The sequence below is a fragment of the Coptis chinensis genome, chromosome 5, assembly GCF_015680905.1.
Source record: "Coptis chinensis isolate HL-2020 chromosome 5, ASM1568090v1, whole genome shotgun sequence".
Lineage (NCBI taxonomy): Eukaryota > Viridiplantae > Streptophyta > Magnoliopsida > Ranunculales > Ranunculaceae > Coptis > Coptis chinensis.
This window is the reverse complement of record NC_141460.1, coordinates 12,149,457-12,221,545: the sequence shown is the minus strand read 5'-3', so window position 1 is coordinate 12,221,545 and position 72,089 is coordinate 12,149,457. Positions and strand designations below refer to the sequence as shown.

At 37.6% G+C, this 72,089-nt stretch overlaps 1 protein-coding gene, 1 long non-coding RNA gene and 1 pseudogene across 2 annotated transcripts; 1 reads left to right on the top strand and 2 right to left on the bottom strand.

Moving 5' to 3' along the window:
- Positions 1 to 15,157: 15,157 nt before the first annotated feature.
- On the top strand, positions 15,158 to 16,153 carry LOC147496709 (uncharacterized). Its single transcript, XM_086562642.1, has one exon. It carries the CDS (start codon positions 15,158 to 15,160, stop codon positions 16,151 to 16,153), a length of 996 nt encoding a protein of 331 aa, XP_086418768.1.
- Positions 16,154 to 18,243: 2,090 nt separating this feature from the next.
- On the bottom strand, positions 18,244 to 19,712 carry LOC147496708 (uncharacterized). Its single transcript, XR_015197119.1, has 3 exons — positions 19,585 to 19,712; positions 19,103 to 19,256; positions 18,244 to 18,272 (listed from the first exon to the last, which is right to left on the bottom strand). It is a non-coding gene; the product is annotated as an uncharacterized LOC147496708 (long non-coding RNA).
- Positions 19,713 to 29,556: 9,844 nt separating this feature from the next.
- LOC147496707 (small nucleolar RNA R71) lies at positions 29,557 to 29,650 on the bottom strand (annotated as a pseudogene).
- Between the last annotated feature and the right edge of the window lie 42,439 nt (positions 29,651 to 72,089).

The following is a 72,089-nucleotide window of genomic DNA, read 5'->3' as shown; positions in this document are numbered from 1 at the left end:
AATTCAAACCTATGAATTATTTTCCACTAGTAGCCCCTCCGGGGCCTTCCTTTAGCCTTCCATAAACCACAATTCCTTTACCTAGTTACAAAAACAAAAACAAAATATAAAAAAATAAAAATAAAAAAAAAAAAAAGAATAAATCAACCTACCCATTTTAGAATAAGTAGAGAATAGAATGAGGGAAGAAAGAAAAGAGAAAACCTGTGTAAACAAAAAATTAGTTAGTTGCTTTCGAGGAAATAAAGAAAAGAAGTTTCCATCCAAAGAAAAAAAAAAATAGAAATAAATCAAAACTCCAAAATAGAATAAAAGGGAGTCAAAAGCCAAAGAAAGAAAAAGAAAAATATGGCTAAGGATGGAAACAAAGTATAGAAGCAAAAGAAAATAACAAGGTTTTCTCTAAGTTACATAATATGAAGACTTCTATTATCTCGGACTTGTCCTTTTGTATATCCATTTCCTTCCTTCTTAAACCATCTCCTAATCCCATGACACCTAATAAAGACCTCTAGCTCAATTAGGAATAGGTTAGTGTGATAGTAAGTGGCAGATGTGTTTGATCAACCCGGCTTCCTTGTTGTCATTGAGATTGTAAAGGTAAAGTGTGCCCACCGCACCTTTGGAGCAAATGAAAACGAGTGGGAAAATCAGAGTGGTTTTGTCTTGACATTTATGTGAGGACCTACTTAAGGATGCTATTCGAAGTTTTTTCAAAGCGGACTGTTATTACATTTCATAGTATTACTCATTGTTATATGTTTATTTTAGATGATTGATTATTATGCATATATTAGCTTAGGGTTACATTTGGGTTATTCTTATGTATTTGCTATTGAGAGGTATAGATAGTTGAGACATGAATGAGAAAACAATAGTTTTATTTCTTAGTCGTTGTAGTATAGATGAAGTTTGTGAGCATGCGTTCATGGAAAACTCTCGCGAGGCTATAACTTCGTCACTAGGAATTCCTAGTGGTTTAAAAGGCCTTGTTGCATATGGTTGAATACAATCGCTCGTAAAAGCGAGTAGATAGAACTCCATTTTGGTCACTTATTCTAATTTCTCATATTTGCTTGAGGACAAGCAAAATGCTGTTTGGGGGTGGTTTGATAAGAGCCCAAAACTGTAGTTTTAACCCACTTAACAATCGTACTTTTAGACCAATTATGTGAATAATAAGTAAAGAGTTAATATCGATTACGTGTTTTTATGCATTTCGGGCTTCAAAGTCCATTATGTGAAATGTGCCACTTTAGCGAGATAAAGGAGCAAAGGTCAGTTGCTAAGGAGTTCTGTGATTAAAGGCCAATTTCCAAGAAGACAAAGCCTCTCAAAAGCCCGTCAATGGATGAAAAGTCAAAGTCCACGCGGACGTAAAATTGAGCTTGATCACAAAGTCAATAGAACTTCCGAAGACCATATCTTTGGACTCGGACCCCGGGTGGGCCTACCTTATGTCAAAACGACCGGATCGGAAAGAGCTTTCCAATGGTCTAAGCCTTGGCCCAATCAGAGGAGGAAAAGTGGATGAAAAGCCTATCGAAGTCAACTGCAGCTGAAAGAGGCCTTTTTGAATTTGAAAAGAATTAGGTTTGGGCACGATTCTCGGCCCAAAAACATGGCTCCAAACCCATGCACGATTTTGGATCTGAAACATATAAAAACAAAGAAAAGCTTAGTTCTTAAGTTATCTAGTTTTATTTAGAAAACTAGTTCCTTGTAATGGTAGCTAGGGTTAGGTTAGAAAAAAGTAGATCTAGATCTAATTAGTTTTTACATTCAATTAGTTAGTTTAGAATCCTATTTAGTTTTAGAATAAAATATTAGTTCTTCATTTTCAATTTATATTATTACTTAAATTCTTATTTAGATTTAGTTGTCTTAAATTTATAATTAGTTTAGTTTAAACACCAAACACATCACTCTCACTGTTCCTTGTGTTTGATAAATTGAATTCTATTTAAGTCTTGAAGGTTTAAGAGTGGAACGAATCCTTACTCGTTATATTGCATGATTATGTTTTGAGAGTAAGAAATATTGATTTAAACGTAAGAACGGTAGGATTACGTATTAGTGTTCTTGTAGCATTAATATTTAGGATTTTACTGTTTTTTCGGGTTATCAAATGGCTCTTATCATAAATCAAACAAGATATGGTATAAAGGGTTGAACTTTGCTTGTTCAAATTTAAAAGGAAACTACTCATGTAAGAATTGATTTAAACTAATAGTGACAAATATTAAATCAATGAATTGCAATAGATGTTTAATGGAAAATGAAGCTAGATTATAAAAAACAACTAACTTTATTAATCTAATGAAAAGTAACAATGATTCAATAATCTATATTAAAACAAGGTATGAAAACTAATTAATTAATGGGATAAAACTCAAAACTAGATCTAGATCTATATTTTTCTAACCCTAAACTCCATTAACATTAGCTTCCTAACCTAACTTATTTTCTAACCTAACTATATACCATTAACAAAGAGCTAAGCTTTTGTTTTTATATGTTCAGATCCAAAAATCGTGCATGGGCTTGGAGCCACGTTTTGGGCCAGAGAATCAGGCCCAAAACCCAATACTTTCAGTCCAAAAAGGCCTCTTCAGCTGCAGTTGACTTCGACAGACGTTTTGTCCACTTCTGCTCCTCTGATTTGGCCAAGGCTTGGACCATTGGAAATCTCTTTCCGAGCCGGTCATTTTGACGTAAGGTAGGCCCAATTCTGAGCTCTGAGTCCAAAGATATGGTCTTCGGAAGTTCTATTGACTTTGCCTTTGCTTTTTTACGCCCGCGTGGACTTTGACTTTTCATCTTTTGACCGGGCTTTCTGGAGGCTTTGTCTTCTTGGAAATTGGCCTTTAATCACAGAACTCCTTAGCAACTGACCTTTGCTCCTTTATCTCGCTAAAGTGGCACATTTCTGCATATAATGGACTTTGAAGCCTGAAATGCATAAAAACACGTAATCAGTATTAACTCTTACTTATTATTCACATAAGTGGTCTAAAAGTATGATTGTTAAGGGGTTAAAACTACAGTTTTAGGCTCTTATCAGTCGCTATGCTCCTCAGCATGCCGATCGGTATCATCCACTCGTCGGGGCGACCTGAATACAATGCCACCAGTCAAATGACCTGATCTCCTAGGTCGCTTGTTGCCTTTGGCATCTACAGCAACAACTTTTTTTTTTCCACGGTCACTGTGCACATGGGGATGAAATTCCATTTCTTCCATTATCAGAGGAGAGGTCTCCTTCAAGCTTCCTTCTCCCCTAGTATATTTGCGGCACCTGGCCATAGTGCAATCTATGAGCGAGAATGACATTACGCGAGTTAACAGCCAAAACACAAGTTTTGTTCAAAAGCTATAGCTAAAAAAGGAAAACAGATGTACCTGAATAAGCAGCGAAGAAAATGAAGCACCATAGTTTGAAGAAGAGGAAATGCAGCAACAAAAAGAGCAAATGGGAACAAATGCCTTTGCTCTTCTATGAATAGTGTTACTTATTATGCAATAATGTATCTTCCCTAGGTACATCATAATTATATCGAGACGCCAAACGTCAGGCCACCTGGCAGCCATCATTGCACATTTCTAACCGCTCACTTGCTTACACGTGTCACGCATGTGCAAAAATGTTTCAATTCTCCAGAACGAATAACTCGACCTACGTCCTACTATCTCCGTAGTTCCTCACGAGTCGCCAACCCTCGTTACATGCAACCTACAACGTTAAAGGACCTATTAAGGACAGGACGCTCATTCAAAGATCGCAAGTTACTTAAAGTCAACTACTTTCACAAGGAATCGTCTACGCAACCACACAGATATAGCAATATCTCCATTCATACATTCAACCATACAAAAGTCATACAAAGCAGAAAAGCAAATAATAAGCATAGCATATAAGCAAAAAGCGAGCTGTTAGGGCAGGCCCAAGACACAGTTCACATCTTAGTCGAGCTGCTGAGTCTACTAAGGAAATCCAACTCGGCTAACCAACATTCATCATCATATGGTCACCCCAGACCGATACAGGATACCAGGTCATCCAGTATTAACAAACAGAAATAAGAAAAGCGAACTGCCCAGGTTATCCCGGGACACCAGTTTTATTGTATCACAGCTTATAACCATTCAAATCAACAACCCTATATCACAACTCGCTAGTTCCATGTATGACAACCAAATATCTGGCCACCAGCAAGTCTTCAACTTCAGCTTCTTTCCCCTCGACCACTATTGACACACCATCTAAATCTAAACTCATAAGTACATCAGACACAGCAGCTTCAGTGCGAGGCACAACGACCTCTGAAGCAACGATGGAAGAAGTAAGCGCACTACTGGTATCTCCCTGTTCATGCTCCTCTTTCAAAGCTTTATAATCAGCCTCTAGCTCAACAAAATCAGCATCCAGCTCGTTATAAGCTTTCATAGCGTCTTGAGTAACTCCCTTGCAGTGTAGGCCATACTCATTCAACCTACCGATTTCCACGATCATTTGATTAACGCGTTCTCTTCAAAGACCAGTAGTTTCAAACCCGGATCTTCCGCCTCAGTATCTTTCAGCATCTTCGCCAAACTAAGAGCTTGGTGCGCTTTCTTCAGGTCCTCAAGCTCCTCACATTCCATTTTAGCAGCATCTTGAACATTATTTAACTCATCGATCAGCTTCACCACAGTTTCCCTATCTGTCTCAGCGAACTAGGCAATCTCCTTCAGCTTCTGAAATCCACTCACAAGCTGCAGTCACACACATATACTAATAATCAGTTCGCAGCAAGTTTCATAAGCAAACAAATAAGTTAAAGCGGGACAATTCCACGTACCAGACATTGCGCGACTTCCATCCGCTTTAGGTTATCCTCCAACCCCCTCTCATCCAGCTCCTTACGGTTGCCATCCAAAGCTATATGTTCAAGCAGACAAGCCGATACCTTACTCAACCTAAAGCTGCAATCAGTCCGCCTCACAGTTCGTTGCACCCCATTGTCATCCAAATACACAAGTTGTGCTTCCAAGTCATCAGTAGTCATATTTGACTTCCCACTAGCCTTACGGGAACCCTTCGCCTTAGCTAGCGGACTAAGCTCTCGCACCACAGGGGACGAGCTCGGCCTAGCTCCAAAAGTAGCCAGGTCTAGAACCTGCTCCAGTCTCGTCCGAGTCTTGTGAGTGGCGGTACCACCAATTCGACCACCACCAGAACCGCCCCCCATGCTGGAACTCTCCCCCATAACATGCCTCGCAGCTTTGGCAACCCTTGTAGCGTCTTGCTTCGGCGCGTCGGCTTTCCTCTTGACGACCTGCTCCTTACACGAGGGTTGAAGACCACCGTCTCCAGCTCTACAGGGGCATCAATCGACCCATCTTTAGGTCGCCAGCTCAACCCACCTGCCCTTGAGGCACCAGCATCTCCTAAGGGTCGTCTAGAACTACCGACCCCGGTTCCTATCCTCCCTAGTTACCAAGTCACTTGTGCGTTTCTCCATCACTCCTCTCCTAGCTTGACCTCGAGCCCGGTCCTTCTGAACCCTTCTTTTCTCTCGGATCGCTGGACCCCCCTTTTCTACAAAGAAATGAGCTACTTCAGGCAGCTTCGCTTGTTTCTACACTCAAGTTAACTGCGCGAACCTCTCTATCTCCTTCCGATCAGTTCGTGTTTTTATAGGAAAATCTACAAACAAAGCAAAGACACAGGTCAATTAAAATAACCGTCACTCACCCATTAAAACGACATGTACAAGACACTCCCACCCACCGGAGGTATTGCAAATCCTAGTTTGCAACCTACATCCGCTAGCACAGTAGTTGCCAACTAGCAGCAACGGCCTCTTTGTCCAAGCCTCATTGCTGACACCATCAATCACACCAGAACGCGTAGTCATAGTTTGCAAGCTAAAGTTGAAATTACCAGATCGCCTTACAACGAAGTGCTCCGTAATATCAAATACCCCTATGTGGTATTTGCCACTTGCATTTAGCAGGTCGAACACCTTGAACAGTCGCCAGGTGTTACCAACAAACTGACAAGGGGATTTCCAACAATGAGCTAGAAAATCACAAATCAACTTTGAGAATGGTATTTGCATATACGCTCTCAGCTGGCCCTCACATATTATTACCCCAACGTTCGGCGGGCTGTATTCTTCACTCCGCACATTTTTACTTGACCTTGGTTCGTATATCTCCAGCTCTGGTATATTTATCCCGTAAGCCGCCCTCAGTTCGGGGAATGCACTCGCTGCAAGACGATCCACCATCCTAGGGGGCAACCCACTTGAAGACGACCCCTCACTACGACCTGACGTGCTAGCCACAACACCAACAGAGCCAGATCGTACACTACCCTCATCTCCCCTAACTTCCTTACCATGCTGAGATTGATTGCCAAGACTCACTGACTCTTTCTTATCGGCCTCATACTTACCACAACTTAAAGAGACCTCCCGAACCTCTTCAGATCGAGTATCATCAGAGTCAGACATTTTTACATTTTCTCCTCACCAAATACCAAGCTTAAACAATAAAACCTAACACCGACCTACCTACTAAACACACAGCACTTGACTAAGAAGAAAGAAAATGGAAAATGGAAAGGCAGCAGCAACACATACGTGTCTCAAGGCCCTGTCTTTTTGCTGAATAAGAAAACAATAAAACCCTAGCTTGCGATTTTGCTGAAGAAGAAAACAAGAAATAACTTTCCAACTGTCCCAAATTTGATTTTGTGCAACCACCCATTCAGTTACCAAGGAGTTATGATTACAACCTACACCCTAGCCCACATACGTGTCTTAAGGCCCTGTCTTTTCACGATTCCGAAAAATGCGGCGACACGTTTCTCTACTAGCTACTACGATTCTGTCATGTGCTAACCACGTGACAACTTTTGTTTTTCACCAAATCGTCATACAACATAACTCGAACTTTACGACGTGCCAATCGCTCCATTTACACTAGCCGCTCTTCCACTCATGCTCAACACGTATTGCCGCTTTCTCTCAGTAGATCGCTTCAATGTATAGCACAATCTACTGAGAGGGGGCTGTGTAAGGGAGTAATATTCTCATTAAAGAATATTAAGCACATGTTAAACATAAGTAGAGATTGTAACAAACTCAGGACATCGTCCTCCAAGATCGACTTACGAGCAGCTCGCTTCATGTAGGTGGTACACTTCAGCTCGCTTAAGAACGCTCCAAGACGACTGAACGACCTAGCGCAAAACACTTCGAATAAAGACGCTTTCCCTAATCCAAGGGTAATCATTACCAAAGCCTTACCTGTACTTCCAATTATAGGGAAATATGAACTATTGCACCCACTCCCAATGATCACCGCATTTCTACCAAAACCAACCTAACACATATTCATAATCTCCACCCTACATATGTACAAGAGAGTACACGTGTCTCGAAAATCAACACTCTCTTATGCCTATAAATACCACCTACATGAACTACGTGAGACCTGATTCTTCTCTTCCCCCAGAATCAAGAGAAGATACGTAGGCAGGTCGCTCCTTAGCGAACTCGGTCTTCCCAAATCCAAACCCCTTCTTCTTCCTCCTATATATGTAAAGGAAAAACACGCCTTTACAAACTCCATAATCTCCTGGAAGCCCGATATTGTCAACGTCAACCTTAATATTAGGGTCAGCATTATGGATAGAACTAATCCACATGCCCATCACAAAAAAAACGTCCGAAGTCGACTCTGATTGGTGTATTGTAATAAAATAATTAGTCAAACTCTCTCTTACCTCTCTCCTCACTAGCCAATCACAGCTGACTTTGAAAGTGTTTTTTTGTGCTGGGCCATGTGTTGTAGTCGCCCTCCATCATTATAGGAGACAACATCACCAAATGTTTGTAAATCTTTTGCTAGATTCTTGCTGTCAATTTCTAAATCTACCCTCGAGAAAAAAACCTGCAGAAACATGTGGGTCTTTCTTCATACAACCAATATTTTGGACTATAAAGGAGATTTGTATTATATATTATTATCTTGATAATACAAAAATTTAAAGGCTAATAGAAAAAAATAATTAAGAGAAACAACCTACAGAATAGAATAAGTAACCGGGCACATCAACTGTCGACAGTGCCTAGGGACTGAAAAAAGTAGTGGCAGAGCTAGGAAAGTAAGTGAGGGTGAGCCAGCCAGACAAAAACCAAGCATACAAAAAAAATAAAAATAAAAAAACATATATTATATATATTAATATATTAGAAAAAAAATCAAATCTAAACAAGTACTTGTTCATAGTTGTCCTCGGCAGCCTTCTTTTTCGTGACCCTTCTTCACCTTCTGGAAGCGTTGTAAGATCAATTCGGTATCAATGCTATCAAAAACTTCTTTTTCAATGTATGTTATTAAACAATCATTCAACCACTCATCCACCATCCGATTGTGCAGACGATTCTTTATGATATTCATAACAGAAAATGCCCTCTCCACAGTGGCAGTAGCAACAAATAAAATCAGCGCCAACTTAATCAACAAATAAACAAATGGGTACACAATGTCTTTCTTCGTCTCAACCATTTTTTTGGCTAGGCCGCTAATTCCATTTACTTCACCAAACTTAGTATCGGAATGCACATCAATGATATAATTCTCAAGCTGATCCGCTAATTCCATCTGATCTATCTCTGAAAAAGCATCGGGATTAAGTCGAGCAAAACGAATCAACTTTTGCTTATCGAAAGCAACAAACGATTCACTAGGATCAAGACATGCCATACAAAGAAGTAATTCTGGGTTTGCTTCATTAAATCGGTCGTTTAACTCTTGAATTTGCAAATCAATATAGTGATAGAATAATCCAACATAATAGTAATATAAATTGGTGTTTCCTTCTGCTCTTCAAAGAGACCTCCCTCGAGCCATATACCTCTCTTCCATATTTGGAACAACCACGTCATGTTTGACACATAGTGAAGAAATTTCAGTCAGGAGACTATCCCACCCATCATCTCTTATCGCCTGTAAGCTTACCTTTGTTATTTTAACAAGAGCCATGGCATTGACAATGTCTTGGTCTTCACGCTGCAAAGTCTTTGACAAATCATTACTAATTCATAGTATCGCTTTCATCAAATGCAAATTGAAGATAAATTCAAAAGACTGCACTGAATCTAATAATTTGTAAGCCTCACCTCTTTGTTCCGAGCTTAAACCATTTTCCGCTACATTATCAAGCACATCAACAACTAAACCATAAGTGGTTATCATGCCAAGAAGTGTATAATAGTGTGAGCCCCATCGAGTGTCACCAGATCGTTTAAGACTAGTCTCTTAATTCAACCCTTTTCCACTTGAAATTTCTCCACTTTGTAACATTGCAATAACTTTAGCCTTCATTGCATCGCGCAACATATCCCGTCGCTTACATGATGCTCCAACAGTATTTACCATATTAGAGATAATACTAAAAAGGTTAGCAATTGACTCATGGTGTTTTGCAACTGCTACAAGGGCTAACTGAAGCTGATGGGCAAAATAATGAACATAAAATGCAGACTCATTCTCCTTCATTACAAGTGCTTTTAGGCCATTCAAATCACCTTGCATATTCAAATCACATTGATATATCACGTGCTTCATCAACTAAAATAGCAAACAATGAATTTCCATAATCTTTTAGAATAGCATTTGTAGTTTCCACAGCAGCTGAATTCACAATATCTTTTTGGATATCAGGTGATGTCCATTTCAGATTTTTAGAAGCATTATCAAGAACTTTCTTAATGACTTCGTTATGATCTTTCAGAAACCGTATAAGTTCAAGAAAATTACCTTTATTGATCGACTCATCTGATTCATCATGACCACGGAAAGCTAAACCTTAGCTCAAAAGAAACCTAATGCAATCAGTTATTATAGTTAGGTGTATTCGATAATCCCTTCGAACTTGGTCAGATTGTCTGTGAAGAAATGTCTCGATATGCTGCTCTTGATTTAACAAAGCTTGTGCTGCCCTATAAGCAATATTATGAGCACTATTTGGTCATCCAACGTGCTCCTTTAATTTGGTTTTTCTTTCCCAATTAGTAAACCCCCTGTGAGAAAAAACATCCCCACCTCCTTGTGCCCCTTTATTAGGTTTAAAGAGATAACAATGTAGGCAAAATGCAGCATCCTCGTGAATACTATATTCCAACCAACTAAACTCCTCATACCACTCTTTCTGAAAGCGTATGATTCTCTTGCCTCTTGTTCTTGGATGAAAAAGCATGATTAGGCTGGCAAGGACCCCTAAGCAAATATACTCTTCTCATCGAGTCTTGATCATTAGGATGATAATCTGAAAAAAAAAAATTCCTCAGTGCAGGGTCTCCCTGAAGACTAGACAAGTCAAGTTCTTCACGATTTTCACGTTGAACCCACTTTGATGTGCGTTGTTCAACACTACCATTCTCAATTTCTTGGTGACTTCGCTTTGAGGAGGATCCTACTTCAACACTGACAACAGTATTTGTTTTATTAGGTGGTTGAGTAGGTTGAGTGGGCAACGACTTTTCTTTGATCAGATATTTTAACATATCTGTTTAAATAATTAAAATAAACCCTTAATCAACTGAATTGAAATTGCACTAATTAAAATAAACTACCAATGTTATTATGATATTCACCAAATAAAATTAAATAAAAATATGTGGTTTAATAAATTCACAAAAAGAATACAAAAAAATTAAAAAACATGGTTTAGGAATCAACTTAATATGAAAAGATAAAAAATAAAATAGGAAATTTAATAATATTAGGCTTACCTATCAAACTTTAGAAATTAGGATAGCTAATTAGAATAATAGAGAGAAAGGTGGAACAGTGGAAAAGTGGGGTACCTGTGGGTTTTGCTTAAATTTTTGATAAAGAGTCAAACTGGTTTGTTTCGTTGTTTGTTTCAATTGTTTGGTTTCGGTTTTTGTTTGGTTTCAGTTTGTGTGGTCTGCTTTTTATTTTGTCTTTTGTCGGTTATGGGTTATGGGTTTTAGTTAGACTTCGAAGCGAACACTGTTAAGTGTTAACCCAAATACTTTAGTACTTTACAACTAAAACAGGTATAGCCCAGTGTAGGCACCTCTGCATACCCTCAACTTTGGATAGTAAAATCATATACGCATCTATGGAGCATCAACAAGAGTACGTTTAGGAACCAATCGTCACTGTTTCCTTGTGTTTCTTCAACACTTGGGCCCATTATATCACTTCATAAATCACCTATTTCATTTCATTCATTTTATGTTGACATTCACAATCTTGGTATTTATCCAATACAGAAACTTAATATAAACTTTTCATTTTTTGCATGCCTTTGTCAAAAGTACTGGGAGTATCCCTCCACAGCTCCACCAACATCGTCCCAAAAGAGAGTCCAATCTAAACATATACCTACCAAAGGGACTATCCCTCCACTCCTACCAAATCAATGCCAGCCACCAAACCTTTAATAACCATGACTATTTTCTCCGCACTTGAGGCATTATCCTGGAGTTTTCATTGATGAATTTGATGCCTCTCCAGCCGCAGGCCCCACATATTTGCAAAGGGCGGTATGTTCAAAAGCGTGCACCCGTTTGAAGAGTATACCCTCACGAACCCCCAAAACGCTGAGAGATCTTTCATCCCAATTAACCTCAGATTGATGGATACAGTGAATCAGTGACACCTGACACCCAACTAGACAAGCAAAGTAACAACAATAAACAATGACTTTTTTACTCTTACAAAGGTTGTCGATAGTCGTAATCTTGTTCTAGATTGCACACCACATAAAAAAAATCGATTGGGAGAGAACTTTAAAACTCCAAATAAAATTAGAATGAAATATAGGATAATAGGAAAATGTGACCATATGGCAATATAAAAAGATGAGTCCTGATGAGGAGAGATTGATCTCTCCATGCCAAGGAGAGATCTAGTGTAATAGCCGTTAGATAGGAAAATGTCATATTTCTAAAAGAGCTTCACTATAAATTAAAATTGTTTCATGGGACCACAACTGATAATATCATAACAAATTAAATATAAAAACCAAAATAACTTCGAATGCCCTACATGACTACATCTCTTCCAGAACGCCCATGGAAAGCTTCATCTTTCTTTCTTTTTTTTAACTTTTTATTTTGTAAAAATCCAATGTTGAAGTAGTTCTAATGTTGAAATGCTACTTATTAATCTAGCAAACCAAAACCCAATTTAAGAAAGGGGAGTTTGCAAAACAACAATCAAATTTAAAAGCTTATATATATTGTGAAAATTGCAATTTTTTCGGATTGTTGATTGGTTACTACTTACTACAAGATTAATTTCTCGCACTTCTTAATGATAGTTGAAGCACTTTTTGATGGTATATGTAATAACAATAAATATGGAGGGAACTGGTGTGGTAGTTGATATGTGTTTTGTTTAAATGGAGAAAAATACATGGAGGGAAGAGTAAGAGCAAGAGACAGTAAAGAGAAGATGATGACCGGATCTTTTTTTTTTTTTTTTCTATTTTTGTTAACTGTTTCGTTTTCATTGCCTTGCCTTTGCTGACTCATTGTCCTCGAGATGTGTGTCCTGTTAAAGTGCGCTCCATTTGGAGGAGAGATTGATCTCTTCTTATCATTGGCCTAAAAAGATTTGGAAGCAAAGGTTCCATTCTTGTCAATAGTCCAACGGAGATTCTCTCTACCCGGTCACGGGAGGGACAAATTCCAACCTTAAACAAAGGGGCGCGGTATTGGCACCCCCATAAATGGGACTAGCACCCCTTTGACAAAAAGTAAAACAATAATGGCTATTCTTTATATGTACTTTTACACCCCACATGCCCATAGTCCTACGGCAGGCAGTTGTCGCGAGACCTCATATCCTATGGCAGGCAGTTGCCGTGAGATCGCACAATCCAAGGTATCAGGTTGCCGCGAGATCCCATATCCCACGGTAGGCAGTTCAAAAAAAATGTACAATCAAGCCATAATTTTGGTATCTCACGATAAATATTTTCATATGCTATAAGAAAATTTTGTGATCAAATTAATGAAGAAGAGTTTTGATAATTAATACAAGCAAAGACTCCATTTTAGTAAACAAAATCATCTCGTGGCAACTAACTTTTTTTACGGTGGCTATTAAAAAAAAATTAAAAAGAACCCACGGCAACCACCTTCTGTGGGATATGGGATCTTGTGGCAACCCGATGCCATGGATTGTGCGATCCCGCGGCAGCTGCTTGCCGTTAGTGTTTTTTGTGTATTTAATGGAGGGGTAATAGTGCCTTTGAATTGGTCAAAGGGGTGCTAGTCCCATTTATAGGGGTGTCAATACCGCGGACCTAAATAAAAGGGCACCAAATCCTGCAATATCACTATTTGCAATGGCAAAATAAACACCCAAACTCCAATTCCCAATCAAACAACCCATTATTTAACTCGCATGAAATCATAAATAGGAACATCTCTCCTACAGCCACGTATTCTCTCCTGAACATATTTCAAAATTTAGACCTATCAGTCTTTGCAATTTTGTTTATAAAATTATTTCAAAACTTTTAGCTAATAGATTAAAATGTCATATACATAAAATAGTGTCCCCTTTTTAAGGGGCTTTTGTTAAGGATAGGAATATAGGGGATAACATAGGCCTTGCTAGTGAAAATTTTTCACAACATGAAAAACATGTATAAGAAAAAGGAAGGTTGGGTTGCTTTAAAACTTGATATGGCAAAAGCATATGATAGAGTAGAGTGGTCTTTTCTAAATAATATTTTCAAAAAACTTGGTTTCAGTGAAAAATGGAGAACTTTTATTAATCAATGTTTATCTTATGTTTCTTTTAAGGTGCTCCTTAATGGCTCTCCCTTGGGACAGTTCTTCCCTTAAAGAGGATTAAGACAAGGAGATTCTTTATCTCCTTATCTCTTTATTCTTATTTCTGAGGCTCTATCTTGCATGATTAATAAAGCTGAAAATGATAATGCTATACATGGTATTAAAATTAGAAAATATGCTCCTCCCATTGCTCATTTACTATATGCTGATGATTTAATGCTTTTCACTAAAGCTTCCTTAAGTGAAGCAGGTGTTCTTAAGAATATTCTGCATGAGTATTGTTTGGCCTCGGTCAAAAGATCAATTTTGATAAATCTAGTATCTATTTTAGTCGGAATGTACATGCTAAACATAAGAAAACTTTGAGAAAATATTGGAATATGAGAGAATTCTCAAATAAAGATAAATACCTAGGTGTTCCTATTTTACTCACAGATAGCAAGAATGATGATTTTGATTACTTGGTGGATATTGTACATAACAAAATAAAAGGTTGGAGAGCTAGGCTCTTATCTCAAGTTGGTAGAACACCCCTTTATGCCATGACTTCCTATTCCCTCCCTGTATTTGTATGTAACAATATGAATAAAGTGTGTAGAGAGTTTTGGTGGCATGGACACAATGAATCAAAGAGTATCCATACTATTGAGTGGGATAAACTCTGCAAGCCTAAAGGCCTTGGAGGTTTAGGGTTCAGGAAATTTTCTGATATGAACAAAGCTCTTCTGGCCAAACAGAGCTGGCGAGCATTAAAGGGTAAGAATTCCATATGGTTTAAAACTTTCCATGCTCCTTATGGAAAAAAATGTATGGGGATAGAACAAAAGTTACCATCTAATGCATCTTACTTCTGGAGAGGGATCAATAAAAGTTTTGATTTGGTGCATAAAGGATCTATCTGGACCATTGGGGATGGTGCTCATACATCTGTTTTCAATGATCCTTGGCTTATGTTCCAAGATCATCCTATACTAATAAAAGAGTTGCACCCACCAGTAAGGATCCAAAAATACTGAAAAGTGAAAAATCTCATGAATCAGGAAGGATCAACATGGAATGATCAACTTATTGATGAAGTTTTCGATCTTATAATAGCAAGGCTCATCAAGGGAACACACATCAGACCACAGGATGAAGGGGACGATGAGTTAACTTGGTGGCCTACTACTAAAGGATAGTTCTCTGTTAAATCTGCATTTCATATGCTCAAAGCAAAGGATTGGGAAGGCTGTGACTCTACTTTTCAAGCAAAAACTATAAGAAGAATATGGAGAGCTAGGGTGGCAGCTAGGGAACAAGTTTTCATGTGGAAATTATACATGGACATACTGCCAACTGGAGAAAAGATACAGAAGAGGATTAGGAACAATGATACTATGTGTGGCTTTTGCTTCAGGAATAAGGAAACGGTAGAACATATCTTGTTTGAATGTGATTGGGCAAAAGCCTTATGGTTTGCATCACCACTGGGTTTAAGAATATATGTCAATAGAGGATGGTCCATTAGAAGATGGGTGGATGAGATCATGGAATGGTGTGAAAACAAGGTCCCAGACATAGCAAACTTGGGTGTGTATGCATGTACCCTATTGCAAACTATGTGGGATAATAGGAATCTGGAAAAGTTTAACAAAGGAGCAGCTGATAGGGGGGCTATTCTAATAGCTACAAAGATTCAATGGGAAAAAAGACTCAAAACTTTTGACAAGGAGAATCTAAACCCTACTGCTTTTGTTAATTATAACACTACACTTAGGAATATGAACACTAACAAGAGTACTCATGTTTCTACATCAACTAGTAATAATGATAATATATCTACTCTGCATCAACATAAGAGTAGCCTCTCTAACATGCCGGATGTTGTAAATATTAGGTTTGATGCTGCTTTTAATAAGAAATCTCTATCAGGAGCTGCTGCTACTATGGCTTGGAATGAAAAAGGAGTTTTACTTGCTGCTGCAGTAAGAAGATTCTCAGCAAAGTCAGCAGAGGAGAGTGAACTTCATGCAGTCGAGGTAGCAGTACAGCTGGCAAAGCACTTGGGAGGAGGAAAATTTCTTTTTGAGGGTGACAACATCAATATTATCAACAATTTAAGCTCCCAAGAGATCAGTATTGCTTGGCCTTTACAAAACATTACTAAAGCAATTATCAAAATTGCTAGTAAATTTAATTTTTCATGTTTTAGATGGCTAAGAAGATGTTTTAATAGTGAAGCTCATGATCTAGCTAAATGGGCTTACAGATTGTCTGACATGAGTACTCTACCAAAATGTTGCTCAGACGTTCAATGTACCCCTTTAACTCTATAATATATATATGTGGTTTAGTAGGGAAAAAAAAGTCACGTATCCTTCCCCCTCACATTCTCCCAAAATCTAATCCGATCTCCACTACATAGACTAAAATAACACTCTTTGAAAAGCCTCGAGAAAACTATGAAAATTCTTAAAAGCAACATATAATAGACTGGGAAGCGAAAAAGGCGCGGCGGGCTTTAATCAAGAACACATGAGCTCCTTCATAAAATTAACTTCAACGCTTAACCTTCTCCAAAATTTTGTTTTAAAGAAAAGTCCCAAATAGCCACTTCCAAACTTTTGGCCCTTTAAGGAAGGTCGAAATCCATGTTAGGAATGGCCACGAAAAGAAGACCGCGATAATATTTTAAAAAATGTGTATTACTAACGTATTATTAGATAACAATTACTTCACTTTGATCTATTAGATACTGATGTATTACATATAAATTAATTAATTGATGAATTACAACTACTAGCAAGATGCACGTGCTATGCACGCGATGTTAAACAAAACTTGCCGAAAAGTGTAAATATAATTTGGGTGAGCACACTTACAATTGACATTATGTCTAAGCAGACCCACTGGCAGCCGTTTAAATTTTGAATTGAATAGAATTCCATTCCTATTTGATTTCCAGACAAACCTAAGCAATAAATTTTTAAGTATAGCTCCAAATAATATGTACTTTGAGCCTCTCATCATAGCAAGTGCACGTTGCAAACGACAAAGATAAAAGGTTAGTGCATCAAAAGAATCTATATAACGCTATTCAATGAAATCAGTGTCCAACCATTAGGTAAATAGGTAATATACAACCGTAGGTATTGAATTGGAAGAATGGGACATACCATCCAAAAGCCAAATCATTTGGTTTGTTAATCAATCATCCAAGATAGAGTTACAATGACATATGCGGCACAACGGCATACTTAGTTTAGATAGGATATTACATCAATATAAAAATTAAAGTACACCAATAACAATAAGAAGTAGGTCGTTCTGACTTGTCCTCCACTATAATAGCTGGTATGTTGCAACCATCTTCTTTCTTATGTTAATATCCTATTTACCCTTGTTATTTTATTTTATTTTTTTAAGCTAGAGTTGGAAAGGGAAAAAAAAAGAAAAAAAAAAATTGTATCTACACTTGAGAAAAATCTAAGTCACATTGACACAAATACACATGTCGGTATCTAACACGACAACAATTCATGAATGCCAGTAGGAGGAATAGTTGTTGTTGGTGTTGAAGCAGTATTAAGATGTTGTGAACAAATAAGAAAACTGATTATTACAACGATGAGATAAAGATGGAAAGATGCCTTTGTTGGTTAATTTCTTGACTTTTCAGCTTTCGGCAATGGAGAGTTCCCTTCAAACTCTCTCTCTTGTCTTTTCATTTTTCTAAACCATCAAATTAAATTGGTAATTAAATTCCTAATTAAATGTCATTTATGGTGGCGTACAATTAAAATTGATGCGTGGGTTTAGTATTATAATTCACTAATACATGAAAGGACCAGTTACTCCTATTTAAAGTGTTAGCCAATACTTCAATTAAGGGTAATATGGGAACCGAGAATTCACAAAAGATTAAAAAGACAAAGTAGTCCTTCTAAATAGTTTATGGGTGTTTTACACTAACCAATTTGGGGTCAAATTAGGTGTTTGGGGAAACATGCATGCATCAGAAACTCAAAGTAGTCACCATCCTTTGATGGATCGCATGCATCCCAAATCAACAATTTAAAAAAAAAAATTCTAATGACTATGGAATTCAAATGCACCGTTTGCACCACCCTCGACAAAAGCATTTCCAGGAGACCTGACGAGTTACAATTTATTCATTCAAATCAATTGTAAATAAGCTTGAATAAAATGCTACCACATCACAAATCTGAGAGACTTACTTGTACTTTTGACCACCTCGAACCAAGAAATGATCCCAACTATCGCTATGCTCAACATTGACCCCAAACATTTCCATCAATTTGAAAGTCATATCAACATATGGAATTGAGATAAGTTTATCAATAATCTCAATCTCAACGTCTCCAAGAGCCAAAGGAGCTGCCATGAGAAAGTGAAGTTAAAATCTTGACTCTTGATTGTCCCAGAGAGTTTCACCTGAAAAGCACATGTGTATTGAGTAACTTGAAAATGGGTATATCAACAACAACAACAACAACAACAGTAACAAAAAAGGGAAGAATGAGACATTATTAGAGGTACAATTGCCAACTCTCTTCCTAAAGAATCAACAAAAATGAACCCATACGAAAATCAGAAAGATAGTAAAATGCATGAAGAAGAGAACAACTTATCGTTATGCAGTTTATCTTTATGAAAAACAAATGAGACTTTATACACAGGTTGTAACTTGTAAAGGGATTCTTGGGCATGAACAAAGATACTTGGCGAAATATAAGATTCTTTCTCATAAAAGCCCTTTGAACATATATGGGTTTATCGGAGGACCAACATAGAGGTACCCCACATATGAAGGAAATAATTACTAAGTGCTACCAAACAAAATAGGTACTCTTTTGACCTAATAAAGAGAAGTGGTTACTGAACAGAAGGCAGTGACTATTTAGTAAATTTTATCAATGGGCAATTTTCATGCATGACAAGCATTTTGACCAGGACGGATGAGCATTTTCTGGATCAAGATAGTGAATCTAAGAGTATTGACCAATACCTAAATAAACTAAAGGAACAATCCAGTTGAAGAAATAGGGCCATTAAATTAGGTTCATGTGTTTCACCTAATCATAATGAAACCTAAGAAATAGTTTTATTTTTTCATTTATTTTTCTTTTCATTCTTCTGACAGGCATAGAATAATTACATACACTAAAGAAGATAACTACAAATCGACAGCCCACTATGTTCTAAGAGATGATAAATCCTATGGTTGATTTCCAAACAAACCAAATTAATTAGGAAAAGTTCACCTTTCCCCCAGGAAGGCCTCCATTTCCATTTACACGAACAGGAGGACAATTAGTGCCCAGAAAACAATCAACATATGCACCAAGCTGCTTCAAGCCCACAACCAAGTCGCCAGATGGTCTCTCTCTCATCCTTGGGACTCCATCCAGGACATATCTGAATGCAGTCACATAAAAAGAGGTGTCAGCTAAAAGAATGCCTGCAGAAGACACATAAGTGAACTTATGAAGCCCAAAGCCGGTAAATTTATAGATCTCCTTTGTCAAGAAGCAACTACTTTCAATATATTACAAGCAAAAGTGTCTTCATACTATAGATTACAAAACCAACAGTGTTTCAAAAATAAGTTTACAAAGTGAGAATTCTTTATCACAGTTCATAAAACACCAGTACCCTGGGACTAGGAGTCCCAAGCATGAGGCTGAGGGACTTCATAAAAAAAATATTATTTCCTGTATTGAGTTTAGATATATAGACATAGTACCTGGCATTTCCACCAGCAGCAATAACTGCAGCAGTAAATGGATGCATTGCAGTCCCTGCATTCCCTAGAAAAAGTTGAACTTCCTCTGTCGATTCTTTCCCAATAGGAAACTGTCCATCACATCCATCCTTCAACTCTGTTATTAGCACATCTACTTCCGGTTTTGTAGCCGAGAGTCTTCAAAGCACCAAGCATATAATGAATATTCTCACTGTTTAACAAATTGTCCAACACCGTGGTTCCCTGAGGGAAAAAGTAAATCAACTCACCTCTCATCCAATTCAATCACAAGTATGCTACCCGAACTAATAAAATGATTACCTCAGAGAGAGCAGCGAGAAGAAGAATGCGATATGCGTTGACTTCACTAATGATGGATTTTACGTTGGATAATCACAATAGCGCGAAGATAGAGGTTAATGAAGTATAAAAAAATAAAATCAGAAAGAAAGTCACACCTACCATTGACTTCATGACTGAGGTAGATTTTCCCATAGAATAATTCTTGCATTGAAAAAAAAATATATAAAAATAATTAGACCGTCCAAAACCATCATTAACCTTATTAAGTGCAACATATATGCATGTTACATTGTTATATATATATATATATATATATATATATATATATATATATATATATAATCTTACCAAGCCAATTGCAGATTAGATCGTATTCCCCAGCATATATGAGAGATTTGATTCTATCCTTCAGAAGTGCAAGGATACCAAGTCCCAAATTTTTCATCCAGTCCATCTGCATTGCATCGTAAACAGCAGGGCTGCATGACACAATAAATGCTATATACCCAACACCAAGAGCTTCCCTAGCAGGCTTTTGATTCAAGAATTCCTCCATATTCAAAAAATCATAGCAGTGGTTCCCTTGACATTTCTTTCTAATATCATAGTAGTGCATACGGAAACACAATATATATCAAGCTTGTTGTATTGTCACCAATTGTCTAAGTTTGACAAAAAGGATGAATGCCCATGCTTACTTACATTGACATTCCCAGCTATGTCCAAGATCTTATTAAAGATTGAAGTGCAAGCATCATATGATTTGATGCAATCATCTCCACCATTTTTCGCTGCAACAACACTTCAAGATTAATCCACAAGTCTAACATAATCATAGTGAAAAGTATAGAAGAAAGCTTTCTATATTCATTCGCAGAGAGATCAGTTTGGATGCTCCCTTCTAAAATCTTTTCATCTCAGATGAACTCAAAAAAATAATAATGAAGTGGTGTCAACGACCAAATCCCGTCGTCATAAATGATGTATCTTGAAATGGACAAACATCTAGGACTTCAAAACACTAAAACTACAATGATGTCCCTCTGAGAATTGTTATTCTTTGGGAGTAGTATTAAGAAAGTGGGGAAGACTTACCACATAGTTCTCTTGTCATTTCGCGATTCGGAACCATTCCATTAATACTTGGACTCTTGGATAATTTTCATTTGTAAGGCATAGTCCGTGGAAGCCTTGTACTGAACTGCTGAATCAGTAAGTCCATTGCCAATGGCAAATCCCTATTTGGCCACATAATTTGGTTATGTAGGTCCAAGATTGGGAGTGACAACAACAAATTCATAATTAATCAATAAGAGAAGTACCTTCAGATTTATATGAATCCCTTCTTTCTCTTTGTAATCATTTTATTTTGAAGTCATCTGGCTATTTTGGAAATTATTTGCAAATACAAAAAATCGACACCATTAAGAAAAGAGAAGCAGTTCATTGAAAATTAGGACCAAACCTTTAAAACAGCAACACCACCAGAAAGCTTTGCAAGTCTCTCTTGCAACTTTTCCTTTTGCATAATCAGAAGTGCTTGATTCCATAACAGACCTTAGCTGTTACAAAAATGAAACATGTTACTACTCCTTAACAATTCACACTATTCAATAGATTCAAGCAATCACTTGTCCTATAAATTGACTAAAGTTGTAAGATATTTGATTAGAGTGTTGGAACAGAAAGAATTTCATTGTAATGAGGAAAAAAAAAATATGAGAAACAGAAGAGATGGGAGAGAAGGGAAAAGCTTCGTATTCCTAGACTTTTCTTTTTCTTAACGTCTTATTAAATAACCCAAACATTACTAATTAAATGCTATTTATAGTAATTTATAGTTAGGCGTACAATTCACAATTGCGTGGAATTGGTTTTTTAATATACTACCACATGAAAAGACTAATTGCTCCTATTCAAAGGTGTTAAGCAATATTTTTGTTTAAGGACAATATCGGTACTGAAAATTTATAAAGGCATAAAAAGACAAAATAGTTCTCATTAATAAATATTTAGACATCTGATTTTATTATTCATCTAGGGTATTATGCGTAAGAAAAAGACTCGGTAGAGATAATATACACTATTTGTAAACAAAATCAATATCAAGACCAATACCTTTAAAAAGAAATTGAATTAATGTAAATCTAAGAGGTGTTACAATCTTTGAAGCCACTAAGTGTTGTACCACTATAGCCTATAGCCAAGTCACAAGTGCTTTTAACAAAAGAGGGAATATGGGTCACATTATCACAATTTGGAAAAGGTATCCGGATTCAATTGAAGATGAAAGAATCTGGAAACTCCATCTCGTTATCCAACCTTTTTTACTTCTCCCCCTCCTAGTCGAAAGAATATTCATTCCATGTATTGGATTCTCTTCTTGTTCAAAATTGCACAATTTTTTCTTCAAAAACAACATGGTTGAATCCCAATCTCTTGAAATTAGAAAACTTGAAGGTAAAAAAAAGTTATTTGGACAAAAGCATCACTTCGATTTCTATAGAAAATCAAGGGAACTTTGTATCTCCATCTTTTTATCCAACCTGAACAATTATTTCATGTCTTAGATTTTCTTCAATAACAACACGATTAAGTTCCAATCTCATTAAATTAGAAAACTTAAGGTAAAAGAGGTGATTCAGAAAAAACATCACAAAAGGGGTTGGTCTTTGCAGATTTGCACAAAAGATACACTTGGTACTTTAATCTTTCGATAAAACATGGGGGATTGGGCCTAAAATAAGGGGTGCGGTATTGGCACCCCCATAAATGGGACTAACACTCCTTTGACAAAAAATAAAACAATAATGGTTATTTCTTATATGTCCTTTTACACCCCCACATGCCCATAATTCTACGGCAGACAGTTGTCGCGAGATCTCATATCCCATGGCAGGCAATTGCCGCGAGATCGCACAATCCACGACATCAGGTTGCTGCGAGATCCCATATCCCATGGCAGACAGGTGCCGCGGTATATTTTTTTGTGTTTTTTGTTTTTTTTCACTTCAAATTTTGCTTATTGAATACACACGGCATATGGATACCTTATTTTCTTTTTTAAAGTTTCTTTATACACTCCAAGAACAACACCAAAACCATTACAAAAAAGAATGTACAATCGAGCTATAATTTTACTATCTCGCGGAAAATATTTTCATATCCTATAAGAAAATTTTGTGATCAAATTAATAAAGAAGAATTTTGATAATTAACACAAGCAAAGACTCCATTTTAGTAAACAAAATCATCTCGCGGCAACTAACTTGTTTTACGGTGGTTAAAAAAAAAACCCACGGCAACCACTTTCCATGGGATATGGGATCTCGCGGCAGCTGTTTGCTATGGATTGTGTGATCCCGTGACAGCTGCTTGCCGTTAGTATTTTTTGTGTATTTAATGGAGGAGTGTTAGTACATTTGAATTGGTCAAAGAGGGTGCTAGTCCCATTTATAGGGGTGTCAATACTGCGGGCCTAAAATAATTGGAGCGGCAATCTAGGGAAAGGAAGAGCGCAACAGTTTTATAGGGGTTTAGACCTAAAATTGTGGGAGTGCGGTACTTCTTACCCACGGTTTTAGTGGCTAAAATCCACATCACCCAACTAGCCCGTCTCAAAGACTTTACTTTCAGACATGTTTAACACTTAAACTTTACACCCAGAAACCACCTCAAAGCATCAAATAATCTCCTTGTTTAATGAGTGATAAACTCTAAGCTTTGAATAGCATCTAGAGTAAAAGGTCACAATCTCCCTCACCTTCTATCTAAGACTCTCCAGGTATTTTTCCCTATTTCTTTCCCTAGCTGGTTGTGGAGAAACGTAGGAAACAAACAAACGTCACATTTGAAAAGGAAGTGAGACCTCTTGATATAGTATGGTAAGTTGTAAATCAATTGTATTTTGCGTTCGGTATTTCCATACAGATTCTACTACTATCAGTCAAAGTCAAACCCTTGGTCACATTAAAAATCAATTAGAAATCAATGAGCTCACCCACCCGAGGGTTTTGGGATCCAAGTCAATATGCAATCTGGCAACTCCATAAGCGACGCGTAATGGTTTTCACCAATTACAATTTACTAGCATTTTGGGCACGCTCGAGGAGCGTGAAGCCTATTCTAGCACGTGCGATGCGCCTGTTGTTTTTCACACTTATTTTATGCTATCTATCCAAAACTGAAATCAATCGGGTTAATAAAAAACCCTGATTCCAAAATTCAAATTTAAATCGATCATTAAAAATTTAAATTCCCGACCCGATTTGTTGCTCTAGATGTAAAGAGGTCTCATTAACCATAGTTAGCAATTCGGCGAATTATTCGTTTAATTCTGAAAACGTTTAAAAATGTCGTATTTATCAATAATACGGAATAATTCATTAATTCGGCAAGAAATCATTAATTCGCTAATTATTCGTATTTTCACTATAAGTTTGCTAAGCATGTTGTCAAATTTTATCGTATTATTTTTTTTTTATTTTTAGCTTCGTATTATACTCGAATTACTTACGAACCCGAACTTTTACCGTTTCCATTTTTTTTAATCTGAATTGAAAAAACGAATTCTTATCGAAGCTCGAATTTTATTCGAATATTTTCAGTATCAAATTTTTGCCGTATTATGAATTGCTAACTATGCCACTAACCTACAAAAATCCGAATTGAAAAAACGAATTCTTATCGAAGCTCGAATTTTATTCGAATATTTTCCGTATCGAATTTTTGCCGTATTATGAATTGCTAACTATGCCACTAACCCACTAATTTAGACTAAATATGTTAAATTTGTCGGAAAAGTAATTTATGAAAATTTGTCCAGAATTTCTGATAAAATTGTCGAAATTTCGAGTGGTATTGTCGAAAGTTCGGATGGCATGGGTTGTAATAATAGTGTGAAAATTTGTCCAGAATTTTCAATGAAATTGTTGAAATTTCGAAGGGCATAGGCTGTGGTATGGGTGGTAATAATAGTGTTTGGCAAGAGCAAAATTGGAAAAACAAAAACAACAGTATGAAAAATAACTGTAGGTGTAGGTGGGGCGCGTTAGTTAAAGGAGAGAGATATTTTTCCCTACAAATCCTTATAGGCAAACCCTATATGTTTATTTATTTTTTAGGGTACCCACCACTTTCGCTGCACTAAGGTATCACATTGCTCAATCCTATTAAATTAAGACGCCGTCATTTGTTTGACTCCCTACGGCATAGTCCATCTTGGTATTTGTCATCTCAATGCTAACTACAAATCAGTGAATTCCACGTGGGTAAATGGTTAACACAGACAAATTAATAACTTGTACCTAAACGCAAATTAAGTGGTTGTGACAATCAATTAAGAGAACAATAAAATGAAAACATTAGAAAAATTTAGAACTACTGATTGCAAAAAGATATTGAGAAAATCTAAACAAACCAGTTTTCTTTCTCAACATTTTCAATCAAAGATTAATCATAGTTTAAACATTTAAAAATAAAATAAAAATGAAGCTATGTCATTAAGTTATAATGAATAAACCACTGTAAGTACCCTCCGTTCCACACTGTAAACCATTGTTAGTATACGTGTCCACATACCAGGTTGCCTTTCTTCAACTCGTCCCACACCATCAGATCGGGCCCACGATCCAACACCCAAGTTGTCCACAGCATCAGTTACAGTAGTTTATGGAAGCAAACCAACTAGCGCAATCTTGGAGCTCACTCAACGCCACAATCATGGAGACATTTACTTTTTAACAAAAGAGTAATGGCGAATCATCAAGATAGCACACAAGGTGGATCTACATTTCATAACGGTCCAGAGCAAATATGGAAAGTCAGCTCAAACATCTATAAATAGAGAGAGATAAACTACGTAAAACTTGATTCGAGTTTACCCCAACAAACTTGATACGTAGGCAACTCTTACCCCAAGAAGAGTGCAGCCATTCCCTATCACCCAAATCATCAGGTCGTTGTCCAGTAAACACCCACATCTATATTGGCGCACGTCTGCCGGTTCGTTCTCTTGAGAAAACACACTTACCATTTTCTCAAGCCCACGAAGCTGGTCACAAACAAGCCACCATGGAAGCACAATTACAAGCATTAGCAGATCAGATGAAGACGCTAGAGGAGTTATTCGTAGTACTTCAACAAGAGAACCAGACAATGCGCGAGCACACCACCTCCAACACAACAACAGCCCTCCAGACGCAGTGGAGAACAACGCCATCACAGCCCTCACCAACACCACCAATCAAAGACTGGAAGACTTCGCACAAAGATTGGAGAAGGTGAATGACAAGGATAGCGCACTCTAGATAGCTCAGAAAATACTCCAAACGTATAAGGCGTCACCATTCACAACAGAAATCAGTCACAAGCAGCTGCCTTCAGAGTTCATCCAACCAATGTTCCCGCTGTACGACGGTAGCTCATGTCCAGGCTAGCACGTAGCTCGTTTCAGCAAGACTTTAGTACTCTACAGCACACCAGAATACGACTACCTTAAATGCAAACTCTTTCCAGCCAGCCTGAAGGACGGAGCCATAGATTGGTTCTACACACTCCCTCCTGATTCCATCAGCAACTTCGACAAGCTGGCCGAAACATTCGTGGCAGAATTCGTCCACAATAAGAAGAAACAAGCCGACCTAGACTCGCTGTTCCAGCTAAGACAAGTGCATGGCGAGACAATCTGTGCATTCCTAGGACGTTTTAAGAAGGACCTCCTCTCGCTGGAATCAGGACTCAAAGACAGTTTTGCAACTTCTACGTTCACAAATGCCCTCTTAGACGTCTCCGACCTAGTAGGGTCCCTCATGCGCAACAAACCAGAGACCCTAGATGACCTATATCACAAAGTAGACAAGTAAATAAAATACGAAGAATAGATGGCCCAGCGCAAAGGAAAAGAAGTCCTCGTAGTAAGCGACAGGCGAGGATCCAAAGAAAGCAATCAATATTCAGGCAACAACAACAACAACAACAACAACAACAACAACAACAACAACAAATTCAGCTCCAGCAGGCCTTCGTACACAAAGAGGGAATTCTCCAACTTCTCCAGGACGCCGAGTCAGATACTGAAGAAAATATATACAACACCATACTTCAAGCCCAACATCAACAAGGTGATCGCCATACCAGAACGTCCATACTGCCATTTCCACAAGCTTCACCACCATGACACTAATGATTGTTGGAGCCTCAAACACTACCTCCAAGACTTAGTAGAGGAAGGCAAATTGAAAAAGTTCCTGCCAGAAAGCGACCTAAGGCACAAGCTGGACGCCAAACGTCCACGTAGCGTGGCCGCGAAGAAGCGAGCGACCAACAACAACGAAGCAAAAGCGAAACAGCCCGACGATCTAAATCTCCAGGTCGGTCGAGGCACAACAAGAGACAGCACTCCTCCAACCACTATGAGGAGAAAGTAATAAACATGATTACAGACACATCAAACGATGAAACCTCAGGTCGGGAGAAGTGCAGAAGAGTAGGAGCATTTCAAGAAATCTACCACCTCTCACACAAAGCTGAGGTGATTAATCCCACCAACCCTCAAACAACAACAACAATTTCATTCACCGAAGAGGATCTAGACAAGGTGCTGCCTACCACACAATGATGCCCTGGTAGTGCACGTCAAAATTAACGGGTGGACAGTCAAAAGAGTCCTCATCGATCCAGGCAGCTCGTGCGACATACTTTTCTATCAAACTTACAAGGACATGCACCTACCAGACTCGGTGATGATAGAATCAAATGCACCGGCCGCTCTATGGGTTTCACAGTGATCGCACAGATGCCATTGGAGATATCATCTTGCCAGTCTCCATTAGAGAAAAGGAAGACATGGTCAAAACCTCAACACGATTCAGTGTGATAGATGTCAAGTCGTCCTACACTTCCATTCTAGGACGCTGATGGATTCACAAGATCCAAGCAATTCCATCAACCCTACACTAGGTCCTGCGATTCCCGGTCCCCAAGGCATGATGGAGCTCAGAAGCAACCAACTAGAAGCTCACCGGTGCAATCACGTCAGCACAACGACCTCAACCAAGCCTCAGGTCATCAAAGACAAAGACGTCGCAAAGAAGCAAGATCCTCAAACGTCCAACCCTACAGCAACCGCAGGAGACAAGCTCAAAGGGAAACAAACTTAAATAGAACCAGGAGAAAAAGTCAATCTGGGCACAAATGATGACTCAAAGTTTGTTTATGTAGGGGCTGATTTAGATCCCAAGCTCAAGGAGTAACTTGTCAAATTTCTATCTCTCAATAAAGATGTTTTTGATTGGTCGTATATCGATATGCCAAAAATTGACCCTCAGGTCGCTTGCCACAAGTTAAATGTAGATCCAACTGTCAAGCGTGTCAAACAATGACCTAGGAAACTTGCACTCAAATTTCAAAAAGCCATCAATGAAGAGATAGAAAAACTCAAAAATGTTGGGTTCATCAGAGAAGTTGAGTACCCGACCTGGCTAGCTAACATTGTGGCCGTTCCAAAGAAGAATGGTCAGGTACGACTTTGCATAGACTTCACCAATGTCAACAAGCACTGCCCAAAAGACAGCTTCCTCCTACCAAGGATCAACATACTGGTAGATCAAACGTGCGGCCATGAGCTGTTATCATTTATGGACGCATACAGTTGATACAACCAAATACCGCTTGTAGAAGAAGACCAGGAAAAGACATCCTTCGTAATCGAGCAAAGAACGTTCTATTACAACGTCCTACCATTCGGCTTGAAGAACACTGGTGTGACTTACCAAAGATTGGTCACCAAAATGTTCAAATACTTGCTAGGGGACACTATGGAGGTCTACATAGACGACATGGTGGTCAAAAGCGAAGAGGCAAGCGATCACATCTCCCACCTGCAAGAAGCCTTTGAACGACTTCGCCAAAACAAGATGAAGCTCAACCCAGCAAAATGCGTATTCAAAGTAGCCTCGGGAAAATTCTTAGGTTACCTCGTTTCACAAAGGTGCATTGAAGCAAATCCAAAACAAATACGAGCTCTCCTTGAGATGCCAGCACCAACTACAAAGCAATAAATTCACAAGTTATTAGGCATGGTTTCAGCACTCAACAGATTCATCTCACAAGCATCTGACAAATGCAGACCATTCCTGCAAATACTCAAAAAGGCGCAACATTCACATGGACAGATGAGTGCCACAAAGCCTTCACCGACCTGAAAGCTTACTTATCAATGCCGCCCGTCCTGTCCAAACCAGAGGAAGGAGAAACACTGGGGCTTTATGATAAGAGCCCAAAACTATAGTTTTAACCCTGTAACAGACATACCTTTAGACCAATTATGTGAGTAATAATTAAGAGTTAACACTGATTATGTGTTTTTATGCATTCCAGGCTTCAAAGTCCATTATGTGCAGAAATGTGCCACTTTAGCGAGATAAAGAAGCAGAGGTCGGTTACTAAGGAGTTCCGTGATTAAAGGCCAAGTTTCTAGAAGACAAAGCCTTTCCCAAAGCCCGATCAAAAGCTGAAAAGTCGACGCGGGCAGAAACAGCACACAAAGTCAGCAGAACTTCCGAAGGCCATATCTTTGGACTCAGACCTCGGAATGGGGCCTACCTTATGTCAAAATGACCGGCTCGGAAAGAGCTTTCCAATGGTCTAAGACGGATGAGATGCTTTCCAAGATTCATTTCTTTCGACAAAATCCTCATGAAACATTTTCAGAGGCTTGGAATCGTTTCACCGATCTCCTTATAGAGTGTCCACATCATAACTTAGCTTAAAGACACGTTAGTTCGTGCCTTTTCAAAGGACTTCTACACCACCATAAAGAAGTCCTTGACATAATGAATGGGGTAGTTTCTTAAGCAAAGGAGCTTGGGAGGCTTATAAATTTTAGAAGACCAAACTAAGCTAAATAACAACTGGGGGTTGTAACGATTACTCCCGCTCCGCTAGTTCTTCTTCAACAGTTAAGGCTACCAGTATGTTTGAGGTTAAATCAGATCCTGAGCTTAAAACTCTAATTGAATCCCTCACAAAAAAGGTAGAGGCCATTTCTATACAACAAAAGCCAATCCCCGTCATGAATGTAAATTCAAATCCATGTAGTTTCATTTGGAGCCCCGAGCATCGACTTAATCGGTCCTATAGCCTATGAACAGGCTTGTTCCATTAATAGTGAACCTAACGCCCCTTGGAGACAAAATCCCAACTTCGGTTGGAGAAATAACAAAACGTCACACCTCAAGGGTACAATAACCAATATGTTAGGCCTACGGCATAGCTTTAACCATGCCCCACTACGACAAGGACAGGGTCAGGGGAATTTTAATAATTATAACAACCAAGTGCAACCTCGACAAGGTCAAGCACAAGGTCAAAGTAGTTATAATAATTATAATGCTAGTAGAGGTATCGTTCCGGTAAATAATAACTACCAAAATCTACCCATAAATAATTCACGTGAAATAGTTCCACTCACACCACCCGTGACTACTACACCCACACAACCGGATCGTCTTGACACCTTCATACAAGTGAGCAAAAACTTTTCCAAACCATGGCTCAATCTAACCAAACGGCTTCTACAATCGGTTAATAATTTAACCAAACGGTTGGCTCAAGATAAAGCCCAACCCAAAGGTGTGTTGCCAGTCACGAAATACCTAATCCTAAAACAACAAATACAGCCTTTTGAGGTAACCGATAATACTAGTAGTGAATATGAAAATGTAGGTGAGCTAAAGGCCATCACCACTCCGATTCGGGCAGAGTGGTTGATAACAAAGTAACTATGCCTATAGTTACCCCACCAAGATCTCCCTACACCCGCTATATTACTAGATACCGAAATAGAAACTGAAGAGCCTACCACTGTAGAGGTACCAGTTATAACAAAACCTAAGAAATAGGAAGTCACGGTTAAACACCCAGGTAATACCATTGCTAAATATAGACAGAAACCACCGTTTCCACAAAAATTAGCCATGTTAACTAAGGATACAAATTACGAGGAGATTAGGGATGTTTTTAAGAATCTAACTATAAACCTTCCCTTCCTCGAAGCTATAAAAAAGCTACCACACCATGCTAAGTTTCTTAAGGAATTGTGTACTACTAGGCGTAAGACCAATATACCAAAAGGCGCCTTTTAATGAGTAACAATTCCCAACTCTATCGAACATAATGGAATTGTTAAGTACAAGGACCCCTGGTTGTCCTCTTGCATAATGCACCTTAGGAGATTCCTATCACGACGACCGTTATTAGACTTGGGGGCTAGTGTAAACTTACTCCCATTTTATTTGTATAGACAAATAGGTCTAGACGAGATGCAACCCACTAGAATGACGTTGCAATTAGCTGATCGGTCTATTAAGTATCCTAAGGGTGTCGTCGAAAATGTTCTGGTAAAAATTCAGGATTTTTACTATCCGGCTGATTTTGTCATCCTCGATACAGAAGTCGTTAATGACTCTGTCCCGATCATCTTAGGGCGACCTTTTCTGGCAACTGCCAATGCGCTCATTAATTGTCGCGATGGTTCAATGTCCATGTCTTTTGACCATCTTCTTTGTTTGAAGTCAATGTTTTTAAACCAAAGACACGCAGTTACCCGATTCGTCTATGGATGGAGAGGTTAGCATGATCGAGGCGTTGCTTTCGAGATTATTTCAACAACACGTTCCCACGATAATCATATGCCCAAATTTCTTTCCTTTGGAAGTTCAGGACTCCAACATTTCCATCCCTACACTAGTCGATAGACATATTATGGATGAGGATGAGATAGATGACTTTTTCAAAGATGTAGAGGACTATCATAGTAACGAGGATATGACCCATCTAGATGAGCAATTCGATGAGTTTCTTCGAGAAGGTGATGAATCACCCTATCAAGAACTACTTTGCACAACATCCACCTCGATTCCCCCTTCCACCCTTTCAAAGGAATCTCGAGTTTGCACTCGATCCTTTTGTTTCTCCTGTGCTCCATAATTTTTTAAATCCACCTAGTAAACAAATACTACAGAAGGACAAACCACTTGACACCTTCATTTTCAGAATTGAGACAGTCCCTACACACACAATGAATGAGTTTTGTGCTAAAACCACATCCTCATTGTTTACAGGCTGTCTTTCTACAACTTATCCATATCCACCATATTTTTCACAACCATTCACTTTTCCACACTTATTTACTAGAACACCCACTCATTCAAAAATGAAAAATAAGGTGCATGATAAGTTACATAATAGGGTTATCCGACTTCGCTTTCATTTCACTAGGTTGAGTCATAGGAAATCTTGATGGTGTTTGATATGTGTTTGGATATTTTTTATGGAATGATCCACAATTATTTTTGGTTGTTAATATATGATAAACTGCATGTTCATACATACGACTAGATAAAGTCTCGAAAGTATCGACTATAAAGCGACTCAACTTTTGTGTTTGGTGCATTTTCTTTCATTTCCATATATTGGTGAGTGCACCATTAAGGTAACCGGGCCCTCCCTATGGAGTGTGTGGCTGTAAGTACCGGATCCTAAGTCCACGTTTAAACATAATTCACGTTTTCCACTCTTGCATGTTTTATCAGATTTTTTTGAGTCATGTTTCTCTATGGGGTGAATTATGTCTTTATTGTTTATTGTTTTTATTTTTAAAATTAAAAAAAAATATATATATATATATATATATATAAGAATAAGCATAGTAACCTAGGAAGTCTCGAATCGACTTTAAAAGACCTTATTGCTAAAACAAATTTTCTAAGCTTCGTTGTAAAAAATTTGTTTGGGGGTGGGGTGTTCGTGTTGCCGTCCTAAAATGTTTTATGCCCCATTAGAGTTGCTTAGGCCATTTTATTGTATTACGATTCGGGTTGACATAATCCAAGAATTTGGATTTCAATTGTTCGCATAACATACGTTATGCACGCACTTCGAGGCGTTTTCCACTATCTTATATGTCATCCACGGTCAGAATGGAGTGTTTTATGGATCATTAGATTGGAAATTCTCTCCTGATCATTTCTATATCTCATTCGCAAAAATCGGAAAGGTAACGAAGCGGCAATTTTGATTTTGGGCTTGGGCCCAACCCGCGCCCACCGACAGCGCGACCGCGCCCTTACCTTAACCAACAGTCGATCTTCTTCTCCATTCCGCCATTAATGCCAAGCTCCAAAAACCTAAAAAACAAAATCAAAATAAAAAGAAAACGAGAATTAACCCACGCCCAAAATCAAATCCCAACCCAAATCGATTCCAAACACCACCGACCACCACTCCCACCGATTTACATCACTAAAAACCACCGAAAATTCAAAATTTTGGTGCTGCCACACCACCACTCCACCACCACCACTGTTGCTTCAACCGGTCGATTAAAATCCCACCACTACATCACATTTAAACCCCTACTACATTCCAAACTTCCAATGGCTCAACAACGAATTTTTGCGAACAAGCTTTTACCGCCGACCACTTCGCTACCGTTTTACGGTTGACGAGATGATCACTCGAGATCTGGAGTAGCTTGTGGTACTTTCGACTGAAGCCTATTACCACGAGGACTTAGTCCGGACGGTTCTCGATCTGAGGGAGTTGGAAGGGACTAGGATTTTTGTAGTTGTGGCGAAAAAGAGAAAGGAAGTGACGACCGGGTTGTTGGCTGAGATTCTAGGCATTCCGCCTAGAATCCATCCGATGTCACCCTGGAGGAGTCCAAAATAATGGGGTAGGGCCATTGATGCACGCGACAGTTATTGGAGGGACTACAATGCAAGATCGCATTGTGTTCGACAAAGCTTCCTTAGGACCAACCCACCGCTCTGACCCGGTGGATTGGTCGAACGCGATCGAGGGAAGGGGAAGGTCGCCCGATATCGGCTGAATCGCCTCCATATCTTATGGATACTCCAGGAGCGGAAGTATGATTTCTGCATCTTAGAGTTTTTACTGAGCATGATTAGGGGAGTAGGGAGGTCTATTGCCCCACTCCCTGTGTTGATAACAAAGATCATGCTGAAGTTGAGAGCAGCTCAGGCGACTGATCGGACATACATCACCCTCCACCGTAACCCTCGCATCTATAAGGAGTGTGTCCAACGGGTTTGGAGATTGGCTGAGGATAGAGAAGAAGAAGAAGAGGATGGAGGAGCTGAGAATGTCGAGGAGGCTGGGGGACATCAGGATGCCTCCGAGGATGAGGAGGACTTGACCTGTTTTGACGCGGATGCCTTGGAGAGGTGCTGGACAGATGCAGAACGCATGGCTGTGATCCATCGAGGCATGTGTTCGCTTAACACTATCTGTGAAGACCTCCAGACTCGACAGGCAAAGATGCATCACAACTTCGAGCTCCGTACCCAGAGAGAGGACGAAAGGTGGGAACAGATGAGCGCTGAGCTTCTAAGCTCGAGCCGAAGCTTCGAGCGGGACGGGATGATCGACGACGATTCCCTCCTCACGGGGACTCTCCTTCTGAGGACACACCATCCAGGCACGAGCGTCATCGCCGAAGGACGAATGGTGCTGGCTCTTCAGGAGCTCAGGAGCAGTCTCCGGAGCATGTTCCCTCCGCCACCAGTTCTGGAGTAGCTAGGGATAGTATAGTTTGATGTTTTATGTTTTATTTGTAATTTCATTATTGTTATTTATTTTAATGCAAGTTTATTTCCGTAATTTGAATTTTGTAGTGTAATGTACTCTGAATGAAAATTTTAATATAAGGGGTTATTTTTCGGTATCGTGGTTGTTTCATATTGATCCCACCTTCCCAACTTGTTTGGGGGTGGTTTTATCAATTCAAGCATTATTTTTATAACCCTCGTGTTAGAATTTATTGCGGAGTCAAGGTGAAAATATGGCCGTTTAGGCATATCTATGATTGAGTATCATTGTAGGATGAAATCTAGATTAAATAGGTACATTCTATCATAAAATCAACCTAAAAGATAATTGGGTTTGAATTAGAATCAAGGAAATGAGTTGTTTTCGTTTTCGGGTTTGGAAATTTTAGGATTTCCAAAAACTGCCGTAATTAGTTTTGGCAACTTCGATCCATTTTAGCAACTTTAAACCTATATAAACTTGATACAATCTATCCTCACAACTCACACTACACCTAAACTCCATCACTCACCTTTCACTCCCGCGATTCCCTCGTTCGCTCATTTTTGAGTTTACGCAACTCCGAAAGACTTTTCGCACCCTACAGAGTGCTTTTCGCTCTGTATATTTTTTGAGTTTTTGTCGAGCACGCCGCTTTTAAGCCGAAGCGACCAGCCATTCCAAACACTGGAAATTTCAATTTCTTGAGTGGCTTCAGCTACCCGACTTCGTGGACCAGAAATTTTCCAGTTTTTTGGCGTAGTATCCGGATCATTCGCAGCTATTCCAAAGCGTCATTTTGAGATGACATCTCCAACATTGATACCGGAATAGTCTTTCGAAGATTTGTTCCAAAGCACTACTTATGGTGCTTGGTTTCGCAAAGCGATCACATTTGTTGGACCGGATGCACTTTATTCTCCGACTCTAGCATCTTATTTTTACGATAACTACATTTTCTTTGAAAGACCAGATGGAGAACAAGTGTTCTCCATCAACATTGATAATGAACCAATGGAAATTACCAGGTTCTTGCTAGCATTTGTTCTTGGACTGGCTATGCCCGCTGAAATACAAGACCCATGGTGCTATTGGGTCGATAATATGTATGTCTACACTTATGAGTTTTTGCATGAGTCGTATGGCGCGGGCATTTTCCGTATTGAGGACCAAGGGGAATATAACGTCGCCTTTGGTAGCCTGTCCATGAACATAGGAACTGTTATGTTTTGGATCATGCTAAACATTTTAGGGGAATGGCGTTTTTCTTCTGTGAATGATGCCACTTGCAGCGTCTTCCTTGCTTTAGCCCCCGGGCTGTATGTGTCATGACCTTCCCCGAACCTTGATGTCTAGTTTAGCTCGATCCCATAGCATGAGGCATAAGTACCTTCTTATGCCCGTTCTAGTTTCTCGTATTATGCTATGTTTCTTTCCTATTTTTTGTACACGCTTCACGGATTGGATTACACGATTCATAATCGCATCACGACCACCAATAGTATTATTCGATCTTTCCGTGCAATGACTTGGCAAGGGTGGAGGATACAACCTCATCTGGTTGCACCCTACACCCCGTCAGACCAAGTGGCTCTTAATAGGTTAGCAATCATAGATGATAAATGGCGGGAAGCCTGGCAAATTATCATGGCATGGCAGGACGCGAAGGAACCTCACTTCTTTATGGAAGAAGAGAATGAGGAAGATGACGAGTAATGCGGGGGATAAGGTAAGTTTTCATTCTAGTTAGTGTCTGCTTATGTCCCAAGCAATTTCATTCTTGTTAACCCCATAAATGGTAGAACTCGTATAGAGTTGTGTCAATTTTTATTTCCTATATTAGTACATTCTAACCTTGTGTTACAGATGTTCCTGAATTTCACGCGCTTCAATGGTATTTTTCCTACCCTCTTTATTTAATTGCTTTGAGGACAAAGCATGCTTTTTGTTTGGGGGCATAGAAACACGTGTAATTAAGGCATCTGTTAGGATATAGATAGAGTTAATATGCATTTGTTTTCTAGTTAAAATTTTAAAAATTCAAAAATATAAATAAATAAGTTCATGCTATACACTTAGGAATAGTGGTATTGTTTTCCTTCTCTATGCTCTTAACAATCTAGAAGTCTCACGTAGCTTTTGCATTAGAATAATTGTTAGAAACTTAGGTTAATATGTAGGTAATAATCTTTGCATCTATCTATAAATATATTACATGAGTATCTATGATTGTTAGCAGTAAGTTTCTGAAATCTAGGCTAGAGTACTTATTCTACAAATCCTGTGAGAATATAGCCTAAAGCTTTATATGAGCGAAACATTTGAGAAATGACACAAGGGAGAAGTAAAATCCGGATAGAGAAATCACACGTCCACTTGCTTGATCACTATGCCATATCCTAAGCGAGAATTTAGGCCCTTTTTGGATCGATATAGCCAAAAATTCAAACCTATGAATTATTTCCGCTAATTAGCCCTCTCGAGCCTTTCTTTAGCCTTTCATAAACCACAATCCTTTTACCCTGTTACAAAAACAAAAACAAAATAAAAAATAAATAAATCAACCTACCCAATTTAGAATAAGTCTGAGAATAGAATGAGGAAGAAAGAAGAAGAGGAAAAACTTGTGTAAACAAAAGTTAGTTAATTGCTTCAGAAAATAAAGAAAAGAAGTTTCCATCCAAGGAAAAGAAAAAAAAAATATAAATAAATAAAAACTCCAAAAATAGAATAAAAGGGAGTCAAAAGCCAAAGAAAAGAAAAAGAAAAATATGGCTAGGGATGGAAACAAAGTATAGAAGAAAAAAAGAAAATAACAAGGTTTTCTCTAAGTTACATAATATGAAAACTCTATTATCTCAGACTTGTCCTTTTTGAATATCCGTTTCCTTCCTTCTTAAACCATCTCCTAATCCCCGCAACACCTAATAAAGACCTCTAGCTCAATTAGGAATAGGTTAGTGTGATAGTAAGTGGCAGACGTGTTTGATCGACTCCGGCTTCCTTGTTGTCATTGAGATTGTAAGGTAAAGTGTGCCCATCACAACTAGAGTAGCGAAACTTGAGTGGAAAAATCAGAGTGTTGTATCTTGACTATTATTGTGAGAACCTACTTAAGGACACTATTCTGAGTTTCAGAAATGGACCTGCTAGACATTTCATAGTATTACTCATTGTATATATGTTTATTATAGATGATTGATTATTATGCATATATTAGTTTAGGTTTTTGACTAGGTTATTCTTGTTCATAGCTAGTGAGATGTATAGATAGTTTGGAGCATGAATAAGGAAACAATAGTTTTATTTCTTAGTCGTTGTAGTATAGATGAAGTTTGTGAGTACCTTCATCGGAAAACTCTCAAAGGTTATAACTTCGTCCACTAGGGAATTCCTAGTGGTTTAAGGCCTTGTTGCATATGGTCAATGCAATCGCACTCAGCGAAACGAGAGTAGTTAGGACTCCATTTTTGGTCACTTATTCTAATTTCTCATCTTTGCTTGAGGACAAGCAAAATGCTGTTTGGGGGTGGTTTGATAAGAGCCCAAAACTGTAGTTTTAACCCTGTAACAGACATACCTTTAGACCAATTATGTGAGTAATAATTAAGAGTTAACACTGATTACGTGTTTTTATGCATTTCAGGCTTCAAAGTCCATTATGTGCAGAAATGTGCCACTTTAGCGAGATAAAGAAGCAGAGGCCGGTTACTAAGGAGTTCCGTGATTAAAGGCCAAGTTTCTAGAAGACAAAGCCTTTCCAAAAGCCCGGTCAAAAGCTGAAAAGTCGACGCTGGCGTAAAAAAGACAACAAAGTCAGCAGAAATTCCGAAGGCCATATCTTTGGACTCAGACCTCGGAATGGGGCCTACCTTATGTCAAAACGACCGGCTCGGAAAGAGCTTTCCAATGGTCTAAGTCTTGATCTAATCAGAGGAGCAGAAGTGGACGAAAAGTCTGTTGAAGCCAACGCAGCTGAAGAGGCCTTTTAGGACTGAAAGAATTGGGTTTTGGGCCTGATTCTCTGGCCCAAAACATGGCTCCAAGCCCATGCACGATTTTTGGATCTGAATGTATAAAAACAAAAGCTTAGCTCTTTGTTAATGGTAGATAGTTAGACCTAGAAATAGATTAGATTAGTAGCCTCCATTAATGAATTCTAGATCTAGTTTTTCATGTAGATTAATTAAGTTTAGTTCCATTTCAATTATTGTATTAGATTAAACCTTTGAATCTTGTTCTTCATTTTGATTAGATCAATAAAGTAGTATTTTTATCAATTTCGATTTTTGTTATTTCCATTTCTAGATCCAATTTCAATTCCTGTCCTTATTGCATTTTAGTCATTAAATTAGATTTCATTATTGTTTAATTAAGTAAATTTCAATTCTTTATATCATGTTTAGTTTAAATTTAATCGAAATGATTTGCGTAATGATTCTCGGCTAAACCTCCATTAGAGGGGGTTGAGAAGCCTTGATGAAAGCTTGATTCCGATTAACGTAGATTCGTCATAATTTCCTTTCCACTCTAGAAACGTTTAGTTCACCATGAGAATGGGTTTAATCGTTCACATGCTAGTTATTAATTGGTAGAAATGTCATGTGTAATTAGGGATTAGGAAGAACCAATTGTTCTGCGAAGCAGTTCAATTCGGATTACGACGATTTGTAGTTAATAGGATTAAGTTGAGTTAAGGTGGAATCAATTCCCCTCTAACTCCTTATCATCGAATCAACGTAGCATTCCCTTAGTTATTCCCATCGTCGACTAGTTGCATTTCGTGGGTAGTTGCATCGTAGTCTAGTTGCCTTTTTCGTAAATCTCTCATTAGACTTTAAGTTTAGAGTACTTACACTTGAGAACATAGCATGCGGAAGGACTAAGAGTGGAACGAATCACTCTACTCCACTATATCTCATAGACTTGAGAGTAGAATCTTTGATAAATATAGACCCATAAAGTTTAAGTATAGTTTTACTTGCGTTTAGAGTTCATCGCTTTATTTCGTAGGTAAAGCTATTCATTTTACAGTTATCACTTTACTTTGCAACAACCGACTTTGCAATCAGCTTAGTTCTTTTTTGCAAACACGAAAGAGTTGAAAAGCCAATCTACTTCACCAGCAAGACGTTGGCAGATTCAAAAAAGCACTATTCTCCGATGGAGAAAACGATGCTTTCTTTACTCTACTCAGCTCGGAAGTTCCGACCTTACTTCTAATCTCACAACATTAAGGTAATCACCGATGTACCCATCAAGCAAGTATTGAGTTCCAGCAGCAAAACCGCTAGAATGGCCAAGTGGGTGAAGAGCTCGGAGAGCACCACATAGAGTTCGTTCCCAGAACGTCTCGCAAAGGCCAGGTCGTTGCTGATTTCCTTGCGGATTTTCCTATCGAAGACATCAACTGGGAGCCCGAGCCCATCACTTCACTCCATCAACCAGCCACCCCAGACATATGGCACCTCTACGTAGATAGAGCATGCAACAACAGCGGCAGTGGACTGGGGGCTGTGTTAACATCACCAGAAGGCACGCAGCTACAAAAATCAATCAAGATCAATTTCGCAACGTCCAACAACAAAGCGAAATACGAAGCATTCTATGGGCATACAGAACAACAACCAGAGTTAGCACCAATGAGTCTCCTTTCACACTTTGCTTTGGAACAGAAGCCGTAATACCATTAGAACTCACAGTCATAACCACATGATCAGACATCGTCGAATCAGGAGACAATGACAACATCTTAGTCAAAGAAGTCGATCTCCTAGAAGAGCGAAGAGAAACAGCTGCAATATCCCTAGCTCGGTACCACCAGGCAATCCAACGATCATACAACAAGAAGGTCGTCCCAAGATCCTTCCAAGCTGGCAACCTAGTTCTCAAAAAGACTTTAGCACCAGCCAAACTCGACCCAACTTGGGAGGGACCATACATAGTTGACAGAGTTGTTAGAAACGGAGCGTACTGGATCAAAACTCAACTTGGTGACATATTTCCTCGACCTTGGAATACAACTCTCCTAAAACAATTTTATCAATAATATAAGTTTTTCTCCAGATATAAAGGTCGATATGAATAAAATTTCATTAACATTTCGAGCACAGATGTCATTTTTTGCATTACATGAATACTATGCGCATTGCACTACGTAACCCGACCTAGGACATCACAATGTCAGGTCGTACATCAAAGAAGGAGCCAAGAACGACTCAAATACAACAACCACGCTGTGGTTAAACATCAATCAAATCAAACCAAGGTCCCCCAAAAGGACCCTAAATTAACTTAACACCAAGGTTAAGTATGATTCAACTATAACTACCACTCAAAGGCTAATTATCAGACAAATACAATCCAAGGGACCCCCAAAAGGACCCTAGGTCAACTTACGACCTCGAAATGGTTTAAGTTAGACTCAACTATAATGGCCATTCAAAGGCTAATTATAGCAGGTTCCTTTAAAAGAAACAACTTACACACACCTAAATAGGGCAAAGCCTAGGTGTCAACTACACAAATCTACCAAGTCGTACATAAAAGCTCTACGACCTGTTACAATCACCACCAAAGTTTAGCAGTTCATCAAGGCTACCGCTATACAACACAGGTCGTCAAACAACAAGCAACGACAACAAAAGCAATCACATGCATGCAAACCTCAAGCACAATCTCAACAAGTAAGTAACTTAAATATTTCTACTTGAATAACAAATTTGGTTAGATACTGGAAGCCCCCAGGTCATCCCAGAAAAAAGACCCTAGTATCCCCATCATCAAAAATAGTGTTTATCAGTAGCAAGAGCACAAATATTTTAATATTGTTCAAAGAAACATCCAACCAAAATCAAACCAAAGAAGCTCAAGACAAAATAATAGGAGAAACTTGATCAACATTCAAAGGATCCAACTCGTTGCCCTGCACAGCACCAGAGCGGCTAGCCGGATCATCAACAAAAGTCAACAAATCTTTGACAACATCACCAGAAGAGGCAGCTGGAGTAGCACCTAGATCGGATGGCAAGTCAGATCGTCTACTAGCATCTGCACCAGTATCTTCAGCAGACACTGTTGTAGCCCCACGTTCAACTGACATCTTGAGGATCTCATACTTACGATCTAGCTCCATAAGTCATCTGCCAGAACGTAAGTATCACCACCCTCCACCAAATCAACCAGGTTGTTATATTCAGTCTCAGCTCATTCAGCAATAGCTCGCTCCTTCTTGCACTCGGTGACCCACTGATGAACCTCAAGCTTTGCAGAGTCAAGAGAGGCATCTGCAACAGAGCCACTTTCCCACCCAGCTCTTGCACCTAAACCCTCAGCCCTGTGACCTTAGCCCTCTCCACCTATTGCTCGGCCACCAGCTTGCCATAAGCCTTCTTGCTGGCATCTAACTCCTTCTTGTACAGATCGGATATGGATGCCATCTCCCTCAACTTCCTGTACATGGCCAAAACCTGACAAATAATAAATTAAGATTAGATCGGATTAATATTGACAAAGCGCAAAGAAAACAAGCTCAGAATGGATACACTCACATAGCACAGTGACCGATCCATCTCCTTCAGGTTCACCTCCAGACTCTTACCATCCAGCTTATGCCTATCTCCATCAAGAACAATGCTCTCTAGCAACCATTCAGCAACCAATGTGGACTTGAAGCTGCAATCCCCATTCTTCACAAACTTCTTCAGCCCACAAACAGGGTCCTCATACATGACGAGCCTGCTCAGAATGTCATCTCTACTCTTGTCGCTTGGGGCCACACTTCCTGACCCCTTGCACTGCTGAGCAGCAGGCTCACCATCACCAACCTTCTTCTTACCACGAGCCTCAGCTACCCCAGTGTCAACAGCCAAATCAATCAGGTTCATCTTCTTCAAAGGTACCTGACCTAAAGAAGTACGACCTTCCATAGTACTAGGTCGTTCCTCCGACTCAATTCGGGACCTCTTAGCCCCCTCCGTCTCAACCACTTCAGAGCTCCTCTTCAGATTAAACCTCTGGAACGAAGTGGGAGCATCAACATCTCCACCAGCATTATCAACAACAAGACCACCAGCACTTCCAACAACCGATTCAGAATGGGTGGATGTAGAATGATCTGCATCACCAGAGGAGAAGCGGTTGGATACAAAACGATCCGCATCACCAGTAGAGAAGCGGTTGGATCCAAAGCGACCTCCATCCCCTAACTCAAAATGTTGGGATGCCAAACGATCCACATCACCCACCTCAGAGTGTCTCAATGCATAACGGCTATCAGCAGCCACGCCACCCGTCCAAGCTGCCCCAGAACGGCTATCACCAACCCCTCTAGCCTTTCTCATTCTAAAAACAGGTGCTTTCTTTTGGCTCCTCCTCTCCATGGCAAACTCCAAACTAGAATCAGAGAGAACAATGACAGCCTTGCGAGCCCTTTTCTTTTGCTCCAACTTCTTACGGTTAATCTTTTCTCCTCCATGCCTCTTAAAATAATGAGCAACCTCTGCCAACAAAGCTCACTTCTCCTCCCAACTCAAACAAGCAAACATTTCTATAGCACCGGCCTTGGTACGATCACAAATAGAAACCTCTGCAAAAACAAAACAAATAAGTCAGAATGTCCAAACCATAATATACCATACACACATTACGACCTAAAACCAACGATCTACCAGCAAACTGTATAACACGATTTGCCAACTCCAAACAAGGAGGACAATATCTACCCACAACCAAAAATGGCCTACAACTCCATTCCTCCTTACTTACCCCCACGATAACAGGAGATTTCCCCTTACCGACCTGAAAACTAAAATTCATAGCACCCAACCTCCTCACAACAAAGTGCTCCAACATATCTGTTAAACAGATGTTATAACCCCTATCATTCAATAGATCCAACACATGGAAGATCCTCCAACTGTTCCCTACGAACTGACAAGGGTCTTTTCCCAAATAATTCAGCACCTCCACAGTAAGACGGGATAGAGGCAACCTCATCCCAGCCTTCAACTGTCCATAGCAAACAACTACTCCTCCACCCCAACGAACGTAGTCACTATTAAACAAATTCATCTCCCCCCTCAGGTCGTACATGGCCAGGTCGGCCTTCACCCAGCACAAACTCCTCCCTCAGAGAAGCATAACAATCTTCTGACTTGGGCCTCCTCACATCCTCAGCCCTCGTCTCCAACAGTGGAGACGACGAAGCCTCATCACCACTACGAGACCTAACTTCAACATCTTCCTCTTCATCACTTACTGTTCTCTCTCTCTCTCTCTATTCATCAATTTCAACTTCACCACTCAAGCTATCACTGGTAGCAGACATTACGAGTTCTAGAATAAACAAAAGATCAAAGTTTGCAAGATCAAAAGACGCACCTGATACCGAAGATGAGAAAAGTTTTTTTCTTTTCTTTTTTTCTTTCACTCTGTTTTTCTTTTCCTAGATGGAGAAATGAGAAAGAGAATCCCTTAACAAGTCCAAACCCTTCAGCTGCCAAAACCTTGAGAGACTACAAAAACGTTTCGTGTTCCCAGATACCTAAATCATTACTCGCCCACAAATCGCCATAATTTTAGGCCCACGAATCTAGCCTAATAGTTCCCGCACATTTTCTGAAACCTAAATTCAAAACAAACAGCTGTCAAACATATGCTTTCAAACTTTATTTTTTAAACCATTATTTTTCCACACAATAGTTGTCCAAAGAACAAATAAAAAATAAAAAGGGCTGTGTAAGTACCCTTCGTTCCACACTACAGTACACGTGTCCACATACCAGGTCGTCCTCCTTCAACTCGTCCCACACCATCAGATTGTGGCCACGACCCAACACCCAGGTCGTCCATAACATCAGTTATAGCTATTTATGGAAGCAAACTAACTAGCACAATCTTGGAGCTCACTCAACGCCATAATCATAGAGACATTAACTTTGTAATAGCAGAGTAATGACAAATCATCAAGATAGCACACAAGGTGGATCTACATTTCATAACGGTCCAGAGCAAATATGGAAGGTCAGCTCAAACATCTATAAATAGAGAGAGATGAAGTACGTAAGGCTTGATTCGAGTTTACCCCAAAAAACTTGATACGTAGGCAACTCTTACCCCAATAAGAGTGCAGCTATTCCCTCTCACCCAAATCATCAGGTCATTGTCCAGTAAACACCCACATCTATAACCACCAAATAAAGTAGGAAGACACAGACGGTTAAACGAAATTTGTGTTTGGACGGCTAAAATAATAGATAAATTACTAGTTAAATGTCGGAGTACTTTAGTAAATATAAAAAATGTCAATTGGAATATTTTAGAACTTGACTTGTACAACTTATCGCAAAAAATGCAAAATTGTTAATAAAATAGAAATAATAACGACACTTTAATGTAGGTTAATGTTCCAGGGACCAACAAAAATTACTGAAACTTTGTTCCTTGATTTGAGGAAGTTAACTCATTCCCATTACAAAAAAAATATATCTCGAGCAGAATACTAGTAAACATAAAAAGCATGAGGCTCACACTGAAAAGCAATATTTAGATGATGATGATGACCAGGGCCGGCCCTGAACTTTGAGGGGCCCAAGGCGAGTCTCTTAAAATGGGATTATATTATTGAGAAAAAAACAAGTCTTTTACACGAGGAGACGTGGGCCAATGTTTGAGTGGACTGGACTGCACATAATTTGACTGGACTGAACAACTTTGAGTCTTTTACATGTGGTCTAGTGGGTATAAAATTATACTTGGGGGCCCAAAATTTAACCAACAAGTTGGGGGCCCTAGGTGGCCACCTAGTTGACCTGCCTTCAGAACCGGCCCTGATGATAACCTTTATAGTCAATGACAAAGACAATAATTACCTACAATTTACTTTTCTTTGTTTCAAGATACTTTTCTAGCATAACAGCAGTATAATACAATAAAAAAAAACATAATACAGTCAGGGTAGGAGAATTTAAAAAATAGTATCAGTAATGACATTTCATATGAACATAAAAAAAAATAAAGATTGATATACCATTTTGTTCGCTACCTCGACAAAAGCACAACCACGGTGGCAAACTTTGATAGATAGTACTCCTCCACAAACTCGATTGAATAACTCAAAAGTTGTTCTTCTGTTGCACAATGTCAAACATTATGAACAACAAGGAAAGCCATGACCAATGATCCTTGAACTTGTTCTTATCCTTTTGAAGGTATTGGGACAAAAACATACCCCATCGATGAGAAACTGGAAGCAACACAATAAATATCAGAATTCAAATAAAGAAGCATCATATTACACTAAATATAATTTACTCATTGTAATTTCATCGCAGTAAAAAAAAGATAGTTACTAGCGGTGCAAAAAGGCAAGAAAACTGAAGGGTGATTTAGCTTTAGCCCCCAATAATAAGGGTATGTGTTGGATCCAACTTGTTTCATTTCTTAGCTTTAGGTCCCCCCTACCGTTAGTTTACTGTTGTTGTCTGTCTGGCGTCATGCATTTTCATATTGGCCAAACTATCCCTCGCATGCTTTACTCGTGCTCACACAACTCAAAATCCAAATTGAAATTTAACCGACACGTGTTGACATCCTGGCTCCCTAATCCAACGGTTGCTCCAAAATATATATTCATAACTGCAGTGTTCGATGTTTTGAGTAGTAAACCCATGCTCATTGTTTAAAATAATAATCCCGCTAAACTGAGGAATGAATACCATAATAGGTTCTATAATCAAGTGTCTTCTTCTAAGATCAGCTGTGAATTGAATAGGTTTGGACTGAATTGATAATCGGAAAGAAATTAAACTCAAGCTTTTGTATTCATCATTAGACCTAAAAATTTGTTTCTTGAACTAATTCTTGATATCTGGCATCAATGGTAATATCCTACCTTTTTCTCATCCATTTCATTTACTTCTTTATACATTGAGGTCAATGCATGCATAAGTAGGGGGAGGGTGTACTTGAGAAATGAATTTCGAAAATTAGTTTTCAAAAGCAAAAATATTTTTGTTTCTATATCAATAGCATCAGAAAAATGAATTTTAATGATGAGTCTGGGATATATATTCTATATTGCTTAGTGTTGAGTTTGATAGATAGTTGATATTATTGATTTCATTACAGCTTAGACTATTTATTATGCTCGAACATAGTTCTTGTTCATAGAATTCTTTATCAAGGCACCACCATAATACTTGGTCAGTTTTGTATACTTTTTCTAGAAGAGAGATTTAACCCCTAATAAACTGGAAGTAGAATTTTTAGACTTAGCTTGTGAGTCTTGAGCTTTATACCCATTCTTTGGAGAGTTCTTACGAAAAATCCAAGTCTTAGTGACTCAACATCTTTCAGTTCTTTATGTCGTTGTAATATAGTCTTATTATTCGTTGATTTGGTTAATCACGAAGTGACATCAACTGGGGAGATAGCCATTAGGTCTTGTAGTCTATTCGAAACAGAGTATCATACTGATAAGTCAAGTAGTGAACCTATTCAGCCTTTATCCCACCTAGTAGGACCATCATGTTAAACTCTTTTGAGCCTTACAATAAGCCATTTTCTTTCATAAAACCATTTACCCTTTACCCAAATCCAAACAAGGAGTATAGCCAAAATCTATATCAGCCATATCCATATGTTTTTGAGAATACGAGGGGAACAAAGCGGAAGAAATAGCACCAAAGGAAGATTACAAGGAAATACCATAGAGATACAATGAAGACCATCATTCCGTTCTAAGTGAAAGAAGCTAGTGGAAATCATATCCATTACTAATCAAGGATATACCACTGAGCTATAAAAAAAAAGTTGAATAGAATGGATGGAAGAGCTAAGACAAAGGAAGAATTTTCTCTGCAATACAGAATTTGAAGAAATCTTCCAAAGAATGAAGTAAAACCCTTAGTGTTTTCAGAAACAACCTTAGAATCCTTTTTACATTTCCTTCATAAACCAATACCCAAGCCAAGTTACAACCCCATGACTTATCACTACAGTATGATACGAAGTCTAGAATAGGTGAGAGGATGCTAAAGTGAAGGACCAGACACTTCATATGTGATTGACATTCTTTCCATGAGACTACTGTCATTTAGAAGTCTATTTTTCAAGGTAGTATGTGGGATGTTCATATTCATTATTCTTTTCCCCACATACATGAGGTAAAATAGTAGACCATCTTCTGAGAGATTCTTTTCTGAGAGTATGACCGGTAAGGATTGAAAGTCGAGATTATCTGTCTAAAGGTAAACTAGGGATTCCATTTCTTGGATAGGAGAGTATAGGAGATTGACTAAGTACACACATAAGCCTTGATTGAGAATTTTGTCAATTTTTACTATCTCCCATCATAATCTATGAGTCTTTGCAGCGATGTAGTTAGCAATGGAGACCGTCTGTTAGAGTAAGCACTAAGTGGGTAAGGAATTTCTCTCTTTGAAAAATACTATCATTCTTGAACATGCTATTGATTGATTTTGTGGGTATATCGCCTGAAAACCCTCACAAGACTATAACTCATCCTTTTTGGAGAACTTAAAGGTTTAAAGCCTTGTAGCATATGGTAAATGCAATCGCGATGCCTGCGAAAATGAGTTAGGATTTTATTTTTGTTATTAGGATGTGATTTTGATCACTTATCTATTTTTTATCTTATTTGGTAAGATTATCTATTTTTTATCTTATTTGCTAAGAGTCAAGCAAAAGGCTAGTTGGGAGTTGTGATAAGTGCTTAAAACGTGCAATTTAACCTTCAATTATGCCTCTTGTTTAGCCATCTTAGTGGACTAATAGTGTTTGTAAGTTATGTTTTATGATTCTACAGGTGAAAGAGGGAGTTTTGTGGAATATTAGAGAAAAAGGGGTAAAACGGAGCAATTCAGAGAATTAAGGATCACATTGGAAGCCCATGGACAATCATGGAGAAGGCTAAGGAATTGAAGCTATTAAAGATGCGACTTGGACCTATTTTAAAGCCTATTTGGAAGCCTAAGGCCAAAGGATTCGTTGCTTGGACCAAAGCCCGCAAAAGAGGATAGAAGGATAGAGCAGAAGAGACAAAATAGACTTCCGCGTCTAGGACGCATGGATTGCGTGTCCAAACACATTGCTCACATCTGAGACGCATGAAACAACACTGTAGCCAATTCCTTCGTAGTTTTGGAGACAAAGTTGGACTCTGAAAGAAGTCTATTTGTATTAGGAAACAAATGGCGGTTTGGAATGCTTCTAGAACTCATTGTAACCCCTATAAATAGAGGACCTAAGTGCTTCATATAATTTGCCAATTCACTTATACTTTTGTCTCTAGAACTTGAGGCAGAGAGAGATTAATAATAAAAGATTCAGTTTTAACTAGCTGAGTCTTAATAAATTAGTCTTTTTAGTCTTATGTTCTTCAACTCTTCTTTTTCTCTTCTTCGTGTTCTTCCTTCTTTATGGAAGGCTAATCTTCTCCTTCAAGGGAGGAGATGAAGTCGGTGCTTAAGATTTAATGATTCTTCTTGTTCATGGTGTTCTTCAATTAGGTTAGTTCTTTGTGTTTTTAGTTATTAGTTCCATTGCCCAGACCAGGGGATGGAAGTATAGATTAAGGTTTTTATTTATTGCAATCGAATATCATGCTACTTTAGGGTTTTATTTATTGCAATTGAATATTTGCTAGTAACCTGCTTTTATTTATTGCAATTGAATATAACGCTAGAATAGGGTTTTATTTATTGTAATTGAATATTATACTATTATTTTCTACTTTTCTTCTAGTTGTGTAGTATTTTAGAGTAAGGGAAATATTCCTTGTGTTTGCCTTAGATGGTGATTCATTGAATAGCTGCCAAAGCTCACATAAAAGAAAAGAAGATACTAGTAACATGAACATAGGAACAACCTTAAGTAGAGTTAATTGTTAACGATGTTTCGTCCAAGAGGGAATTGACACTCGTTCGATTGCCTAATTGTAGTCTACTTGTAAGAACAACCACAAAGCAGAAGGTCATAGATTAAAAGTATTGGTGGATTCTAATCTCTTGAATTCCCTCGCTTATAAATTCTCAATAGTTTAGTTAGTTTAGTTTAGTTTAGTTTAGCATTAGAATCTACAATATCTATAATCATAGTTTTTAATCCCTCAAACCCCCTTTCCAGTCCTGTCCTTTATATAAACATACACTTAAAAGTGGAACGATACCCTACTCATCCTTTACTCATTAAGGGATAATTAGGTTTTGATACGCTTCTATTTTGTTCAACTACCATCATCTATCTACATCATCCATATACCATATCATAAACACAAAAAGAGGCTAGGTCAAATGGAGTTGCTACCGGGGATATAATTAATTGTAGCCCTATGAAGTGTCAAATGGCGACGTTACCATTTTAAGTTGTTTATGTTTAACATTTTCTTTCAAGATTAGAACCTTGGATCTTGAGGTAATTTTAGCCGCATCATCCATCCTTTTAAGAAAGAAAGAAGCTTGAAGGACATCTCAAAGACAAGATCTACCATCCAGGTTAGTCAAATCTTCATTATTTTTATTTCATTCTTAGTATAGTTGCATCGTAATTTAGTTTTATTGCTTTCTAGTATAATTGCATTTAGGACTTTTTCAACAATTGAAGTTGTAAACCAACACAGTGAAATAACAAACTCTAGTGTTTCTTGTCTGAATCTTGACAAACGGACTATCGTCTGTGGGTCGTGGTACTTAAGCAATCCAAGTGATTCACCATAACCCTAGAAGAGACACCTTTAGACAACGGGTGAGATACTAGCTGCAAAGCCCAACCCAGTTGAAGGAAAGTAGTTTTGCATATTAGTATAATTTAGAATAGTTGCATATTAGTTTAATTGCATTCAAGCATAGTAAGATAGTTTTTCATCATCTTCGCATAGCAAGAATACTAGATAAGATTGATACAATGGCCGCACGCAATGATGGAGGTGTGGTGGACCTAAATAATTCTGAAGCTATCCCACCTATGCAAGCACAACAGAGGAAGAAGCTGAGCGATTTCTATTCGCCAATCATTGGAGACCCACCCAGCAGTATTGTTTTTCTAGAGACAAAAGCTAACCAGTTTGAACTTAGAGCATCAGTAATCTCTATGCTTCCAAAGTTCAACGGTTCAGACAATGTTCAGCCTTATGTTCACATGAACAAATTTCTTTCAGTCCTCAGAACTTTCAAGAAATAGAATATCAAAGATGAGAATATCAAGTTGATTCTTTTTCTGCTCTCACTCGAAGGTAAAGCCTTCGAATGGTTAACTGCACAGCCGATCAATTCAATAGACAACTAGGAGAATTTGAGAACAAAGTTTATGAACAAGTTCTACCCACCCCAGAAGACAGATGCCATGCAGGAAGCCATCAACAATTTCAAAGGGAAGGTGACTGAAGAATATCATCAAAGTTGGGAGAAATTCAATAATCTGCTAGTCTCATGTCCACATCATGGATACGACAAGAGCACACTGGCTCATTTTTCTATCGAGGACTCTCGATGATGAACAAGCAGATGATACAGTCAATGCACAAAGGCAAGTTTCCATCGATAGATGGAGAGGAAGCTTACAACTTTTTCGAGAATTTAGCTGAAGAAACACAACAATGGACTACTAGCAACGAGGATGATGCTAGCATGGAGGGGGAGCCAAAGCAATTTGGTTACCAAGCACATGAACAAGCAGATCAAGAACTGAAGTCTACATTGGCCAGACTGGACACCAGCATTGAAACTCTAAGTAAGAAATTTAACCAGTTCCCCATGAATCCCTCTAAGATCAACAAGTCTCAAGCTAAATCTCTCCCAGTCATGCAAGCTAGCCGATACTGCGAAGTCTGTTCGGACACTTCTCATGCAACTCTAGAATGTCCTGGTTACTATCAACATGCATTAGTTGGAGAGTACAATATAAACTCATTTTAGAGGCCTAACCAAGGTGGTAATAACTTTCAAGGCAATTATTGGAGACAGAATGCTGGACCCCCAGGTTCTCAAGATCAAAGTTATATTCCACAGACAAGTCAAGCTTCACAGTTGGTTCCTCAACAACAATTATACTCTCAGCAGAATTCCAATACAAGCAAAGAGTTAGTGCCTGATCCTAAGAGAAATTATGCCGCACCTGCCAACCTGGAAAATATTATTACTTTGCTATCACAGAAAAATCAGAAGTTTGAAAGTGTTCTAGAGCTTCTTGCACAGTCTTAGCTCAATCTCTAGCAATCTCAGGCAAGTCAATGTTCTAGAATGGAGTCTCTAGAGGTCAAGGTCGACCAACTCACTACTGCTTTGTCTGTAAAGACACAAGCCATTCAACCTAGCTTATTGGAACCAATATAGAAGAGTGAAGATGTATGCCACATTGGGACAACTTCTAGTACTGATCAAATCCATGATCATGTCAGCTCAGTTACTACTCTCAGATCAGGATTGAAGATAGACAACAAGGTTGACTTACCTTCTCATGATGACATTGCTACAGAGCAATCAGTCAAGATTTCAAATGAAGATCGAAAGGAAGTGAGAGAAATCCTTTCAACTCCCATTTGTCAAGATAACCAAGACAAGATATGCAAGAATGACAACGAGAAAGAAGAGCAGACACATGCTGATGTGTTTGTACCAAAGGCACCATTTTCCTATGTTTTTTGCTAAAAGCAAAAAGAACAAGCAATTTTTAGAGATGAAGGAGGCATTTGAGAAAGATAACATCAATATCCCATTTCTCAAAGCAATCAAGTAGTTGCCATCATATGCCAAATTCTTGAAGGATGCATGCAACATAAAGAAAAGTACTAATGTTCCAAAGCAAGCGTTTCTAGCTAGACAAACAACATCTATTATCCATCAACAAGCTCTAGTCAAGCTCAAAGATCCAGGAAGTCCTACAATATCATGCAAGATAGGAGAAAAATTCATGAGTAATACTCTTTTAGACCTTGGTGCTAGTGTTAATCTCTTGCCATATCATGTGTACCAAGCGTTGGGCCTGGAAAACCTAAAGCCTACAAAAGTCAAATTAAAGTTAGTTGATCGTTCTACCAAGATTCCCAGAGGCATAGTTGAGAATGTTCTTGTTCAAGTAGCCAATTTCTATTATCTAGTGGATTTCATTGTGATAGACACCCATGAGGCCTTTGATAAAATTCCAATTATTCTAGGCCAACCTTTCCTCGCTAACAAAAGCTTTGATAAATTGTCACAACGGTGAAATGAAGATCAACTTTGGTAAGATGTCCATGGACATAAATATCTTTCACCTATTGCATAAGGATTGTGATGACACCGAAGGTGGAGAGGTGTACTTCCTTGATAGCATGATACAAGAATCCTTCCCATTTGAAGATACAATTAAGAGTGCTCAATCTACAAAAAACTGTGATGAACCTGAGAACCCCACCACAGAGGCGTTGCTAGGCATGTTCTTGGAATCTCTGCAGAAAATTCAGGATTTAAGTGAGCAGAATGGAAAATTAAGAGAGAGAGTATCATATCTTAAGAAGGTGAACTCTACATTTCAGGATGAACAACAGACTTTTGCCTAGAAAAATCAGTTACTAGAGAATTAGCTTAAAGAAGTTTTGGAAAAACAACAAAATCTAGAAACTGAAATGAGTCTTCTGAAGCAGAAAGTGGACCATATTGATAAGAAGAATTGCACTGCTGAAGCTTCTTCTACACCATCATTGTCTAAACGAGAGAAGTATGTGAACCAGTCTACCGTCCACCTTGAGCGCAGTCAGCCAGACATCCATTATCATCACTGTGGTGGTAAAGGGCACATCATATACTATTGTCCTGTCAGAAAGAAAGATTTTCATCAATTTTCTACAAAGAGGAACCACATGGCCTATCACACAATCATCATACCTGAAATAGTTCAATGTAGAGAAGCAACTTCACCAGCAATCTTTCCAGCATATCAAGGAGTATTTTTGACAACCAACAAGGTGAGACCTCCTCGTCCTCCAAACATTCGTCAGATTTGGGTAAGAAAATCTGATCTCCTCACTCCAAATTGATAATGCATGATATATAGAAAAAACAAAAATATTTTTAGTTTTTGAAAACTAATTTTCGAAATTCATTTCTTAAGTACACCCTCCCCCTACTTATGCATGCATTGACCTCAATGTATAAAGAAGTAAAAAAAAAATGTTGGTAAAAGGCAATGTTCTTATTTTTGGAATTAATTTTGATATTCGGCATCAATGGTAACATCTTCCCTTTTTCTCATTCATTTCATTTACTTAATTTCTATACGTTGAGGACAATGGATATGTTAAGTTGGGGGAGGGTGTACTTGAGAAATGAATTTTGAATATTAGTTTTCAAAAACTAAAAATATTTTTGTTTTTTCTATATCAGTAGCATGAGAAAAAAATGAATTTTAATGATGAGTCTGGGATATATATTCTATACTGCTTAGTGTTGAGTTTGATAGATAGTTGATATTATTGATTTCATTACCGCTTAGACTATTTATTATGCTCGGACATAGTTCTTGTTCATAGAATTCTTTATCAAGGCACCACTATAATACTTGGTCAGTTTTGTGTACTTTTTCTAGAAGAGAGATTTAACCCCTAGTAAACTGGAAGTGGAATTTTTAGACTTAGCCCATGAGACTTGAGCTTTATACCCATTCTTTGGAGAGTTCTTATGAAAAATCCAAGTCTTAGTGACTCAACATCTTTCAGTTCTTTATGTCGTTGTAATATAGTCTCATTATTCATTGATTTGGGGTTAATCACGAAGTGACATCAACTGGGGAGATAGCCATTAGGTCTTGTAGTCTATTCGAAATAGAGTATCATACTGATAAGTCAAGTAGTGAACTCATTCAGCCTTTATCCCACCTAGTAGGACCATCATGTTAAACCTTTTTGAGCCTTACAATAAGCCATTTTCTTTCATAAAACCATTTACCTTTTACCCAACTCCAAACAAGGAGTATAGCCAAAATCTTTATTAGCCATACCCATATGTTTATGAGAATACGAGGGGAACAAGGAGGAAGAAAGAGCACAAAAGAAATATTACAAAGAAATATCAGAGAAATACAATGAAAACCATCATTCTATTCTAAGTGAAAGAAGCTAGTGGAAAACAAGCATATCCAGTACTAATCAAGGATATACCACTGAGCTATAAAAAAAAAAAAAAAAAAAAAAAAAAATGAACAAAATGGATGGAAAAGCTAAGACAAAGGAAAAAATTTCTCTGCAATACAGAATTTGAAGAAATATTCCAAAGAATGAAGGCAAACCCTTAGTGTTTTTAGAAACAACCTTAGAATCCTTTTTACATTTCCTTCATAAACCAATACCCAAGCCAAGTTACAACCCATGACTTATCACTACAGTATGGTACGAAGTCTAGAATAGGTGAGAGGATGCTAAAGTGAAGGACCCGACACTTCATATGTGATTGACATTCTTTCCATGAGACTAATTTTATTCAGAAGTCTATTTTTCAAGGTAGTATGTGGGATGTTCATATTCATTATTCTTTTCCCCACATACATAAGGTAAAATAATAGACCATCTTCTGAGAGATTCTTTTCTGAGAGTATGACCGGTGAGGATTGAAAGTTGAGATTATCTACTTATGGTAAACTAGGGATTTCGTTTCTTGGATAGGAGAGTATAGGAGATTGACTAAGTACACACATAAGTTTTGATTAAGAATTTTGCCAATTTTTATTATCTCCTATCATAATCTATGAGTCTTTGCAGCAATGTAGTTAGCAATGGAGACCGTCTGTTAGAGTAAGCACTAAGTGGGTAAGGAATTTCTCTCTCTGAAAAATATTATCATTCTTGAACATGCTATTGATTGATTTTGTAGGTATATAACCTGAAAACCCTCACGAGACTATAACTCGTCCTTTTTTGGGAACTTAAAGGTTTAAAGCCTTGTTGCATATGGTAAATCCAATCGCGATGCCTGCAAAAATGAGTTAGGATTTTATTTTTGTTATTAGGATGTGATTTTGATCACTTATCTATTTTTTAACTTATTTGCTAAGAGACTAGCGAAAGGCTAGTTGGGAGTTATGATAAGTGCTCAAAAAGTGCAATTTAACCCTCGATTATGCCTCTTCTTTAGCCACCTTAATGGACTAATAGTGTTTGTAAGTTATGTTTTATGATTCTACAGGTGAAAAAGAGAGTTTTGTGGAATATTAGAGAAAAAGGGGTAAAATGGAGCAATTCAGAGCATTAAGGATCACATGGGAAGCCTGTGGACAATCATAGAGAAGGACAAGGAATTAAAGCTATTAAATATGCGACTTGGACCTATTTTAAAGCCTATTTGGAAGCCCAAGGCCAAAGTATTAGTTGCTTGGACCAAAGCCCGCAAAAGAGGATAGAAGGATTGAGCAGAAGAGACAAAATAGACTTCCGCATCTGGGACGCATGGATCGCGCATCCAAACGCATTGCTCACGTCTGAGATGCATGAATCGTGCGTCCAGATGCATAAAATGACACTGTAGCCAATTCCTTCTCAGTTTTGGAGACAAAGTTGGACTCTAAAAGAAGTCTATTTGTATTAGGAAATAAATGACGGTTTGGAATGCTTCTATAACTCATTGTAACCCCTATAAATAGAGGACCTAAGTGCCTCATGTAATTTGCCAATTCACTTATATTCTTGTCTCCAGAACTTAAGGCAGAGAGAGATTAATAATAAAAGATTCGGTTTTAACTAGCTGAGTCTTAATAAATTAATCTTTCTAGTCTTATGTTCTTCAACTCTTCTTTTTCTCATTCTTTGTGTTCTTCCTTCTTTATGGAAGGCTAATCTTCTCCTTCAAGGGAGAAGATGAAGCCGGTGCTTAAGGTTTAATGATTCTTATGGTTCATGGTATTCTCCAATCAGGTTAGTTCTTTGTGTTTTTAGTTATTAGTTCCATTGCCCAGACCAGGGGATGGAAGTATAGATTAAGGTTTTATTTATTGCAATCGAATATCATGCTAGTTTAGGGTTTTATTTATTGCAATTGAATATTTGTTAGTGACATGCTTTTATTTATTACAATTGAATATAATGCTAGAATAGGGTTTTATTTATTGTAATTGAATATTATACTAATATTCTCTACTTTTCTTCTAGTTGTGTAGTGTTTTAGAGTAAAGGAAGTATTCCTTGTGTTTTCCTTAGATGGTTATTCATTGAATAGCCGCCCAAGCTCACATAAAAGGAAAGAAGATACTAGTAACATGAACATAGGAACAACCTGAAGTAGAGTTAATTGTTAACGATGTTTCGTCCAAGAGGGCATCAGCACTCGCTCGATTGCCTAATTGTAGTCTACTTGTAAGAACAACCATGAAGCAAAATGTCATTGAATCAAAAGTATTGGTGGATTCTAATCTCTTGAATTCCCTCTCTTATAAATTCTCAATAGTTTAGTTTAGCATTAGAATCTACAATATCTATAATAATAGTTTTTAATCCCTCAAACCCCCTTTCCAGTAATGTCCTTCATATAAACATACACTTAAAAGTGGAAGGATACCCTACTCATCCTTTACTCATTGAGGGATAATTAGGTTTTGATACACTTTTATTTTGTTCAACGACCATCATCCATCTACATCATCTATCTATATAATCCATACACCATCTCACACACAAAAAGAGGAAGTGTCAGTTACAAAGTCTCTCTCTCTCTCTATTTTGCTATGGTTTTACAAGTATTTCTCTAATGAATTGAATTCCCTTTATTTCTCGTGATCCTCGCTTTATATAGTCCTCCAGCTATAGTTGTGCCCAATCCTATCCTGACGCGAGTCTATTCCCATTCTTCTCCTTCCTTTTCCCGCTTGTTCTTGCAACATATGAACTTATGCGCAAGATACCGACAGTCATGTTGATATCTCGAGTTATTTACGATTATTTGGGGGGGAATATCGGGTTGATGATATTTTCCCACGACATCACCCCCTCTTGAAACTTTCAAATTTCGATTTCAAAAATTTGAATGTTTCGAGAAACAACCGGGAAAAAACAAAAAATTTCAAACTGAAATACTCAAATTAAAAATTCAAATTATCAAGTGGTTATTATTGGAACCAAAAAGTCACATCAAAATATCAAATATAAAAACTCACCTTTACTTTCTCTCTCTCCACTTGTTTAGAAAAAGCTCAAAAATATTCAAACCCACCACTATTAACAAACTTGAAAAGCTTCGATTTAGAATTACTCGTTGTCCTCTTCATTAGATTTTCCTACAAATTTGATAGGTTAGTAAGAATAAAACTTTAATATGCTTATTTGCTATCATAAATCGCTTTTCCTTTTGTCTATTTATCCTTAATATCGCATCTGTTCCTTTTCTTAAATTAAGAAGGTTAGGGTTAGGGTTTGAACTTGAACGTTTTATCTGTACAACCACTATACTAACTAGATTTTTGAATTATAATTTTTTATCTGTCTCAGTAAGGCTAGGAGAAAAACTTGTGTTAATTTTAGGCGAATAATCTCGAAATGATCCTGGCTTCAATGTCAAGAACGTATGCTTTTGAGACAAACATCCTCACCTCAAAACCCGTCATTATCACCACGAAAACTCGATACGTGTATAATAAATAATATATTATATAATTGTACTGAGTATAGCGATAGTAGTATCGATGGAGAATATAATTCTAATAAAAAATTTATTGTTTCTAGTGATACCGATATGTCGAATGAAAGTATCGAGTTTGAAGATAGACCCAGCTCTTCTTCCTCAGCCTCAATATCACAAAGAACTGAAACTGATGAACCAGCATAGCGCCCAACGTATCTTGCTGATGGCTTAGCATGCCATTTTTTTAGACTGTGACCTCAGAATCAGAGCATGACATTATGGATGACAACATCATATGGAGTGGTAGTTTGAATCCTCACTTCCCAAGAAGACCCAACTTAGCATTAGTTAGAGCTGCATATCAGATACCCGATACTATTACTCTTCAACACTATGCTAGATGTAGGAAAGGTACTAAATGCCAAAGTGGTGTTGCCCAGTCAATCATCATCACTGTTGGGCAACTAGCTGCTGGTTTGCGACTCCCTTTGACTGACCTCGATCGAGAGGTACTGAACTATTTGACCATCTCTCTTGGCCAAGGCACGGGAAATTTTTGGAGATTGATGTACATATGTAACTACTATAATGTGCATCTTGAACCTGATATGTGGAGATCCAAAAAAATCCAGCTTATCGATATTTAAACCCACTATACCTTTATCGAACGTACTAAGAAAAACAAAAACGATTTATCTGAGCCTAGTGGTTATTTTTATCCCAAGAAACAAAGTAACCGACAGGGTATCATACGAGTGAATTAAGATAGTGACTTTAGATGGTCACTCTATCCTCTCATTATATCTGGTCAATGGGAGTCATCTGCTTCTATCGATGTTCCCTCCTTGGTGCACCGTGTTTTTAATCTTAGAGTTACGTTATCTATACCCCCATCTCTTGAAACAAAATTTTGACATTCCATCTCGGACCTTTTATCTGATCGACCTACCCTTGTGCCCTTGTTTCAGTACTAAAACCTGCGACTATGAGAGGTCGTGGAGAGTCTACTAGAGTAATGGAGCTTCTGAAAGGCATTGATGAAGAAATAACTGCTAGAACTGGTGATGATCAATATCGAAATCTGATAAGAGCCCAAAACTGTAATTTTAACCCCTTTAACAATATCGCTTTTGACCAATTATGTGATTAATAAGTAAGAGTTAGTATTGTTATCGTGTTCTTATATATTTCAGGCATTGGAGTCGAAAATGTGCAGAAATGCGTCCATTTTGCGAGATAAAGTAGCAAAGGTTGGTTGCTAAGAAGTTATAGGAGTAAAGGCCAAGATTCAAGGAGAAAAAGCCTTTTTAAAGCCCGGTCAAAGCTAAAAAGTCAAAGCCAACGCGGGCACGCAGAAATAGTGCATAAAAGTCAGCTGAACTTTTGAAAGTTGTATCTTTGGACTCAGACCTTGGAATTGGGCCTACGTTATGTCAGAACGACCGGCTCAAAAAGAGTTTTCTAATGGTCTAAGCCTTGACCCAATCAAAAGAGTAGAAGTGGACGAAAATGCTATTGAAGTCAAATCAGGCTGAAAACCCCGTTGTGGACTGAAGTAATGAGGTTTGGGGCTCGATTTTCCAGCCCAAAACATGGCTCCTCAGCCCATGCACGAATTTGTGGATCTTGTCTCCTCCATATGGGAGACAAAGACTTAGCTCTTAAGAATTCTTAGTTCTTACTTAGTCTATATCCAATAACTCAGTTTAGATCTAGTTTTTTTTACTTCATAGAATAGTTTTCATTCCAATAGATTAGTAAGAACAAAGAATGAATATTATTTAGAATCAGATTTAGTTTTATAATAAATAATTAGTTTTTCATTTAAATTTAGTTTATTATTCAATTCTTATTTAGCTTTAGTTGTCTTAAATTCATAATTAGTTTGTCTTAATTTGATAATTAGTTAATCATAATCTTAGTTCTAAATTAGTTTTAAATCTAGTTTTAATTCATGTTGAATCTTAGACTTTTGTTCAATTAGATTTATAAGTTTAATCATTTATTCAATAACGACTTGTTTTGTTTGTTCTTGTTTTAGAAATGATAGTATAATGATTCATGGTTAAAACCTCCATTAGAGGGGTTTGAAGAAGCTTTGATGAAACTTGATTGCTGTTAGCGTAGAATAGTTCGTAATATTCTATTCATTCTAGAAAACAATTAGTTCACCATGAGAATGGGTTTGATTGTTTCACATACTAGTTGTTAGTTGGTAGAGATTACCATGAATAATTAGGGATTATAAAGACCCAATTGCTATGCGATTGCATTGCAATTTGGATTACGAAAATTCTTCGTTAGTTTATTAAGTTGATTCAAGGTAGAATCAAATTCCCCTAATTCATTATCATATTGTCAATTTAGTATCTCCGTAGTTGAATTATCGCATCTTGGTTAGCATAATTACATTAATCCGTACTCTCATTGACTTTAATAGAACTAATAATCGTCGTTAACGTTAATTCTAAAGAACAATGAGTGGAACAAATTCTCTACTCCAACTATATTGCATTGATAACGGGAGTAGAAAACTTTGATATATTAAGCGAAACACAGCCTTAGTTTTACTTACGTTTGAGTTTCATCGCTTATTCGTAGGTAAAACTATCATTTTCACTTTTATCAAATGGCGCCTGCCATCTTAGTTCTGTTTAGAATTGTTTTCATTAGTATTGTTAGTCTTCCTTAAGTCCCATTAAACCCACCCACCCTTGTCTGGTTCTAACAGTGATTGGTTGGTTCAAAAACTAAAAAAAATTCCCAAAAAAAGGCTGAACGCGACCCGCGCCCATCCAAGGCAAAGTTCGAGCACCACCTGCGTAGAAACGCCTGGAACACTAGTTAGACTTGAGCGCAACCCGCGCCCTTCCAAGGCAAAATCAGGGCGCACCCCGTGCTATCTTCTCTAGACCTCGATTCAGAAAAGAGCGTGCCCTGCGCCCTGCGCCCATCCAAGGCAAATTCAGAGCACACACCGTGCCCTATTCTCTGGAAATCAGCCAAGGCACGAGCGCGCCCTGCGCCCTACCTAGGCAATTTTGGAGTGCGCCTCGCGCCCTCATCTGAAGCAGCCCGATTTCACAGGTTAGTTCAAACTTTCCATTTCTTCAAGTTATTCAGTGTCTCTAACTTGTTAAATACACTGAGCTCGCGTATACAAGACGTTTTCATAAGCGAAGCAAGGAGGCATTCAGGTACTTCTTTCTTCCACTCCTCGCATCTCCTGTTAGAGGATTTATACTAGCATATCAGGATTGTTTTGACTGTTGTCATGTTTCTTTAGTATTGGACTTAGCTTTGCATGAGATTAAGGTCAGGTAGAGAAAAAAAAACTAACGTAATCTATCGTGAACGTCAACACACACACCTATCTAGTATAGCACACACTACACCTGAAATAATGGTTGAAGAACGAGAGTCTCCTCTCTCCAACTTTTACAAAGCCCTGAACGATAGCCCAAAGTCTTGCATCATTCTTGCAGACCTAGTGAGGGATTTCCGAATCCCCCTAAATATATTTAATTTGTTACCCGTTTTTCATGGGTTAGACCATGAAAAACCTTATCAGCATATGCGTAGGATTGAACAAGTCCTTACAACATTCCATCATCCTACGGTAGGTGCGGAACAAATTAAACTGAGGGTGTTTCCTTTCACCCTAGCCGACAAGGCAGCGTCTTGCTTAACTGCCCAATCACCTAATTTTGTGGACTCATGGGCTAAACTTGTTCAACTATTTATGGAATATTTTTACCCACCACTGAAGACAGATGAAATGCTTTCCAAGATTCATTTTTTTCGACAGAATCCTCATGAATCCTTTTTAGAGGCTTGGAATCATTTCACTGACCTTCTTATAGAGTGTCCACATCATAACCTTGTGAAAGACACGGTAGTTCGTGCCTTTTTCAAATGACTTTTACACAACCATAAAGAGGTCCTTGATATAATGAATGGGGGTAGCTTCCTCAGTAAAGGAGCCTCAGAGTCTTATAAGTTTTTAGAAGATTAAACAAAGCGTAATAATAACGCGGGGTAGTAGTGACTATATCCCCCGCTCCGCTAGATATTCATCAACAGTTAAGGCTACCAGTATGTTTGAGGTTAAATCCGATCCTGAGCTTAAAACCCTAATTGAATCCCTCACTAAAAAGGTAGAAGCTATTTCTGTTCAACAAAAGCCTACCCCTGTCATGAATGTCAACTCTATTCCATGTAATTTCTGTTTGAGTCATGCGCATCCCGACTCATATTGTCCTCTAGTCTATGAACATCCATCCGCACAGCTAGACAATGTTTGTTCTATTAATAGTGAACCTAACGCACCTTGGAGACAAAATCTTAACTACGGTTGGTGAAATAACCAACAAGTTATACCTCCAGCATATAATAATCAAAATGTTAGGCCAGTAAACAATTACAATCAAGCTCCACCGAGACAAGGATAAGGACAAGGGAATTATAATAATTATAACAATAATAATTATAATGCTAATAGAGGTATCGTTCCGGTTAATCATAACTATCACAACCCACCTATTAATAATCAACGTGACATAGTTCCTGGCACACAACCTGTAACAAACACTCCTCCACAACCGGATCGTTTCGACACCTTTATGCAAACCCAACAACAGATTTTACATGCCATCCAACTTTCCTTACAGCAGTTAGCCCAAGAGAAAGTACAACCCAAAGGTGTGTTTGTCAAGCGATACCTAACCCTAAAATAACAAACACAGCCTTTGAAGTAAACAGTAATGCTAGTAATGAAAATGGAAACGTAGGTGAGCTAAATGCCATCACCACTCTCCGTTCTTGAAGAGTGGTTGATAACACCGTAACTATGCCTGTAGTTACCCCACCAGTAGTCCCTACACCTAATATTTTACTAGATACCGAACTAGAAACTGAAGATCCTACCCCTATAGAGGTACCAGTTAAACCACAACCTAAGCAACAAAAAGCCAAGGTTCGACATCCGGTTGATCCATATGCTAAATATAGAGAGAAACCACCGTTTCTCTAGAGGCTAGCCATGTTAAATAAAGATACAAATTTTGACGAAATTAGAGAAGTTGTTAAAAATCTAACGATAAACCTTCCCTTTCTTGAAGCGATTAAAAAGTTACCTCACCATGCTAAGTTTCTTAAAAAGTTGTGCACTACTAGGCGTAAGACAAATATTCCTAAAGACGCCTTTTTAACTAAACAATTTCCAACTTTAACCGAACATAATGGAATCGTTAAGTACAAGGACCCTGGTCGTCCTACTGTACAATGCACCTTAGGAGATTCACACACGACCACTGCTCTATTAGACCTGGGGGCGATTGTTAACTTACTCCCTTATTATTTATATAAACAAATAGGTCTATAGGAGATGCAACCTACTAAAATGACGTTACAATTAACTGATCGGTCTATTAAGTATCCTAAGGGTGTTGTTGAAAATGTGCTTGTTAAAATTCAGGATTTCTACTATCCTACTGATTTTGTTATCCTCGATACAGAAGTAGCTAACGACTCTGTTCTGATCATTTTAAGGCGTCCTTTCTTGGCTACTGCCAACGCGCTCATAAATTGTCGCGATGGTTCGATGTCCTTGTCCTTTGGTCATCTTTCTGTTGAGGTAAATGTTTTTAAAATGACGAAACAGTTCCCAGATACAATTCCTAATGGAGAGGTTAGCATGATCGAGAGTTTAGCTCAAGATTATTTCAAAAACACATTTCCTGAGAATTCAATGCACCAAATTCTTTCCTTCAGAAGTTCGGAATTCGACGAGGACTCTCTGGAAGTTGATGATATCGAGGAAGATTTTCTTCGACGTTTTTGCAATTTCTCTTTGCCACCTCGCGAGTCCCCTCCTATTGACATCCATTCATCCATTGATGCCATGACAGAAGAAGAATTTTTCACCCTCTATCCCAGTGATTCTTCTAACCCACCCATCGAAGAATGTCTTGTAGATTTACAAGCTTCTGATGATTTAGACGAAAGTTCTGGCTGAGCACCATTCACCCACCTTGCATCCTTATATCACTCATTCACTACCCATCAATGTTCCCCGCCTTCCACCTTTTCAAAGAAACCTTGAGTTTGCACTTGACCCTTTTGTTTCTCCTGTGCTTCATGATTTTCTAAACTCTCCTAGTAAGAAAATGCTACTTAAAGAGCCACCTAATACTTTCATTTTCAGTTGTATGATTATACCAACCCACTCCATCAATAAATTTTGTGATAAACTCACTTTCTCATTTCTTCCATTTCTTACTTCTACAATTCACCCATATCCACCATATCTTCCACAACCATCCATTTTCTCACAATCATTCACTTGCCCACCCTTTCTTTGGAAAAACAAGAAGACTTTGCATGCTCGGTTACGTTCTAGGTCTATCAGACTTCGCTTTCATTTCACTAAGTTGCATTGTAGAAAATCATGGTGCTTGATGGCGTTTGGATGTGTTTTATCTGATAATTATTTATGGCAAGATCCACAACTATTTCGGTTGTTGATATATGGTAAACTGCAAGTTCATTATATACATATGTTTAAGATAAAGTCTTGAGTAGCTGACTATAAGAGACTCATTTTATTCTTCGGTGTACTCCATTCCAATCTTATATTTTAGTAAGTGCACTATTCAGGTAACCGGGCCCTCCCTTTGGAGTGTGTGGCTGTAAGTACCGGCTCCTAAGTCCACGTTTAACATAATTCACGTTTTCCACTCTTGCATTTTTCTCAGTTTTTGAGTCATTTTTATCTATGGTGTGAATTATGTCTTTATTGCTTTATTGTTTTCCCTTATATTAATCTGTATTCATAAAAAGTAAAAAAATAAATAAAACCATAAAAATAGTAATCTAGCACAATCTAGGGGAATCTGACTTAAAACGACCACACATTAAGTCTAGGGGAATTTGACTTTAAAATACCCATATAATTTTTTTGTAAAATACCACCTTAATGGAGTATAGGCCACAAAATTTTTCAAACTTCAAAAAGAGTTTTCAAATTTTGTTTGGGGGTAGCGTATTTTGATATTTCATTTCAAATCTTTTTGCCACCCTTTGCCTGTCATGTTTACTCCAGTAGAATTTGTGCTAGTTAGTACGTAACAGTTTTCTTGTGCTTCATGTTATCATATTATCTTTATAATATTTCTGCTACAGGTACTGCCAATTTTTACCACGTTTCTATAGTAAATTCTTTCCTTATCTCTTTACACTTTGAGGACAAAGCATTCAATTGTTTGGAGGTGGGATAGAAACATTTGCAAAAATTAGGCACTTTTAGGATGTAAATTATGCACTTTTATTTATAAAATGTTAAAAATCATAAAAATTAGTTAGTTACATAATTTAGTTGTGCTATTGAATTGTTTCATGAACCCCCTTCTCCCAAATTGTTTGGGGGTAGTATAGAAACACGATGTAAATGTTTAAGCACATATTAGGTTGTATATTACGTATATTTTGTCTCATAAAAATTAGAAAACAAAAATATAAAAGTTATGTTATACACTTAGGAATATTGGTATTATTTTCTTTCTCTATGCTCTTAATAATCAAGAAGTTTCACGTTAGCTTTTGCATTAGAATAGTTTTTAGAAACTTAGGTTAATATGTAGGTAATAATCTTTGTATCTTTCTATAAAGATATTGCATGAGTATATATGTTGTATTGGCAGTAAGTTTTTGAAATCTAGGCTAGTATACTTATTCTACAAATCTCGTGAGAATATAGCCTAAAACCTTATATGAATGAAATAATTTGAGAAATGACACAAGGGAGAAGTAAATTCCGAATAGAGAAATCACACGTCCACTTGCTTGATCACTATACCATATCCTAAGCGAGAATTTAGGCCCTCTTTGGATCGATATAGCCAGAAATTCAAACCTTATGAAATTATTTTTCGCTAGTTGCCCCTCTGAGCCTTTCTTTAGTCTTTCATAAACTGCGAATCCTTTACCCTTTTACAAAACAAATAAAAATAAAAATTAGCCTACCCATTCTTTGAATGAGTCTGAGAATAGAGATGAAGAATAGAAAAGAGAAAGACATTTGAAATCAAGAATTTGTTAGTTGCTTCAAATAAGAAAAGAAAGTTCCATCCAAATAAAAAATAAAATAAAATAAAGAGTTAGAACTCCAAAATAAAACAGAATCTAAGGAGTCAAAAACCAAGGAAAAAAAATGGCTAAGGATGGAAACAAAGTGTAGAAGCAAAGTAAAGAACAAGGTTTTCTCTAGTTACCTAATATAAATACTCTATTATCTCATACTAGTTCTTTTTGAATATGCATCTCTTTCATTCTTAAAACCATCACCTAATCTCCGCAACACCTAATAAAGACCTCTAACTCAATTAGGAATAGGTTAGTGTGATAATAAGTGGTAGATGTGTTTGATCGACTTCAGCTTCCTTGTGTGTCATGAGATTGTAAGGTAAAGTGTGCCCACTGTACACAGGAGTAGCAAAACTGGAGCGGAAAAATTAGAGTGTTTTTGTCTTGACATTTATGTGAGGACCTACTTAAGGACGTTATTCCAAAGTTTCAGAAACGGACCTGTTACTGCATTTCATAGCATTACTCATTGTATATATGTTTATTCGTAGATGATTGATTATTATGCATATATTAGGTTAGGTTTTGACTCGATTATTCTGTATTCATTGCTAGTGAGATGTATAGATAATTGAGGCTTAAATAAGGAAACAATAGTTTTATTTCTTAGTCGTTATAGTATAGATGAAGTTTGTGAGTACCTTCACTAGAAAACTCTCACGAGGCTATAACTCGTCTACTAGGGAATTCCTAGTGGTTCAAGGCCTTGTTGCATATGGTCAATGCAATCACACTCAGCGAAACGAGATTAGTTAGAACTCCATTTTTGGTCACTTATTCTAATTTCTCATATTTGCTAGAGGACAAGCAAAATGTTGTTTGGGGGTGGTTTGATAAGAGCCCAAAACTGTAGTTTTAACCCCTTTAACAATATCGCTTTTGACCAATTATGTGATTAATAAGTAAGAGTTAGTATTGTTATCGTGTTCTTATGTATTTCAGGCATTGGAGTCGAATATGTGCAGAAATGCGTCCCTTTTGCGAGATAAAGAAGCAAAGGTTGGTTGCTAATAAGTTCCAGGAGTAAAGGCCAAGATTTAAGGAGAAAAAGCTTTTTTAAAGCATGTTCAAAGCTGAAAAGTCAAAGTCAACGCGGGTAGAAATAGCGCACAAAAGTCAGCTGAACTTTCGAAGGCCGTATCTTTGGACTCAGACCTCGGAATTAGGCCTATGTTATGTCAAAACGACTGGCTCAGAAAGAACTTTCTAATGGTCTAAGACTTAACCCAATCAGAGGAGCAAAAGTGGATGAAAAGGCTATTAAAGTTAAATCTAGCTGAAAATCCAGTTGTGGACTGAAGTAATGAGATTTTGGGCTCAATTTTCCGGCCCAAAACATGGCTCCTCAGCCCATGCACGAATTTGTGGATCTTGTCTCCTCCATATGGGAGACAAAGACTTAGCTCTTAAGAATTCTTAGTTCTTACTTAGTCTATATCCAATAACTCAGTTTAGATCTAGTTTTTTTTTACTTCATAGAATAGTTTTCATTCCAATAGATTAGTTAGAACAAAGAATGAATATTATTTAGAATCAGATTTAGTTTTATAATAAAGAATTAGTTTTTTATTTCAATTTAGTTTATGATTCAATTCTTATTTAGCTTTAGTTGTCTTAAATTCATAATTAGTTTGTCTTAATTTGATAATTAGTTAATCATAATATTAGTTTTAAATCCAGTTTTAATTCATGTTGAATCTTAAACTTTTGTTCAATTAGATTTATAAGTTTAATCATTTATTCAATAATGACTTGTTTTGTTTGTTCTTGTTTTAGAAATGATAGTATAATGATTCAAAACTAAAACCTTCATTAAAGGAGTTTGAAGAAGCATTGATAAAACTTGATTGTTGTTAGCGTAGAATAGTTCGTAATATTCTATTCCATTCTAGAAAACAATTAGTTCACCATGAGAATGGGTTTGATTGTTTCACATGCTAGTTGTTAGTTGGTAGAGATTACCATGAACAATTAGGGATTAGAAAGACCCAATTGCTATACGATTGCATTGCAATTCGGATTACGAAAATTCTTCATTAGTTTATTAAGTTGATTCAAGGTAGAATCAAATTCCCCTAATTCATTATCATATTGTCAATTTAGTATTTCCGTAGTTGAATTATCGCATCTTGGTTAGCATAATTACATTAATCCGTACTCTCATTGACTTTGATAGAACTGATAATCGTCGTTAATGTTAATTCTAAATAACTAGGAGTAGAACGAATTCGCTACTCCAACTATATTGCATTGATAAGGAGAGTAGAAAACTTTGATATATTAAGCGGAACACAGCCTTAGTTTTACTTACGTTTGAGTTTCGTCACTTATTCGTAGGTAAAACTATCGTTTTCCCTTTTATCAAAATCCCTCCTCGAATGTCGACTACTTACAAGATGTCAACAATTATGTTTCTCCTTTATATACATTAAAGAATAATGTGCTTAGAGGTCAAGATCATCCACCTCCCTAAACTGTTGCACCTTCCCAAGCTGCTCCATGTTCATTACGGCCTTGTTCTTATGAAAAAGAATTTATAAAAACTTTTGATTCTTCTGAAATGTCTTATAACACCTCTCGATGTTCTTTTGATTATCTGATTAATGGTTTTAATATGACTGAAGATCTTTTTCCCAAATTCAAACAAGAAGTTCCAGACTTCTATAACTATCCACTTTTGTAAGATATGTTTGATCACCACTGCTTATTGTACACAGATATGGCATCTCGCATTCCTCGTGATCAAGACAAATCCACCAACAAGTTTCTGAACTCGAAAAAATCAATAGGTGGTAGTTCCTCCTAGGCTCCAATTACTTCCAAAGAAAAACATGTTGATACTGGCCGGCCTTCATCAAAAGAAAAGAAAAGAACCTTGTACCACTTAATTAAGTGTTACCAACTACGAAGATATCTAAGACTGCAAAAACTACCACCACTACTGCACCTGCCTCTATGCCTTCAAAATCTTTAGCTGTTCCAGCCACTATTCAACCCACTGCTCCATCCACTGCTCATGGTCCTTCTTCTTCATCTGAAGTTTTTGTGGCTAATTTTATCCATCACAATAAGAAAAGGGTTTTAAAATCTTCCTCTCTATTTTCTGATCCTCCAGACACCTGGACTCGGAGAAGCTCTAGTTATGAACATGATACTTCCTCAAGATCGATCAACGATGGCTAAAATTCCCATTACTGAACGATTTCACATTTTGTGTTCTTCCCTCAAAAAAGTAAGTATATACCTTTGGCCTTACTCTTATAATGGTTTGTCCATTATTTATAATGCATCCATCTACTATATTCTTGATTTCAGGTTAAAGTTGTTGTGGTCAGTCAGTTTGAGAACGATATGACTTCCCTCCGCCTTCTTGGGGAAGATAATGAAAAATTGAAGAAAGACAAAGAACAACTTCAATACTCTTTTGAAGAAGAAAAGAAAAACCATACTCTCACCATCACCAAACTCAATGCTTCCAAAACCGCTCGACAAACTGCGAATGCCAATCTGAAGACATTCATTGACGAGAATACCGTATTGACTGATGAATTGAGGCGCTCTTATGCCAAGATGGAAGCGAAACTCAAACAAGAAAGAATAAATTTTGGTAAAGAAAAAGCTGAACTCATGGCCGAAATAGCAAAGGCCGATCTCGAATTGGTTAAAGCTGATCACAATATGAATTATTGTGTTTCTACTATAAAAAGTTTCAAACAATACCTTATTGCAGATGTTATTACTCAATATAACCTTGATTCTGATGATGGGAGTGATACCCCTGCCCTCAATGTTGAGAAGGAGGTTGTCGCAACTAATACCAATGCAGTCGAGGCTATCGAGACTGAGAAAACCAGCAATGAAGATGATGTGGAAAATACTAACCCCACCGAGACTGTGGCTACCCTACCTCTCATCATTGACTCATTTCATCTTGATCCCTCTACTCTAGAAGGAATCGATATGCTTGCTGATATTGACATAGATCTCGAGGCTAGATGCAATGTTCTCAGTCAAACCAAAGACTCAACCACGAGCTAAAATTTTCTCCAATTTGTAATATTGATACAATGATCTGTCTATCTTGCCTTATTTTCTTAAACTCCTTTTGAATTATGAAAATAGATCTTCTTGCTTGTTGTCGTTTAATTTGCTTATATGTGTAATATATATGTTAATAGCTTTTAACACTTAGTAAAATATCTGAAAAGAAAATTAAATTTTCGATACTACTCCCATTAAAAACATTATCGATTGATACTTATTAAGGTTTTTGAAAAGAAAATTATATTTTCGATACCTTTCCAATTAAAAGAAGTATCAATTGATACTTAGTAAGATTTTAAAAAAAATGTAGACTTTCGATACCACTCTAATTAAAAGCAGTATCGATTGATACTTAGTAAGATTTTGAAAAGGAATGTAAACTTCGATGCCATTCCAATTAAAAGCAGTATCAATAGATACTTAGTAAAATTTTGAAAATGAATTTAGACTTTCGATTCCACTCCAATTAAGAGCAGTATCGATTGATACTTAGTAAAATTTTGAAAGGACTTTCGACTTTCGATACCACCCAAATTAAAAGCAGTATCAATTGATACTTATTAAGGTTTTGAAAAGGAAATTAGCTTTTCGATACCACTCCCATTAAAAGCAATACCACTCCCATTAAAAGCAATATCAATCGATAGTTATTAAGATTTTGAAAAGGACATTAGACTTTCGATACCACTCCAATTAAAAGCAGTATCGATTGATACATAGTAAAATTTTGAAAGGACTTTTGACTTTCGATACCACTCCAATTAAAAGCAATATCAATTGATACTTAATAAAATTTTGAAAAGGAATGTAAACTTTCAATACCACTCCAATTAAAAGAAGTATCAATAGATACTTAGTAAAATTTTGAAAATGAATTTCGACTTTCGAGACCACTCCAATTAAAAGCAGTATCAATTGATACTTATTAAGGTTTTGAAAAGGAAATTAGTTTTTCGATACCACTCCCATTAAAAGCAATATCGATCGATACTATTAAGATTTTGAAAAGGACATTAGACTTTCGATACCACTCCAATTAAAAGCAGTATCGATTGATACTTGGTAAAATTTGAAAGGACTTTCGACTTTTGATACCACTCCAATTAAAAGCAGTATCAATTGATACTTAGTAAAATTTTAAAAAGGAATTTAGACTTTCGATACCACTCCAATTAAAAGTAGTATCGACCGATACTTATTAAGATTTTGAAAAGAAATTTATCTTTTCGATACCACTCCAATTAAAAACAGTATCGATAGATACTTAGTAAGATTTTTGAAAGTCATATTTTTGATATACCATTTTCTTTGAATCATAATTTTTAACCTGGTATCGAGATGAGGATCTACAGATCATCAGGATTTTTTCTTTGACTTGGTATCGAGTCCCCAACGATACCAAGATTCAAAATAGTAGCATTGTTCTTGATGATAGCTTTGGTAATGAAACTTGTGATATCTATTCAACTTAACAACTCACATTATCATCCATTAAAAACAGAGAAACTGGCTCAAAAACCAACATGCATTAAATTAACAGTTCATTAACATTTAATACTTTATCATTCAATGAACTAACACTCTTACACCATCCCGCGCACAGATAACCAAGAAATTAATTTTCAACTAATTCCCATAACCTTCCTCATTTTCTTGTTAATCACCATTAAGTTTCCTCGTTTTCTTGCTAATCACCATTAAGTTTCCTCGTTTTCTTACTAATCACCATTAAGTTTCCTTGTTTTTACAATTTTTAGCTTCTATAAAAACCATCCTCAAACTATATGAGAGTAACCTGTGTTTTATAAA

Coding starts and splice junctions, on each gene's coding strand:
- LOC147496709 (XM_086562642.1), top strand. CDS start 15,158: ATGGACATACTGCCAACTGGAGAAAAGATACAGAAGAGGATTAGGAAC.